Consider the following 72,089-nt stretch of genomic DNA (forward strand, 5'->3'; position numbering starts at 1 on the left):
CGTTGATTAATTCTTGTTTGTTGTATTTTTAATGTTAGTTCGCAAAGAGTCAACTCTTTTTTAAGATTATGTGTAAGTTTATCTAGATAAATCTTGCAGTCTCTCTATCTGGCCGATATTTTGCTCATTAATAGTATCAGGAACTTTATCTTGTCGGTAGGAAACTGTTACTCTGACTCCTCGAGAGTAATATGTTCGTAGAACTAAAATGTAAATTAAAACAACTTTTTTCTTTACTTGTTTATCCAACAAATAAGTATCCTATCCTTTAATTTTCAATCGCGTTTAAGGCTAGTACATTATAATATTATGTGGATAGGTAAACTTATATAACTTATACTATATATAACTAACTAACTTATATATAACTTTTTACTTCAACAGTTTCACTTTAAATTTCAAAGCGTCATGACAATAAAATGTATCAAAAGCTTAACTCAGTGCCGTTATAGTGCGATCTGCAATAGGTCTACATTTGTGTGGTTTCAGCTTAAGCGGCGGGATGAAGCCTCCAACGTTCGAATGGACGGAAAAGTGGGAATTTCAAGTCTGCGAGTGCACAGTATATAGCTCAACTAGTATCCACTATCCGCTTCGTGCACTGCGAAAAGTTAAAAGCAATATGGGTGCAGTAATATTGCTATCAACTTTTTGGTAGGCGTTACACGATGGTCATACTGTTGATTGAAGATTAAGTTATAAGTCTTGTTACTATATTAGGTCGGGGAAAAAGTCTTTTCGCATTATAGTATGTATGAACTTGTAATAAAATCTTTTCTCTACACAAAAAAGCACGATATTTGGGTACCTCACGAGCTCACTGAAAGAAACCTAGGTAATGAACCGTGTACTCATTTGTGATTCTTGAAGCCAAAAAGATTCTATTACAAGTTCATACAAACTATAATGCGAAAATACTTTTTCCCCGACCTACTTAATATATTTATATCTACCTCTATGTTTTCAAAATCATTTGGTAATATTGATTTTGTTTGTGCTTCCATTTGATTTAAATGCTTGAGTTGTAGTCAACTTTTTACAAAGTTTTAATTGTGGATGGAAGCATGATTAAAAAATCGTTACTCGCGCGGTTAACATTAAGTCAATTTTATACTATGTAGTGTTGTTAGGTTTTCTATGGTATAGAAATTAATATGATTGTAAGAATAATGTTGGCTCACGACCATCAGGATACTACAATTTGTAGTCTACTCAATGTAAACCTGAGGTCTTAATAAGAAACTGTTATATTTTTTTATGAATTAGCGGCCCGCCCCGGTTTCTACCGCTTCAAACAGTTATGTTTCAAAAAAACCTTTACAAATTGTACACATAAACCTTTATCCTGAATCACCCTATCTATTAAAAAAAACTGCATAAAAATCCGTTACGTAGTTTAAAAGATCTAAGCATACTATACGGAGATAGAGACAGACGCGGGAAGCGACTTTGATTTATACTATGTAGTGTTGTTATATGAAGTCGCAGTCAATATTTTGTTAGATGGATAATTTCAAAGTCAAAACCTATACCCTACAAGAACTAGTTCATTTGCACTAGTGAATTAAGTTCCTGTCTGCACTTACATGTCAACCTTCGTTCAACAGTATTGCCGTGATAACAACTTAATTATCAGTAGTTTAACCAACAAATATTGTCACGTAAATCCAAAATCCCAATAAACCTGAGACATAACTATCCAATACTCCAAATATCAGTAGTTTTGGGTGGAAATTTAATAAAATATCGGCAGCTTGTTAACACGAGTGTTCGTAAAGGCACAGCGAAGTCGATATGTAGGGCGGCCATGTGTTATGATATAAATTATTGAAAAGTCTTGCAATAAAACGGGACCTTGTCCTCGCAACATGTTGGCAGAATGTACGAAGTTGGGAATGAAGTGTTTGGTGTAGGCAGTAGAGGTAGCGGCGTGTTCTCCGTGAGTTCCGACACTTTATGGTTTGTTATAAAGGTGTAAGCGAAATTCGGCCCTGTTTGTGTCAGCTTAGAGCGTGTGTGATAATTACAATATTTTTGGGTCCAATATTACTAATACTACTAAACTTAACGATTTTAAACTGTCGCGATTTGTACACATAATAATATAATGTAACGTGTCGATGTAATTCGATCGAAACGTCGGGTGAACAAATAACGTATTCTAACCTTTAATTTTCAATCGCGATTTAGATTCGTTACATTATAATATTATGACTACTACACTTATTCATTTAGGTCAAATAATTACACTTATGATAGTCGTTACAAATACTGAATCTACCACTGGGTCGGAAAGGGGGTAGAGCCTTATGAGAAGAGTTAGCAAGAATCACATGGCTACTCTTTTCAATCGCCAAAATATTTACAATGTGGTTGATACAATAATTGACCATGCGAAGTGCCAACAATCAGCGATTTATTTTGGAAATACACAATCGAGATAAATCGTCCAACTCAAATTTTCAAGTAAGTTGGACTTTAGTTTTTGGTTGACAATAGGCTCTAGGTTTTATACCAAACAGAATGATATTATTATTATAAATGACCACAGATGTTTTGCTAAAAAACTGGCTCAGCTTATTTTAAATGGTATTTCGCATTGCCAAGATAGGAAACGTTTTGATATAATAACCAAAACGTGACTATAAATTTACTTCTATAGAGAAAAGTTACACATTAAAATAATTTAAAATAACATACAAACAATCTTGCACAATATTTCTCATTATCTACAATCTACATACATTAAAGCTCACTACAATATGCGAGTAGATGCGCATCTACGAACACATGATAAGGATAATTGCCTCCCAAGGGCTTACCTCTTTATCTCGTCTGAACACAATAATGAGGGCTTTTTATTTACACCCCCACCCCTTGCAACAGACGAGGCAGATTAGCATCAGTGTAATGTACTGAAATGATTTTTTATTTAGTCGCCTTTTGTTCCAAATGGCTAAGAATAATGAAGGTCGGTGACATGGGTACCGATTGCCTATAATAGTAATTTGATTGTTAAAATTGTGGGCTCACAGATATATGTTTTACCATTCGTGGTGAAACTTTAAATAAGGTTTCGTTTTATATCTGTTATTTCCAAAATAAATGCAAATCAAATAGGGTTCGGTTAAATTTGATTTCTTTTAAGTTTAATGTATAAAGTATTCGAAGATATGCGTGTTTTGAAAACAATATTTAATCGCTCTAACGGTGAACTAAGACATCGGGATGACCCCTTTCATGCATAAAATATGTTAAGAATATGAGGAATAATGTACAAAAGCCCATACATTGTCAACAAACCTCTATACAAAGTAATCTGACCAAGGGAAAACTTCGCCATAATATCATTTATCATTATTATATTTTACGGAACCCCTACCATTACGTACTTTTCTATTTATCAGATAGTACAATAGTACAAATGTACATTGAGCACAACGCCAGTTAGAATCTGCCCGACTGGCTTTAAGCCGATTACGAGAACGATCTCTCATTTGTCTAGCGAGAAATCACTTATACCCCGGCATTTCCTTTTTTACTGATCTGTTGGCTATTATCTTGATTGTGCCTGCGTGTAACAGATGAAATAAATACCTATTCAGTAAGTATAATAGTCTTTTAAGAACTGCAAAGATTGAAGTGAAATTTTGAGTAATATGGATATTGCAAAGATGTGTGAGAGTTGAAGCTTGCGGGATGCTTTTGTGTGTGTGACGTATAACCCCCGATTATATTACTTACTGCATGTTTAGCCAGGAGATGACTATGTTGAGCCACATGGTAAAACATATTGAGTCATTAAGCATGCAAATATCAAGCAAGCGTTGTAAATAGTTGAACTAAATCTAATATCTATTAATATTTTTATAGACTATAGACTTTTTATTGTAATAATTATTGCAGTAATAGTAAGAGAACTTACTATTAGCCATATTTGTAAGATAAATATTATCATCAGTATCCTAGTATTTCAAAAGATAAATAATATTATCTAAACATCTCATTAGGTACAATCGATCGAGAAGCAATCTTATGAAAACCTATAGTTTGTACTACGTTCAATTGATTTGCTTTCAAAGGTTTCAAACAGCAATTATTATCACAAAACTGCTGTATCAAAGGTATCATTGAAACGTGCTTATAAAACAGTATTCACCCCAATTGAGTCGAGGATTACTCTCGCTTGTAGGACGATAGGATGTCCATAATCTTCACAAAAGTGGTCCAGGACGCTGACTATGCGGACAACACAATAAATCTTTGTGGGGATAATCCTGAATCGGGCTGACTCGGGGCTTTGTGTGGCCACTGTAACGATATGATGTATCTATCGAGGTACTTTCAGTTCTTCATTGCTCACTTTGAGCTAGGCTTTGCTGTCAAACAATATTAGAAACACGTTTTAAGAATTAGTAAATAATAACTTGATTTTAAAATGGTTTTATAATACACTTGTTATCAAAGTTTCAAGGCATAACAAAATAGATTTAAGAGTTAATGAATCTTAAATAAGATTTTATAGGTTTTTGCTTTTATTTATTTTTTTATTAGATTCTTAATTTTATGTCAACTCAACTTGTAACCATGTTTTCACGCATAATATTAAGGTAATTCTAATTACTTACATAAACTTTGTCAAACTAGCATTTACTCTTTGGAAACTGTGTCTCTATTTTGTATTACATTCCGAAAAGACTTTATTACTGTATTGTGTTTGTTGAAACAATATTTATTTTGAGATAAACAAATATGTTTTTGTAACAGTGCGTAAATTTATTTTGTAACAACATGCGTAATATATTTTACGCATTCCCAAAATGCCATCGATATATGCATTTCAGGAGTTCCGGTGTAGTGACAGCGCGCGCCGGAAGTGGAAACGCAGCGACGGCCACATCCGGTCGCCATAACTGTCGCCATTCGTCACATCCTGCCTCCGATATTAACGCGGCCTATTGATTGACATAAACCTTTTATATTGAACCTGCAATATAGTTTCATGGCAAAGTTATTGTGTGGAATGTTATTGGAGAGGTCTATGAAAGTTTTAGGAATGAAAATAAAAGTATACTTTTTCAGAAAATTAAACCGTTTATCATCCATAATCAATAAAAATATCTGTGTTTTATAAACAATTACATATTACATACAAACACAGAAATTGTTAATTTGGCTTCTATTCTCCTTTGTTATTCTTCTGGTGCATAACATCCCCAAACTTAAAAGTTTTTACAAACACAAATCATAAATCATATGGTAAAGATGTCGCTAAAATTGTTCTTCACCACAAAAACTTTCATTAAGAAAAAGAAAAACATTCAAAGGAAAAACGTCGGTTTCTAAAAGACAATTTTCGCGACGACATTCTGAATCACAATCGAATTTAAATTTTTCTACTTTCTGTTATACACCGTTACACAAAAGAGGCATTATTTTTTATTATTATTTCTTTTTATTTTATTGTCCGTCACAATGGCGGGTATTCAGACAGACGGCGGGAAATTCGACGGAAGTTCCGGTCCGCTAGTGATGTGACACTAAATTTTAATACTAAATTTAATCGACTACATTTTATTAATTGATTATGTCATTGTGTCACGCTACCGGCTATGTTTAATTTCCAAAACACCAATCATGATTAGTGAAATTGTATTTGTATTATCCTATTACTTAATATATTGTATGTATACTGTACAATGGTTTAGTTTTAGTTACGTAGTCGTTATTAAAGGTAATCCTTTAAAAAAAGAGAAAAGTTAAAATCCTTTACTCTAAGAGAAAATCAAAGCAGTCTCTAAGCGTTTCTCTAGGCGTGAAAAATATCAGATATCTATGTACCTAATAACCCCTTGCAATAATCACATACGCGGTGATACAGATCACATTACTAACCACTTAGCATGATTAGAAGTGCCCTTCGACTAAGGATACCGTAAAACTGGGCTACTTTAAAATAAGAAATTAGCATGTTTAAAGGTCAATTAAACTATTTGAAATGATGCAATTTGAACAAAAACAGAAAAACCAAAAACTGAACTCGTCGCTAGCTTTATTTCTATACTTAATCAAATTAATCCCAAATTTTCTTAAAGTAACCCCATTTTACGGTACGTTAGATTAGAATTAAGAAGAATTATAATTGTGATAAATATAAAATAGTAGGCCATCATTCACATCCCTATCAAAAGACTTAAAGGAATAATTGTGGTGAAATGTTTTATATAATGTTGTTTAGAACATTGTTTTGGTTCAGGTGTTGCGAACTCGATGCTCGCGGCTTGCCTCAATTGTTTCAAATGTACGAGTTCGTTTGTGTTCATTTTAGGGTCCCGTACCTAAAAGGCAAAAACGGAACCTTATTACTAAGTCTCTGCTGTCTGTCTGTCTGTATGTCTGTCTATCTGTATGTCTGTCTCCAGACTGTATCCCATAAACTGTGATAGCTAAATAGCTGAAAATTTCACAAATGATGTATATCCGTTACCGCTATAACAACAGATACTAATAATTCAATATTATGGTGCGGTCCCCATACAATAAACGTGTCTTTATCGTATTTGGTACGGAACCCTTCGAGCGTGAGTCCGACTTGCACTTGGCAGGTTTTAGTTACTTTGTTAAAGGATTTTGTATGTTATTGTGGTTATTATTGAGTCTAAATGTTTTGGATATTCTATAGATGGGTGACCTCATAGTATTTGAACTGGGTGTTTGCGTGTTTCGGAGAGCACGTAAAAGGTCGGTACTGGTACCTACTGCGATTCTCTACCACTATCGACAACTGACAACCGGGTAGCTATCGAAAAAAAAATGTATGAAAATCGGATCAGCGCCTCTAACGGGCGTTGTAGAAACTGTTTCGGCAGTACGTTGTAAATGTCAAAAATTCGATACTCGATGGTTCAAATTGTAGGAAATCGTTCCTCAATTATCATACCAGTCGTTAAGCCACGTCAAAGGCCGTCGGGCGGCTTGAACAACTTTGATACAAGGTTGACCACTATACGACAAGAAGAAGAAGTATAAGTGATGTGCTGTAATATCTGAGGAAATCCGAATTTGGAGGCGGATCATCTGTTCAAACTTATTTTCCCAAAGATCATTACTTTTTTGGTTACATAAAAGTTGGTCGATCATTAGGTAAAAATGTTGGACGGTTTTGTATAAAACTTTACAGTAATGTAAGGTGTTCATCAGAATAACACAATAATAATAGGCTAGATACATTACTTATTATATTATGTTCATTTTTAATTCCACGCGAGCGACGCCGCGGTCAAATGCTGGTTGTAATATAAATGAAACATAATAACAACAGCAATTAATTTTCTATGAACAATGAAAAAACTGTTCCGAATGTATATTTTTAACTAGCTGACCCGCGCAACTTCGCTTGCGTCACATAAGAGAGAATGGGTCAAAATATTCCCCGTTTTGTAACATTCTTTACTGCTGCTCTGCTCCTATTAGTTGTAGCGTGATGATATATAGCCTATAGCCTTCCTCGATAAATCGGCTATCTAGCATTGACAGAATTTTTCAAATCGGACCAGTAGTTCCTGAGATTAGCGCGTTCAAACAAACAAACAAACAAACAAACTCTTCAGCTTTATAATATTAGTATAGATGTTTTACAACAATGTATGGCATCGACTAGCTCGCGTGACGGCTATAAGATTTCATGTTAGATTGATTTGTACGTTGAATCTTTTATATAAGCCTTTGTTCCAAGGTCAGCGTGAACCTATTTACGTAATTTACTCGGACACGACAAGCAAATTGTATGTACATACATAATTTCATGACACGTATAGCTTGTGTGTATAAACTAGTTTCTACCTGCGACTGGGTTCTGTCAACGTGTAATTTTTCGAATCTACAGATATTTCCCGTAGTAATATTTATACTTACCTCCTAATATAAAATATATGAAAGCATGTTAATAATTTATTTTTGTGTGAAAGCGATTAAATATTTTTTAGGTGTCATATTTTTCGATTTGGTGACGGACAATTTTTATACGGGTGTAGCCACGGGGTTAATAATAGCTATAGTACTTTATAAATACTTAAATATGTCTGTCTGTCTGCCTGAAATCATTACAAGGTTACATTTTAAAAAGAGCAAGCCGTGAGTTTTTTGCCGTGTCTTTTTACGAGCAACAGCTTTTCCGAAACGGTGGTAGATTTAAAATACTATGACGATTTCAAATACTTTTTAAAAGTATACGAAATAAAACATATTTGACTCCGATTTCGATTTTGATCTAATTGGTAAGAAGATAATTGAATATTCGCTAAGCAACATGGCCGTCACTCTCTGTATAAAGCTTTCTACGCCAACGGAGTCGGGCGGGTACTATTATACCTACATTTTATTTTTATTATTACAGTAAGGAGTTTGATCAAATCTCGTAATGAAACAGTGCCTCGATTTTCTACTAGCATCGACTACCGACAACCGGCTTGTCATCGAGAAATTTTGTATGAAAATCTAATCAGCGCCTCTGATGGGCGTTGTTGGAACTATTTTGGCAGTACATTCTAAATGTCAGAATTTCGATCCTGGACGGCACCGACTATACAAAATCGCGCTACTTTTGTCAAACGTTATGACCTTATGACGTCACTGTTTGCCTTGTGGATTTAAATTTTGGTCGTGCGCCGGCTCTGGTCAAGATTGGCGTAATTAGAACGGACCATAAATAGCTCACGTCTATTTAATAGTAAACATCTAAATATTTAACCGCTAGTCGCTAATGTAAGTGCGTTGAGATCAAAGGAATCACATATCGAAGCGATAATATTGTCACAGGCTGGACCATTTTATATTAGACCAGAATATATAGTCAATTATCACTTATACGAAAACATCCGAAATAGACCTTCTGTCTGCGACTTCGTCCGCGTGAAAAGATAAGTTTAGATCCAGGTTATAGGCTATCAGTTTACCAAATTTCATTAACATCCGTCACATATTATTTCCATCCATTCATATTTAAAATTTAGCATTTATAATATAAGTTAATATTTAACGTTTTTAAACTCTCGCGACTAGTACACATAATATTATAATACAACGGGTCTTAGAGCTGACAGACGAGTCAGCTCGTGACCACGGTCGTTGTAATGCGATCGAAACGTCGGGCAGCAAATAAGGTATCCTAACCTTTAAAAAAAAGAAAATTTTCAATCGCGTATAAGACCCGTTGCATTATAATATTAAGTTAATATTTGATAACATTGATCGTTTTCAAATTCATTGACAAGGCTTTTTGCTTCGTTTAGCCAAATTTTCTTTGGTATAATGAAAATCTTATATTTGTATCTCAGTAAGCGAATAATCGCACTGTACTGAAAACAGTCAAACACTATACCCTCCTTTTTGTCCCAGGCGGTTAAAATAAAGATAAAGCAGTACAATAATTGCCATTGTAGATGTAAGATAACAAATCGATGAATAAATTATAGGCATTTTACGGTAAAATACGATATACTATGATATATCGTGACTATTATCCATACTTTCATACTGATATTGATAATGTGAAAGTCTATCTGTTTATTATGCTTGTACGGCTAAACTAATATACTTACCGTTTTTTTACCATTAATATTTTTGGAGAAGTAACCGGTCATGGTTTGTCATTTATATTGTGTGGACTTTGCATGCTCTCAGCATGCAAAGTCCACACAATTCGCAATTGGCCAGCGTGGTGGACTCAAGGTCTTCAAAACCCAAGACTTAATACTTCCCTCGTTTGGGAAGAGACCCTTGCCATGCAGTGGGACAGTAATGGTTTATACAAGAACCGATCTTTGACCTGCTTTGTAAACTGTTTAACATGTCTCAAAATTTTGTTTAACATGTTTTTTGACCATGGAGAACTCAAGGCCTGAACCTTCCCTCTTTCGGGATACGGGGGAAATCCTTGCCAAGCAGTGGGACAGTATTGGGTTAAAAAAAGCTGCTAAAACATAGTACAAATTTTGTTGATGTGGCAAAAAGCTGCTGCTGAAGCTAGCAAAAGAAAATCCAAAATATGCCAATTACAAATAGGTGACGATTGTTCGTGGGCGAGCGGAGCCGCACGTGTCAGCTAGTATAAAATATAGATCCTTCTTTCTGATATCTATGGTCGTGACCGATGTCATTAGATGTCGTTTGATATTCACTGTCCTGTGTCATAATGTTGTAGTTCATGACTCGCTGTTGTCGTCTTCGATTGAAATATGGACGTGTTTTGTAAGTACTTTTATGATTTCTTTTCTGATAACTTAAAACAAAGTATGTTATGTCGTGGCTAGTTTATTACGTTGTGTTTGGTTTAAGTAAGTGTCAGGTTTGTTGGAGTTGTCTAATAGTCCGTTGTAGAGCCTGTGATTTTCACCGAACCCAGAGACTGATGTTTCGTATGTGATTGTCTAGCTCTTGAATAAAGTCTTTGCCATGGAACCGAAATTATTTATATCAGTTAAATATAATTTAGAACTTGTTCCTTCTTGACTATCTTCAAAGAACACCTCGATGTTTAATAGAATACGGGAATTAACTCACTCACTCATTGACTCAGTCAGCCTGCGACCACGGCGAGTGCAAGCTGCGCCGAAACGTTAGGCATTATAAGGTAAAATGCGTGTTCGCGTTAATTCCCTTATTCTATTCTATAATAAATTAAACATGCAACGCGAGAGTTTAAAAGTTATAACACCTCGATGCTTTGCTGTACTTCTCTTTACATTGTCAAATATTTCTTGGTAAAAATACAAAATTCACCATAGTGGCCAGCTTACAGATATCAGAACAACTGATTTGTTTAGACCATCTGCAAAGGAAATCGTCTTGTTGTGACCTATTAGGTCACAACGGGTTTTCCATCGTTATTATATTCAACTAGCTGACCCGCGCAACTTCGTTTGCGTCACATAAGAGAGAATGGGTCATAATTTGCCCCAGTTTTGTAACATTCTTTACTGGTACTCTGCTCTTATTGGTCTTAGCGTGATGATATATAGCCTTCTTCGATAAATGGGCTATCTAACACTGAAATAATTTTTCAAATCGAACCAGTAGTTCCTGAGATTGGCGCGTTCAAACAAACAAACAAACTCTTCGGCTTTATAATATTAGTATAGATTTGCCATTTATTATTATAAAGGTGTCTTGGGTTTTCCTATATATTTACTTATAGTTCTAATGTGCCTCTTTATTTTATGTCACGACTCATAATAATTGTAAGTTAATGATCTTCTCAGCTAGTCTCGTATAATTATGCTTCATCCTTGAGCACTTATAAACACTATAATTTTAGTATTTATTTCCAAGTGTTGCAACAAGGAAAAACAGGTATTTGCGTAATATTCTGCGAAAGCGATTGGCATTGATAATGAATTTACATTATCTGGGGGCACGGAAGTGCCCCCGCAAGTCGAGCAAAAAAAAAGCGGCACGGCCGTAACATCCTTTTCTCGAAGCAATTCGGGCTATTTTTGACACCCCTATAATTTCGTTGTGGATAAAACAAGAAGCCTGGATTTTCAGCAACTAATCAGTCATTGTATAAACACGGTATATTTAAAATTTCAGTCAATTTGAACCAGTAGTTTAAGAATGACAACTTCTTAAAATTTTGGATTTTGTCACTCACTGATTCACTGACTCACTGACTCACTGACTCACCGATCATCAAAAGTCTAAGGTACTTCTAGCAGACTTAGAAGCTTAAAATTTAGAATACAAATAGGGTTTAGTGTCTTAATCATGGGAAAAATTTAATATTTTCTAATTTCGGTCCAGTTTTCTAAATACACCAACTGCAACAATAACTTTGTAATCCCATATAAATGTATAAGACTACAAGGTTACATTTGCAGTTAATGAATTATTATTACTGTAGAAAATAAAATAAATAGGTGTAAATAGGTACCTACTATATGAGGCATAACGGGAGGGGGTAAAGGGTGGGTAAGGGTGTTTAGCCCATGAAACTGAACAACATTCCCATAAGAAAATATGTTGAATTATGAAAAAAAAACGTCTTTCCATACAAATTGGACTTATGTTCGCTCTACAAAAAGAAGTGAGATGCCATCAAAAACATTCTGTAAAAACCTCAAGTCTCGCCGTAAAAAGTTGTGAGATCTATATAATACCAAGTCGATTAATCTATTTAGTCTCTACTTAAAGGACCTTCTGTCTTAAGTTATTACGTATGTTATTATCATGCCAATTTTAAAAAAATACCTTTAAAACAAATAGATCGACTTGGTCATCGCAAGAAAACACAAATTCGCCATTATTAACATTTCAGGAGCATTAACTTCTTGTCGTGCTGTGTAGTGTGATACATACTAATAATCAAATCATGCGATGGCCAGGTCGGTCTATTTGTTTTAAAGGTATTTTTTTTAATTGGCATGATAATAACATACGTAATAACTTAAGACAGAAGGTCCTTTAAGTAGAGACTAAATAGATTAATCGACTTGGTATTATATAGATCTCACAACTTTTTACGGCGAGACTTGAGGTTTTTACAGAATGTTTTTGATGGCATTACCTCTGTTTAAATGCAAGTCATTAGGTATATTAACAAAATAAGTCTAATTAGTCGTTGTTATTTTGGTTAGTCGTTTTTAAGTAGTGCTAAATAAAGTGCAATAGCGCTATTATTTGTATAGACTCGTAAAGATGGAATGAAATGTTTTTAATAGGCTGTTGATGATGTTGATAAGATATTATATCCATTTTTTCCATGGACACTATGTCCCACTGATGGGAAAAATACCTACTCTCCTATTACACGGTAGAGTCACTGGTATTTTCCTATTTCTGTCCACCTTTCTATTTAGAAAAGTACCTAGATTGCTTCACTATCTTTGTTTAGTTCAGAGAAGGCTCGTTTCCAGCAGTGGGATATTAATATTAGAGCGGGGAAAAGTGTTTTCGCATTATAGTATGTATGAACTTGTAATAAAATCTTTTCTCTACACAAAAAAGCTCGATATTTGGGTACACGAGCTCACTAAGAAACCTAATGAACCGTGTACTCATTTGTGATTCTTGAAGCCAAAGAGATTTTATTACAAGTTCATACATACTATAATGCGAAAATACTTAGGTTGAATTTAGTTTATTTGTTTGAATCTACGGCATACGAGGTACATAGGTACTAGTGAAATTGGCGAGGCGACCGCAGCAAATACTGCGTCAAACTGTGCAGTCAAATTAAATCTATAATAATTATAAGAATTAATCGATAAAGGACTATGGGCGGAATCGTCCCCACCCATCAACAAAAATGAAATGTAGCTCAATTGATATATCTTGGCAAGACGATATTTTTATACTATGGCGACATTGCCCAAATGCATGGGGTTCTCATAGTATCTTACGTTTAAACAAATATCTCGTTAACGTATTATTGACGACTAATTTCAAAATACATGCTCATTTATTTATTAATTAGTGCACAGCGGCGGACGCCGCATGCACATAAAGATAGCTGCGTACAAAATAACCCCCTCCCCCCGCTCTCCAACCCACGATTTTAGATCTGATCAGATTTTAATCTGCCAGCGCATCTGTTAGACAGCATTATAATTGACGAGTAAAAATAATTATTGAAATATGAAATCAATAACATGTATTAACCATATAATGGAAATGATATAAGTATATACATACATATGAGTGCCTCTGTGGCGCGGTCGGTAGTATATGCGACTGCGGTGCGAGAGGTCTCGGGTTCGAATCCTGGGTCGGGCCAAACAGTCTTTTTTGAGATTTTCTGTTAAGAATTTCCTAGAGATTGCCCGGAGTCAGGAAGTTGAGGTCGAAAATCTCCGTGCCTCGGAGAGCACGTAACGCCGTCGGTCCTGCGCCTGACCTCTCACTGGTCGTGTCGGTTATCCGTCCCACCAGACTATGAGAGTGATGGAATAGAGAGTGTACCTGTGTATTGTGCACACACTTGGACACTATAAACAAAGACCGGCACAGATGGCCAGTTTCAATGAAACTGACCGCCGTAGCCGTATATCGGCTAGGAGGACATTATTATACATATGAGTTAGTAGTGTAATATAACAATAATGTTAAAATAACTTACAAATGTAAAATAAAAATATACGTTAAAGAATAATTACAAATTGTTTTTTTTTTTTAAATATATATTCCCACTGATTTATCAAAAACAAAGGATTTTAATTAAATAGGGGGCACTTTATGAACACGTTGGTATCAGTTCCATGTTTGTTGGTAGGTGGGGACGGAGCCCATACATTTTTGCCCATAGTCCTTTGTTGCTAAACGCAAATCTCGAGCGGTTGAACCGATTTCGCAAATTACTTTTTATAATATTCCTTGAAGTATGGGGATCGTTTTTAGGAAGAGAAAAAAAAAAAGAATCAACTGTAAGGCGGTACGAAGTTCACCGGGTCAGCTAGTAAATATCTAATATATAAAATTCTCGCGTCACGGTTTTCGTTGCCATACTCCTCCGAAACGGCTTGACCGATTCTCATGAAATTTTGCGAGCATATTGAGTAGCTCTGAGAATCGGCCAACATCTATTTTTCATACCCCTAAGTGACACTATTTTTTTTCAATGTATATGGCTTGCCGGGTCAACTAGTAATTATATATAAATTGTAAGAAATCGTCTGTTGCAGTTTCCTCGTTTGTTTCCTTTATCTTGGGAATACCAATTATGTTCATTTGTTTAATGATTCATTTATGTTTTCACTTTATAATTAACTAGTTTCTACCCACGTCTCTGTCCGCGTGGACTAGTTATATAGTTCATATATAACTAGTCCGCATAGTTCCCATTCCTCTATAAAAACTTTTTTTTTCAATGATATGAATAATCAATAAATTTTCAATGTCAAAAATCAAATCAAAATCAAATTAAAAAAAAAAAAATCATCAATAATTTTTTTTCAATGTATTTTCTCCAAACTACATCTGTAAAAAATATATCTTATTAAATCCGTTGAGTGATTTAAATGTAAAGAGAGGCATACAGACAAACATAGTTACGCTCGCATTTATAATATTACTGGGGATTACAGTGCAAAGTTCAAATTTAATTAGATAACGTTTTGACTATCATATAATGTGTCGTATCATTGGGATTTCTCACGATAACAAGTTACATTGACTTGTGCCTCTTTGTAGCGCTATTCTCTACTATTATCGACTATCTACAACCGGCATGCTATCGAAAAATGTTGTATGAAAATTTGATCAGCGCCTCTAGCAGGCGCAGTAGGAACTATTCTTGCAGTATGTTTCAAATGTCAAACTCTCGATGGTCGATAGTATAGACTGCTTTGAATCGCGTTATTGAGTGTTGGTCGTCGAATGCATAAAAAAAGACGAAAGGTTATCTAGGTCTACGTTTACTGCGTATAGGCGCAAATTTTGTACTTAATATTGGAATATCATCACGCTACGACCAATTTTATAAAAACGGGTAAAATTATGACCCATTCTCTCTTAAGTGACGCAAGCGGAGTTGCGCGGGTCAGCTAGTTATTATATAAAATAGAGAAGGAATGTATCTCCAAATTGCTCCATGGAATAACATAATGATCCAACCTCTGGGTAGGTAGGCTAAGCTGTGGTTTCAACTCTCGTACCTTGTAGGTCACCTATAAATAAAAAATATATTCAGCTCTTAGGTGCTACTGGCCTTGGGTCATTTTGTTCCATAGATTCGTGTATAAACCGTTTTGTACTATATTAACTAGTATTTCTGTTATACTAACGTTAGACTAGCGTTAGATCGTATTCTTCTTCTTCTTCTTATCGTATGGTTAGTGGTCAACCTAGTGTCAAAGTTGTTCAAGCCGCCCGAGAGGCCTTTGACAAGGCATCGTATTCTAAAATAGGAAATCTAATATAACAAGTTCTAATCGTATGAGACCATATCTGTGTGCGTCCTAAATTCTTTGTATAGGGATTGCAATATGTACTTACTAGATAATATGCCCAAGTTTGGGAGCGGCTTATTTGTAAGCCGTGAAGCTTTAAACTAGGTCGCTGATATCATTTATAGTGTTTATCCAAAAGATAAAAATGCTGTCTGTGTCCGTCTGTTTGTCTGTTTATCTGTCATCAGATTGTATCTCATTTCCCCATAGCTAGACAGTTGAAATTATCAAAGATGATATATTTTTGTTTTTTCACTATATGCTAAAACAAAATAAATATTTAAGTGCTACTTCTATACAACAGACGTGATTTTTTCCCCGTTGTATATACATAGATAGTGGTACGGAACCCTTTGTTTGCGAGTTCGACTTGCACTAGCTTCTATAGACACTAAAGAGTTGAATCGTAAAATAGGCATTGAACTGTTACTTATGTATAATATTATTATTATCTTTGCCGAGCCTTATATCTCTTATCACCATTTTTATTATCTTAGCTTCTAATTTAGTAGCTGGAAATCCCATATATAAATGTAAAAATAGAAAAATACTGTCAATGTTCATAGAGCCGTGCCTCTAATCACGGCTTTGTTCATGCGTATACAAATGGCCTAATGAATAGATCGTAAAGCGGGTCACCAGTGTACACTATAGTTTACTGTGAAACGTCTTACAAAAACTTGGTGTATAAAACTCGTAGAGTCGTCAGTAGTGAGTACGGCTTAGTGCGTGACGGACCGTCCTACGTGCTATGGTGAAATCGAACGTTGTCTATCACGGCTATGTGGTGTCGTGAACACTTTTTGTACAAGGTGAGTCACCCCGTAACGTCCATATACCAGTGACCTTGTACACTCAGTCGCGGAGCGTGCGCTAAGCCCGCAGCGCGCCCGGCCCCCGCCTCGTGCCAAAACCGGGATACACACACTCCTACCCTCCACATCAACATCATCACATCGATACAACTGTGACTCCACCACAACAAGCTGTTATAAACATCAAACACCCACGTTCAATACAGAAGCATTCGATTCAACGCGATCCGTGGTTTACGCGATTCTCAGATAATCATAATGGCTCGTCTCTGCATTGCGCATGTGCGTTATAACCCTGCCGGCGTGAGAACGTGGTTCCGTATTTAGTGAAAGTGGCTTCCTACCGACTTTTGCAACCGGCCGGTGTGTAATGACGACAAAGACGGCACAACAACAGGTGTGTACTGTAAGCAATAAGGCATAGATTTGCGTAACAAGTATTTGCAATTGGGCTTTCTATGCGGCTTGCATTGAATGAATGCGTTTTAGTTCTGAACCGGTATTGTAACAGTGAGTGGTTCAAGGCCTAATTTGTTTATAAACAATGTTTTATTATGAACGTATTGAAATGGTCGGTAGTGCGCAGACCAAGTTCTGATATCACACACGACGATATGTAAACAATATCGTGCTTTATTTTCTTCTGTAATACGTCTGGTAAAATCTATTTTATGGAAATTGTTTCTTGCCATGTCTTTTTAATTAAATGAAAAGAACCGTTATTTAATACTTCATTTTTGTTTTTATTTAGGCTGATGATTGATAGTTTGTACAACAGGAATCAGACCAAATATACCAAGGGTTTAAATTACATAGAAATATATTATATTCCTATATCTTTTTATTTACCTATTTATTGTATTTTTGTGCGTCTACTTCGTGTTCAGTTTAAGTTTAAAGATATTTTAAATCTTACTTAGTAACTTAGCAACGGTTGCAGTAAGATTTTATAAGGAATCCTCCGTAATTTATTTTATGTTTTTTAGCATAACTATGAAATAGTGGCCTTGTTTATATCATATATTATGTATTATGTTTTCTATCTACCTGAATAACATAGATATACCAATTAGTTAGGCACCCTTCTAGCCCTTCTTGTGGTACACAACTAGGTCAGGTGGCCCAAGGGCCTTGCGGTTTTTTTATACATGTCATATTTTTGTATGTGTTTCAAAATAAAACTATTTAAAACCTAAATCTTGGCATTACATCTTAATATTTATATTTTATTGCCATCGATATCCGCATGCGTCTTCGTTTGCGCTTGTTTTTTTTATTTTCGACTATTAGACATGTAGTTAGTTTTTTTTGTTTGTTTGTTTGTCGTATGGTTAGTCGTCAATGTCACAGTTGTTCAAGCCGCCCGAAGGCCTTTGACATGGCTTAACGACTGTTATCTTATTAGACAAATACCGGGACCGACTTTTTACGTGCCCTCCAAAGCAGGAAGACGCCCAGCATAAATATCACCATGCGGTCACCCATCTTTAGAATTACCGCGCCAACGGTTGCTTAACCCACAGATCGTTTACCGACCGGTGAGCGCAACTGGCTATGAGCGCCTAATTTTTTTAAGAAATTAATATAAGTATCGTCCTAAAGTTATTTAAAAAAGAAATACTTCATACTCGTACTGTCTTACTAATAAACATCGTATAAGCTCTGTGTATGGTTATGTTCAAGTAATGTGAATCTATACTAATATTATGAAGCTGAAGAGTTTGTTTGTTTGTTTGAACGCGCTATTCTCAGGAACTACTGGTCCGATTTGAAAATTTGTTTCAGTGTTAGATAGCTCATTTATCGAGGAAGGCTATAGGCTATATATCATCACGGTACGACCAATAGGAGCAGAGTAGCAATAAAAAATGTTACAAAAACGAGGAAAAATTTTGACCCATTCTCTCTTATGTGACGCAAGCGAAGTTGCGCGGGTCAGCTAGTGTGGAATAAAGTCTTAATTTGTGTAGGTTATAGTTCTTAGTAAACCGAGTTGTTTATTTGTACTAATAGATTTACAAAGTAAGCGTAATTTTAGACTTGTTTTTACCCCATCTGGTGTAATGAAAGCACTTGAACGTTAAGTATAAACACGTGGGCTAAATTCCTATTAATATTCTAAAAGCGAAATTTAGTATGTATTTATTTTTTCAACGCCAAAACTGCTGGTCCCGTGTGGGCAAAGTTTGACGCGATAATAGATAGGCATGAAGGGTACTTACATATACATATGTATTATATCAAAGGTGTAGAAAAGTTGTGTAGACTTCTTGTTCCAGCTCCTAGTTGGTCGTTTTAGGCATCAGAATACTGAATTACATGCGAATTACATTAAACTTAGTTAACAACAGCCGCGCAAATCGATGTTTGAGGTTAAGCTACGCTTGCCGAAGGTTATTTGTAGATGGGTGACCAATCGTGATCCAATATATTTCGAGTTCCTCCGTGTTTCGGAAGGCACGTTGCATTGTGGGTCTCGGCTGTAATTTTCAAATATATTTGATATTCTGTTAACAGTATCCAGTAGCTTGAAAGTCTGACATCCAGTCTTACCATGAGGTATTGTGTTATAATCCAGGTAACTGAGTTGTGGAGTTCAGATAGGCAGTCGCTCCATGTAAAATATTGGTATCCAGCTGCATCTGGTGAGACTGGAAGCTGACTCCAACATAGTTGGAAGAAAGCCTGAGCTGAGACATATTAAAAACAAACTAGGTACCCACGTGTTGTTTTTAACAACATTCTTGTACCGAACGTTAGTTTACAACCGCATGTAACAGACGCAGAGTAAATTTGAGACTATTTTCGGATCATGGTAAAACGTAAAGGAATCGGGTACTCCGTCAGTGGTACTCGTACGAGCGTACATGCGCACGCGCAGTTTACACGAAAATACTCTTACTCTAATACTGGTACTCTGCTCTTACTGGTTGTAGCGTGATGATATATAGCCTATAATATTCCTCAATAAATAGGCTATCTAACACTGAAAGAATTTTTCAAATCGGACCAGTAGTTTCTGAGATTAGCGCGTTCAAACAAACAAACAAACAAACAAACTCTTCAGCTTTATACAGATTCTGCAACAAAATGAATCATCTGTTTATTTTTCTCTGTTTGAGATTTATTCGGAGTTGTTTTAATTCTTTCTTCGTTTGTAAACATATTTACAACAGTTATTCAATATGTTTGTATATAAAATTATTGATAACATTTTTATTTTGGTTATAATCACCGTCATTGGGATGTTTCAGTCATTTTAAATCTTTGAGTTAAAGAGGTGTATTCTCTGCTAACAATAGATGTCGTAAATTGTGTAGTATTCAATTATGATAGGATTAATTAAACATTAAGTACGCGATATTAATTGTGTAATACTGAGAAAAACGTTTCGTTGTGTTTGCTGCATTGTGTGTATGTCTGTGTGTCTGTGTGTGTGTGTGCGCAGTTCACATGCAGCATTGCTCGACAACAAGTCAAAAACAATGTGAGGAATTTTAAAATTTTTAATCGATCGCGTAAACACTTCGAGTAAAGTTCATGACTCGATCGAGTAAAACTATGTAGAGTATACATTTGTTCTGTGTATAGTGATAGTGCACAATATGAGATAAAATGTTCACATTTTTAATTACTGAGTAATTAAAATCAATTTGTCGGACGTATATTGTCAGTCTAGTTAGTCTTGCAGCTGTGCTCGTAAACGACTGTGGTGTTCTGTGTTGAATATCGTGTTCAAATTGCTTGGAAAATGCGGTACGAAATATTTTTATTTTTTTCCGAAGTGTTTTTCTATGGAATGTTGTGTGTGTGACTAGGGGTAAATCTAGTAGGTAAAGTTGTATTTGTAACAGGATTTAAAATGAATGAGAATGAAGTAATGTTAAAAAATGCAAACTTATTTTATAAATGCGAAAGTGTACACCAAAAATATTGATCGGATTATGACGAATTTTGGTACACAGATAGTTTATAGCCTGGATAAAGGATTTTTAACTTTTTTTCGTAAAATTTATCACACGTTCGAAGTCGAAAAGTTAATTGTTTGTGTTAATTTGGTATCACAATATGTAAATAAGTGCCCAGTTATTGACTAAGAAAAGTGACGAAAATGTGTGAAGACAACTGTCAAAATTTCATCTGATAAGCCAATGAATAGATATTTAGAAGTGGTGAAGAGGGTCTTGCCCCCGGTTTCTGAGTACATTTAACGGTAGTTTATCTGTTCAATAGCGTTTTTTATATGAGTTTCAACGCTATCGAATAGATAGACTACCGCTAAATGTACTCAGAAACCGGGGGTTAGTGTTTTATTTCTTTTTATGAGTACCTACGACCAGTTTCTTCATACATATCTAAAGTAACCGCTAAAGCCATTGTCTTTTATTGGACTTTTTTGTAGTAAAATCTAATCCGTTTCTTGATAAAACTATCAGTGAATTCGTGAAAAAACTAATTTGACTGTCATTTTTACTTTACCTCTATACTTTCGCTGTTACTTTTGCTGAAAAAACTGGCCGTCAGGAACCCAAACCAAATTCAAAATTAAGTGAGTACAAGGCGTCAAACATGTTTAGATAGATGTTTTTGGGTGTATTTAGTAATCACACAACTTGTCTGAGGGATTAGTAAATAGTCATAGCTAAGGTTTCCGCGGGAGTGTCAAATTTCACGAGCGTGTTGTCCTATGTCGTGATTTCTGACAATATTGATTTCAAAAATGTCGTTTAATAAAACGTTTGGATTAATCATTATTATATTAAATTATTTAACACAAATGAAAAATATACATAGGTACGAAAGTCCATAATTATACATATAAACTATAATAATATAACAGCTTATATTACCCGCATGGGAAGACAAAGACTAAATAATGCAAATTTTACGAACCAGATTTTATTTGTTTCTAAACTTTTACAACATGAACTTTAGAATTGAACCAGTCTCATGTAAAACAGTATTGAGGTTATAAATAAACTCTTCATATCAGTTATTTATTCTTCATGCATATGTGGTGCCCACTCTAATATGTTATCGCATTGTCGGTGATGTAGGTATGCTAAAAATAAAATATTGGCGTTAATATTGGTCACTATAATCCCACTCATTTAGGTATTTGTTGATTTTTCCTTTTGGTCCGAGGCAGTTGGCTTTTATATTGTTGCAAAATTATATTTTAAGTCTAGTAGTTTTATTCACTTTTCATCTCAGTTATAATATGATAATAATTACTCTCTACTACCTTGCGATGAATTAATACCTACTTATTCTGGGCTAATTGTTCTTCTTTGTTTACAGGCACTCCAGTCTCAAGATTAACACATGGAGAACATTGGAGTGCACTCTGAAGGCTGCACTGCTTGGTGCCCAAATATGAGGCGGCCGCGATGCCGCCACGTACCCAGGCCCCCTACCTGGTGTTATTCCTAAAACAAATGCGCTCTATTAAGTTTTTCTTCCTAGTCAGTTGCACCAGTTTCGCGTTCTCACTGATCTGTGTACAACTAGCCACTAGAGGTCAAACTGTTAACGACAGCTTGGTACAAGAAGCTCTCAAAAATGTCGAACGAGACTTCAGATACTCCGATGTATACCGAAACTCAGATTATCTTCCAAACAACCTCAAATACATACTATTATGGACGCAGTCGGACTTCGCTCCGTTCAGCTTCCTGGAGGAAGGACAGAGATCGTTCCTCAAGAACAATTGTTCCATGATTAACTGCTACGTGGCCTATAACAGAAAGTTTTTTGGAAGAAACTACACCAAATTTGATGCCATAGCCTTCAACGGAAGAAATATGAGAGCACATGACCTCCCACGTAGACGATCTCCTCATCAAAAATATATATACTTTAATATGGAGTCTTCTGATTACTTTCCAATTTGCAATCCAGTGTTCGATGAGTTTTTTAATTTGACTGCCACGTATAGGTTAGATTCAGATATTCCAATTCCTTATATACTCATTAAAGATAAAGAAGGTGAAGTCGTGGGTCCAAAACGTGAGATGCAATGGATAAAAAACATGGACCAAGTGGGGAGTGAGTTCGCGCATATAATAGAAAATAAAACGAAGGCTGCTGCTTGGTTTGTATCAAACTGCGGCACGAGAAGTAGAAGACAAGAGTTTGTAACAAAGTTGCAGAGTGCGTTGTACCCGTATGGCTTTACCGTGGACGTGTATGGAGACTGTGGTACATTGAGGTGCCCTAGGAACAAAGAAGCAGACTGCAATTTTCTATTGAAGAGGGACTACTTTTTCTACATGTCTTTGGAGAACTCGTTTGCAGACGATTACGTGACTGAGAAGTTGTTGACTGCTCTGAAGCATGACGTTGTCCCCGTCGTGTTTGGGGGAGCTGATTATTCTAGGTAAATATGCATGAAGGTAGACTTACTATTGGTCCTTCTGGTTTGTCTTTAACAAGTAGTCCTTTGAAGTATCATAGAGCTCAAACAATATTCATATCCACTACATGCTTCACATTTTTTTACAGGTTTCTTCCACCGGGATCATACATTGATGGCCGGGAGAAAGACACATACCAGATAGCTGCTATTATGGATAGGCTGGCCCACTTCCCTCAAGAATACAGTCAGTATTTTCGATGGAAAAACCACTACACATACCACAATCCGTCGGAGGTAGAAAATGTTTGCAAGATATGTGAAGCGCTGAACGACGAGGCTATGATGAAGAAGACTACGATTTACAAAGAGTTTAGATCTTGGTGGAACTCTGCATATGAGAAAAGATGCTGGTTAGTTTAAAGCCCTTCTTAAACTAGGCTACGAAAATCTTCGATAGTCAGTGATGATAGTCTTGAGGAGATTGTACGTTCGCCATTCGGTAGTGGCTTGAGGACTAAAATCGTTCAGTATCGGAGATTTGCGTAACCTTACCTACTAAGGGCCTAAGGCTGTCTCCAGACCTGCAATAATATTGTGCAATAATCTTGCACAATAAAATTGTATGTCAATTGACGAAAATATAGCACAATAGAAAGCTTATATGGTCAATAATATTGTGCAATATTCTTGACAGTCTAGGAGCAGCAAGATATAGGTATTAAATCGTTAGCTATTCTAGATGCTAGATAGAAATTTATAGTATTATTGGTTGGTTGATCGTCACGATATGGTGTGATGCTTACAAGGATAGTCAATACTTGTGATGGCATGCGATTGTTTTAAATGAAAGTTTATATAATTATTTAAATATACATAAAGATTGTTTGTGCTGTGTAACTATGTGACTATATAGTCAAAATAACTTAAGGTACAAATAGTGTGTCGTAGATAGTTTTAATAATTGTTGAAGTAACAACAAATGCGTTAGAAGAATTTAAATGAATTGTGTTATTTAATTATGGACTGGGTGACCTATAGGTATGGTTATAATAATTATTATTTAACTCAAAAATAGTTCTTAAATACGCATTTTCCCATTACTTTCGAACAGGATAACAATTTGTTTCTTCCATTCCAAACTCAAAACTATCCAGGATAATGCTAACATTTATTTTATACAACATTTTTAATATTTTTTGTTGTTTAAACATTCCGATTTCGTAGAGTAAAAATATTAAAGGCCACTTTTATAATTTATGAATAAGTTTTGGATAAACTATCCGTTAGATAAACTGCCAAAAATAATCTAAAAACTATCTGATACTTATTCAGAATTACAAAACTGGCCCTAAACTGCACAACTTTATACTTTGAACTGACATTAAGTACTTATGAACAGAAAGTGATCTGTTTTGTATAATTTTAAGATAACTGTTTGGTGAACCAAATATCTTTAAATATTGCTTTAAGACTCCAAATCAACTTCCAAAGAACTTTAGTGTTAAAACTATGTGTTGTTTAAAAATAGCCTAAGCGTATTGTTGAAATGTTTTCAGTATGTTAGCAGTGACAGTAGTTAATTTCTTTTAGGCTTTTTTTCCTGAAAACTGTTGCTCGATTCTCTACCGCTATCGACAACCGGCAACCGGCTAGCTATCGAGAAATTTTGTATGAAAATCTGAACAGCGTCTCTAACGGGCGTCGTAGGAACTATTTTGGCAGTACATTTTAATTGTCAAACTTTTCGATAGTACCGACTGTAGAGAATCGAGCTACTGATTGGGTCGCATTATGTCAGTCGGACGTCGGTGACTGTTGCCTAACTCGTATCATGTCTATGTATATGATTAAATATCTAAAATATACCACCCAATTGGCTATGTAAACCAAGTATTGGATTATAAGTGATATTTCTAAGTGCTTGATATATTTTAAATTAAATTCGTTACCTACTGCAATCTACGTGTACTAATGACTAGCGACTGTTGGACCGTTTAACATTTAACTGTGAAAAAAATACATTTTGTGAAATTTGCTAGGAGCGCTGTAAATAGTTGACTACGAATAGTCGAAAGCCGATATTTGATAGTCGATAGTCGATAGTCGAAAGTCAATAGTCAATAGTCGATGGTGGTCTTTAAATTATTTAATAAATGTTTTTTTACTGTGGCTGGAGCAGCTTTTGTTTTAAGTAATAGTTTACCAACGATTGTATTAGCTAATACATTAGTTAAGTGCCAATTAAAAGGTAACATTAACCAAATAATTTTATATTAAGTTTGTTGTACAATGCTTAAACATGACATGGACTTAGTTTTTTATAGTGTTTTGTTTTTTTTTCAAAACCTTAAAGTCCTCTTGCGTGATAATGAGATAGCTAGTTATCTAAGTTTTAAGCAGTTAGCCTAAGTAAGTAGTTTTTGGAGACAAATTGCATATACTGCCATAATTTCCTAGGATAAGTATTATTGTTATTTTCAATGCCGCAAGAAAAATATATACATGTGGTTTCATAATATTAGCCGTGGTCAGCCTTTCTATTTCTTTTTACCTGTGAGACCATAAGCAATACAATGATATCAGGCAACAAGTATCGAGTTTATTAAGCCAAAGCAACACTTGAGAGCAACATCGTCATTAACTGATTATCGACTTATCCCGGGGTTTTACATACATTTGCTAATTTAACACCACTAGTCGTGCAAGCGAGCTTATGTAAAATTAGACCATGGAGTCGTAAGTATATTTATTTTTTATTTTGGTCCAAGAAACAAAGAAAGTTAGAAAATTACCCGTTTAAATATTAACAGATTTCTGGGTTTATATATTTTTGGTATGAATTATTTTGAATGTATTTAATCATTCCGAGGGTTTCCAAAAGAAAACAGCAGTATAAAACAGGCCACCGTCAGCTGCAGGAGTCACTGATATTCTAAACATTTAATTATGTAAAACTTCTCCCGTTGCTTTTGCATACATGCCTCTATATTAAGTTGTTAATAAAAGTAAAAAATTTAGTTAATCATTAAAAAGTATTACTGGTCGCATCATAAGAGGTAAAATGGTCTCTGCTTTTGCCCTACAAATTGTCTTCTTTACTACAAGACCAAAACGACAAAAACAACAATATCTCGTTCTTTTAGTACTATTGATCGAATATGTAATTTCAACTTTATGTGGTATGTTAATTAAAACGGTAATATGCGCTAATGGACTTACGTTATCAGTCAGTAACCGATCTAACTGATAATTTCTTATCATTCAAATAAGGCACCTTATCAATACTACCCAATAATGTTATTAATGTATGTCAATTTATTTATAGATATTTAAAATAATCGATGGGAGATAGAAATGGTATTGATTACATTGTGTTTTCGTTTATAAGTAGAATTATCCTATATAAGAAGTCAAAAATTACTATTAAATTATTAACCACTTGCGTATAAACTATTTGATAGTTCATGTAACAGTAACTGTATGAAAAAATGATCAAATTCCGCTTGAAAAGCTAGCTATAGCGCAATTTTGTATAATCTGTACTGTCGAGTATCGAAATTCTGACATTTAGAATGTACTACGCTGATCAGATTTTCATACAAAATTTTTCGATGACAGGTCGGTCGTCGGTAGTCGATAGTAGTAGAGAATCGAGCTACTGGTGACTGTCCAAAGATTGTGAAACTCGTAAACGAGATAGTATTTTTTTTCCCGAATATGAGTATACATGTGTTATTCAAACTGGCTTAATGCGTTGGTATTGTACAACTAAACTATATCTGCCCTATTGTTTTCGACAACCCAACGAGGAGATAGTACACGACTAGCCAGGTTAGACGCATGACCGATAGCGGATTTACGTGCACTTCGGGTAACGGAGGTTTTTGACCCAAGCTATCTACAGGTTTGCTGACATTTACTTTTAAAAAAGTTAGATCTCCAAGCAGTAGTGGCATTCACTACCACCGGTTCACCTACTTATGTATAATTATGCTGGTTATATATAAGTTTATTTAAGCTAAGGAAGTACGGCATCTCCTGACACAGGTGATTTTGACACTTATCAGTCTTAAGTATATTGTAAACCGTTTTTTGTGAAATCATAAAACATGTTTTTTTCTTTCATATACTTGCAAAGTTGGGTTCACGCTAGAGGAGCTGAGTGCGAGCAGAGCAGGGGCTGAGCTCAAATCTTCTGTATGAGCACTCGTTTGAAGCTGATAAGTTGGTTCATAATAAGCATTACTGCTCTGCTCGTGCACGGTGCACTAAACTAACTTGGAACTAGCTTGATGTATGTCGAAAAAAGGAAAAAAATGTTTTTTAACCATTTCGTCGCGACTGCCGTTTTCGTAAACTTCTAGCTATGGTAGCGAACTAATATTTATACTAGCGAAGTAATATGTCAAGTGTGCCAGGCGCCTTAGAAGTCGATGACGCGCCTAGAATGCCGTCAGCCATGTGACACAAATTTGCTTTTTTTACTCGTTGAGATGTGATTCAATTAGTTGACTTCAAACATCGGTTGTGAACGGAAGGATACGTTATTTACACAGTAAAAGATCACATGACACTCCTGTCGTGTTGTTCGCGAAGAATCCGTTAATTTGATTTCATACCAAGCGAATACTACTGAGTTAGCTATAAAGTTACCCAGTCAGAAGGTACGGATAACCATTCATGGAAATAGTTTGTAATTTACCCGTTGTTATCGTAGTCATGCCATAAAAATGTTTTATTGCAACTTGCAAATCAAAATATTGAAAAGAAATAAATGTGTAGGTAAATCGTATACAGAGTTACAAGGAAAAGTGATGTGTGCGAATTATTATCAACAACAGGTAAAATGTGTGTTATTGTATATAATCAGACAACTTAATAGAGAGCCTTGTATGCTACTTTGCAGCTAGCGGAGGCATATCATTCAGAATAGAACATCAGCGCAGGCTTATGCAACCGACAGTGGTCTTGATTACTACGGCTACTAAAAAAAATTTTTAGTTATCATTTATGTAGATAAAACATACATTTCAAGACTCTCTATTAAGTTGTCTGATTATAATGTTTTAAAAATCATGAATGAAAGAATATTAAGACATTTATGCAACGCGAGAGTTTAAAAGTTATAAAAACGAATTAGCCTCTTTTTATACTAGCTATCCTATAGTCGAGTGTTGTTAAATTTTTGACTGAATTTCTATACATTTTAATTTGCTTGTAGAAAAATGTAAGATATTATTATTTCATTTAAGGTGTGATTATTGGTAAGTCTGTCTTGCTGTCAATAATACACTCGGAAATTGAACAAAAACCTGGTGTCAAGTGCCAAAGCTATATCCTCTTTTTATATTTCATTAGGACTGTTTAATTTTCTGGCAACTTTGAAATTGGCGGAATCACAAAAAATCGCCATGGATAAAAAAAACCTGTTTTCATACTTTGAAAACAAACTAGTGCTGTCATCTCTTAGGTACTTAATGTACTATAATTTGATCCCATTTGGTAGACAGGGGAAATGGGTTTTGGTATTAGAATACATAATATATTGTATACCTTTGTTTTTACTTACTATTGTAAAATGTATATCCGAAATATGTAATGCTACTTATTTGGTACTATCGTGTATCGACAGTTCGATATTGAATTCAATAGTTCTTAAGGAGTTAGGGCAGCTAATCAGATTTCCTTGCAAAAATTGTGGAAAGCTGAATTGTAAACAGTGGTAGGGCAACGTCCCGCTGTATAGAATGTTTAAAATTTTTAATAATCTGTGGTTTCTCAAACTTGAGTAACTTAATTCAGTTATGTTAGCTGTACTGTCAGTATGCAATTCTATGCATTTAAAATTCTGCTACTCTATAACTTCTTTATGAGTCAAGAAATAAGTAAAAAGTGTTAGACTCTTTGTTAAACATGTTTTGTCAAAGAATTTGGTCGACTAATAAAATTTTGTCGCTTAATAGGTTTGATCTTAGTGTCTCCGTGCTTTGAAGCACACCTCGAAACGTCTCCTTGCTTCTGACGACGCGTCAAATCGTCTTCGTTTCAGAGTACACGTCAAAACTCGCTAATTTTATATTTCATACTTTTAACTGCACGTTTGGCGCAGTGGTTAAAGTGGTCACTTCTCCGCAACAACCGTAGCGCCGCGTGAGGTGGGTTCGAATCCCACCCGGGACAAATCTTTGTGTGATGAGCACGAGTATTTGTTCTGAGCCTGGTTGTCAATTTATCTATATAAGTATGTTTATCAGTTATCTGGTTACCATAGTACAAGCTCTGCTTAGTTTGGAATCAAATGACCGTGTGTGAGTTGGACAATAATATTTATTTATTCATGTTAGTATCACTTTAACGTAAACTAATTTGCCCTTGATGGTTCCCATAAGAACAAATACAGGGCAGCCAAGGCTACATATATTATACTATTCTCGGAACCGAAACAGATGCCCTGCACGAACGCTCTCATTATAATACAGGTACACTGATGGTTACTAAAAAATTGTTTACTCTTTATTAAATTCTCTATAATAAGTATGTATATTTATATAATTAATCAGAAAAAATATGACAATATAAAAGTATTTGCATACAATTCACCAGAAAAAAATATCATACGATTATGTAAAGCAATGAAAATCTTATTCAGTATGCACTCAGAAGTGAGTATACATAAAAAAATAAACAGGCCGTTCTTAATATAATATTTTATGTGTACTGTTTTTTTTATAAAATAATTTACGCTTACTATTTTTTGGGAACTTTGACTATAAATGTCTGTTTAAGTATAGTTAAACGCTAATTTAACGTGATTTAAACGAAACTAATAAAAGGTCCTTCCTATAAGGCGGTCAGGTGCATTGATGCCATTCATTTTTTTTCACTATCGTTATCTATAAAATAATGACGGAGCTAGTTTGTCGGCGCTGATAAAATACGTCACAGCTGTACACATCACTCCCACAGTGTGATGAAGCGTAAGTTTAGTCATGCTTCAACTTTACACCAGACAAGTAGCGCTCATACAAATTATATTTATTCACTATAGACTCGATCAGTCGAACATTTTACTTTGAAATTACTCAGTTGAGGATATTGGAAAACACCGGCTATACGTGATGACGCAAACATTACTTCGTGTTCAGACAGACTGTGCGGTCTTACTTCATGTTGTTTGTGTATAAAATATGAAATTTAGTTCGATTATTTCCGTATTTGGATAAAATGTGGTATGTTTGCGTTTCTACTTTTTAATTTTTAATTTTTTTTTCTTATTATTTAGTCATTGGTGGCAGTTAATAGCAGTTTGTTTTTGGTTGGAGAATGTAATTTCTTGAAATAATTAACAATAATTAATTTACAGAGAAATTATGTTTACATAAATAAATAGATAAAATCATACAGAATATATATTATGATAGTTATTTCAACACAAGAGAGTTTTAAATTAGCTTGTTCGATTTTTAACGAATAAAATTTATTCACTTCTCGGAAGTTCACAAAGATTATATTAAAATACAGTAATTGATAAAAATTTAATCATTTCCTCTTTTATCGCTGTTTGTTATTAAATTTATAAATGATAATATAAACTCATTATGTGATTACGTGCCTCAGTAGATACAAGTCAATGGTATTTCCACCCAAGTGTAAAAATATGTGATTGGAAATAACTATCTTGGAACCAAAGGCTAAAGGAATTGCCCAAATATTTACCGATATGTTTTTTGGTAAATACCACTATTCTTATTTACATTGATAAACTTACAATCTCTGGGTTTCCCGAACACTGGAATCTGTTAATCGTACCACCGATTACCACCAACACTTCAATGAGGTTAGAAGAATTAAGGTTTATGAAAAGGTACAATTTTCTGTGTTTCCACCTATTTATAAAATTATTTTATTTATTTACAGGAATTCAAGTGGAAAAAATAACACTTACGAAAGTGTTTCACAAACAAAAGTGCAGAATGGACAGACATGCTTGCGACCGGTTTGCAAGCAAATGCGAAATATCAAATACATATTTGTATTTAGCTGTACATTATTTGTATGCTCACTTCTCTGGGTGCAACTAGTCGCTAAAGACACACAGTATACATTTGTGTATGGAGCTGAAACTGAAGCCCAAGACCCTAAGTGGGAAGAAAATCATCTCAAGTATATTTTATTATGGCCTGAATCAGACTACGCGCCTTTAAGTTTCTTCCAAGAAGGTCAAAAGTCATTCATCGACAAGAACTGTTCTGTGACCAACTGCTATGTGGCTGTAGACAGATATTTCTTCGGTAAAAGCTTTAATAAATTCGATGCCATTGCATTTAACGGAAGAACCATCAACATAAACGACCTTCCAAGAGTACGATCAATTCATCAGAAATACATCTACTTTAATATGGAATCATCTGATAACTATCCACTCTGTCAGGCGGAATACGACGGGTTCTTTAACTGGACTTCCACGTACAGATTAGATTCGGATATTCCGATTCCTTATTTACTTGTAAGAGACAAGATGGGTGCATTTGTCGCTCCAAAACGTGACGTCCACTGGATAAACGATACTTCCAAAATTGATGATGAGTTTGTACCTGAAATAGGAAATAAAACAAAAGCTGCTGCTTGGTTTGTATCAAACTGCAATTCAAGAAGTAAAAGGCATGAGTTTGTGAAAGCGTTACAAGAAGCTTTAAAACCATACGGGTTGACCGTAGATGTGTATGGAAATTGTGGTCCGTTTAAATGTCCGAGAAAACAGTATGCAGAATGTGACCTCAAGCTGAAGAAGGAATACTTTTTTTACATGTCTTTAGAGAATTCATTTGCTGAGGATTATGTTACAGAGAAGTTACTAACTGCTTTGAAGAATGATCTCGTTCCCATCGTTTATGGAGGAGCTAACTATTCCAGGTGATTGTTAAACCAGTAGCACGATTCTATACAGTCGGTACTAGCGCCTTAAGCGGGCGCCGTAGGAACCATATTTGTAGTAAATTTAAATGTCAAACTCTCGATGCTTAATAATAGCGACTGTAGAGAATGGAGCCACGATTCTGTAGAGTTTAAAACAAAACTGTACCACGAATTATTTAAAATGATGTGTTATTTCATTTCAGGTTTCTCCCTGATGGCTCTTACATTGATGGTAGAAAAATGAGTCCTAAGGAACTAGCTGCCTTAATGAGTAGGCTCATAAAATCTCCTGAAGAATACAAACAGTTTTTTAAATGGAAACAACATTATACATACCACAATCCGATGAGAGACGAAGATGTTTGTGGTCTTTGTGAGGCATTGAACGACGTGTCCAAAATGGAGATAACAACGGTTTATGAAAAATTTAGATCTTGGTGGAACCCTGATTATAAAAGTAGATGTTGAAAATGAACTGGTATTAATAACTATTAAGTACATAAATATGAGTAAGTGTAATATATTATATCATTTCATAATTTATTAAAATATTTTGAAATGTATTATAAATATACCAAAGGTGATACATGGTGATTTTGCCAATACGATTGTTATAGTTATCCTCAATGTTAATTTATTAAAGTAGCGTTATATTATTTCTAAATATTAATTTAATTTTCCTTGTGTACACCGACATCTGATAAAATCACAACTTTATGTGTGATATAAGTATTATTGATTAATACTTCGTTTCTTTGGTATTTGCCTACCTCTATGGAAAAAGGGCTTGACTTATGTATGGCCGTGTCCAGACTAAGCAAGCAGCCTAGCGAGGCAATATCTCAGCCTCTTTTCTTTACAATCGAAATGAGCGAGACCGAGGTATTGCCTCGCGAGGCTGCTCATTTAGTGTGGTCGCGGCATAAGATATGTTACTAGCCTCGAGGCTGCCCTAGGTTAAACCAAATTTTTTTGATATTTTTTCCACGAAGTAGGTCCTGCACTTGACCTCTCACCGGTTGTGTTGTTACCTGGTCTCCTAGGCTATGAGAGTGATGAAATTGTATACTTCGGTATACAACATTTAAAATACAGAACATTAGTGACTCGCAGGCTTATGCAACTGATAGTGGCCTGTCTAATACAGCTAGTTTGTTTTATTTATTTACTAGAGGCCACCCACGACTTCGTCCACGTGGAAACCCCTCCCGGGTAAATCCGCATCCCTCTGGAACTCCGGGATTAAAGCCTATGTGTTATTCTGGGTCTTCAGCTACCCATATACTAAATGTCATCGTAATCAGTTCAGTAGGATTTGCGTGAAAGAGTAACAAACATCCAAAGATACATACCTATATACATTCTCACAAACTTTCGCATTAATAATATTAGAAGGATTTATTTAGGGAAAAACAAACAGTTACAGACTTACATTGTTATGAAGTAATATAAATAGTCTTATATGTGAAACCCACAACGTTTTCCACGTATTATACATAATTATTTTGTCAACTGTGCAACTGTTATGAAAATACATAGAATTATTAATAACATTACAAATTTATCGTGCATGACAAGTCTCTCTACAATGTTGTCGGACTATAGTTCGTTATCATTATTACGAAATATGTAGCAACAGTGTGTTTCACACAGGAAACGTCACGCAATGTCTACTGATTAATAAATTGGCGCTTTTTTAATACACAAAAACGTCTATAATATAAAAATGAACCGCTAAATTTCATGTTAAGCGCAAATGTCGAGAGCGGCTGAACCGATTTCGCTGATTCTTTTTTATAATATCCCTTGAAATACGAGGATGGTTCTTACGGAGAGAAAAAATAAAGAATCGACCATCAGGCGGTGCGAAGTTCGCCGAGGCACCTAGTACTTATAAAAAAAATCCTTGAAATGTAAGTATGAATACAATTATAAAATAACGGCAACAGATCGGATTGATAGCGATTGGCTAGTGCGAGATCGACGGGTTCCAGATTTACACGGAAATGGGATCAATGGAATCGAAATATAGGCTCTTACGGAGCCTAGTTTCATTCAAAATTCGAGAAGCTTCAAACTCTGGTCTACTTTCAACAATACAAAGAGAAATGGAAAGGACTCAAAAGAATTGTGACCAATCGGGGATTCGAGACCTCGTAATCATGTGTCGCGTGGAGCGCTCACTGGTCAGTAAATGATCTTGATGGTTAAGCAATCTTGGCGCGGTCATTCCTTAGATGGGTGACCGGAATGTGGTATTAGCACAGAGCGTCTCTGTGCTACGGAGAGCACGTTAATAGTGAGTCCTGGTTGTAGTAAATCAAGATAAAAATCGTTGAGCAATGTCATCCGTTTTTCGGTCGGCTTAAATAACTTCGACGCTAGGTTGAACACTAACTATACGATAAAATAAAATAAAGCTGTCGCAAACACTTCAGTTCAGAGAATAAGTTATTAAACTAATGAGCTATTGTTTAACTGTAGCTACTGATAACGGGTTTCCTGAGATAACAGCGTAAGTAAAACAAAGCCACAACTGTGGGGCTAACGAAAAAACTTCCGCCAAGTTAATTAGAAAAGTTAGTCTCAACATTGTAGGTACCTAGTGTAATGTGTACGTGGAAGGAATGGGGAACTGCTTTCAAGATCTTCGTCTAAGTGGCTAAGATGTGGCATATTTTTGGACTTGACTTATTTTTGACTAGCTGACCCGCGCAGCTTCGCTTGCGTCACATAAGCGAGAATGGCTCATAATTTTCCCCATTTTTGTAACATTTTTACTGGTACTCTGCTCCTTTTGCTCGTGATGATATAAAACCTATAACCTTCCTCGATAAATAGTCTATCTAAAATTGAAATATTTTTTTCACATTGAACCAGTAATTCCTGAGATTAGCGCGTTTAAACAAACAAACAAAAAAACTATTCAGCTTTATAATATAAGTATAGATGACTGCATCTGTGGTGCGGTCGGTATTCTGTGCTACTGCCGCACAAGAGGTCTCTTGGTTCGAATGTTGGGTCGGGCCAAAAAGTCTTTTCTGAAATTTTCTGTTAAGAATTTCTTGCCGGAAAGAAATTGCCCGGAGTCAGGAAGATGAGGTTGTAAGACTTCCGTGCCTCGGAGAGCACGTATAGCCGTCGATCCTGCACCTGACCTCTCACTGGTCGTGTCAGTTATCCGTCCCACCGGGTTGTGAGAGTAAGGAAATGGAGAGTGTCAGGTACACTATTGCTTGGTTTATAGAACCAAGTGCTGCATCGTTGGCCAGTTTCAATGAGACTGACCGCTGTAGCCGGATACCGGCTAGGACAATATTATTATTTTTGGACTTTATTGTCTCTGTGAAGCGGTTGGTAGTGTATAAGACTGCTGATCACGAGGTGTCCGGGTCGATTCCTTGTTCCCATAGAGAACAGCAGACATCATAGAACTACTATTATAACAGACACAAATAAATAATTGCCTTAATCCCTACCTTAAGTAATAACTGATCATTAATAACCATAATATTTAAAGATCCCAACCCGCACTTGGCCAGCGTGGCGGACTCAAGGCCTAACCCCTCCCCCTTGTTTGGGAGGAGACCCTTGCCCTGCAGTGGGACAGTATTGGGTAAAAGAAATAAAGATTAAAGATCTGTTTTATTAAAATGATCTTTTATTAAATAGTATCTACGTCGCGGGGACTTTTACAGCAACAAAGCCAAAAAGGTGCATCATACATATATTTTCTCCGTGTGATAATCGAACCACAACAGAAGCAGCCTTCAGCTTCACACTACAATGGCGTATAATATAAGTGGTATCGATATATAGAGACGTGTAAGATAAAAATCCAACGATGTGAGAGTGCCTATCGAGTGATGTCATTACGGAAACCCCCGGGCGTCACGCTGACGCGATGTACGAAACACGATCACAAATATCTTTAACATTAAAATTAAGCTAAAAATGCCTGTGAAAAAGTTTATTATGGTTAATCTATCTATCTTAAAACTCAAAGGTGACTGACTGATTGACTGACTGACATAGTGATCTATCAACGCACAGTCCAATTCATTGGACGGATCAGGCTGAAATTTCGCATGAAAGTAGATGATATGATGTAGGCATCCGCTAAGAAAGGATTTTAATAAATTCCACCCCTTAAGGGCTAAACTAGGAGATGAAAGTTTGTGTGAACATTTTGTCTTGAGTCACAAACCACGCGAATGAAGTCGCAGGCTTAACCTAGTCTGGCTATATAGCCTTTCAGCTAGCAAGAGTATTGGCAACGATTTGAGGATACAATGATTCAGACTTTGTCATAAGCAAAGAACAATCGGCATTTTGTTAAAATTAATAGCACCGCCTAACGCGTACGATAAGAAGCTCTGTTAGTTTGTCATAAAGTTATTGTATTATTATTAGTAACACCAGGCCACTGTATGGTATTTGATTCACAGTGCTGCTTCTGTGGTATTACGTGGTCCCAGGCTCGATTCCGTTTTGGCCAAAGTGTTACGGGATTTTGTTAATTTTGAGAAATGACAACATTGTAAATGGCAATCCGCGGTATATAATACACCTTAGGCGCTATCTGGAGTGACGTTATAATTAATTATGGGTTTTATATACCTGTTTTTATTTACTCCTTTAATACATTTATTGAAGGCATGCAAAGTCTCCAACCCGTACTTGGTCAGCGTGGTGGACTCAGGGCCTAACCCCTACCCTTTGGGAGGAGACTCTTGCCCTGCAGTGGGACAGTAATGGGTAAAAAAAAGTCCTCCTTTGAAGGATCTCTCGTTGAAGGCGTGTCGTCAATGTGGCTCAGGATAACGTCTCCATGGATTCGTAGCTCAATGTTCCCGCGATAGTCAATACAAAGAGCTTGTAAATAGATTTGCGGAGCTTCCACCATCGCTCGCGGCCTTCTCATTCAATTACTGCATCTTATACGCATTCCTCACAAACTCACAACAACTGAATATATTTGAACGGGAAAATCTATTAGTATCGACTTCTTCTATCTTTATCGTATGATTAGTGTTCGACGTTTTCAAACTTTTTCAAGCTACCTGGGTCAAATACGGTCGAAAAATATGGCGACTTACCATTTTTCCAAACCTCATGCATGTTTTACTTTAACTGACACTAGGCGACTACCAGGCCCTGTAAGGGTTTACAGGTACGCCGTTTGGATACATGCGATACTAGCGACAATTTATGGTCGCGATACAATATTTCATGTTTGGAAAAATGCTATGTGGATGGCCACATGAATATATCAAATATGGCCAGCTGAAAAAATACCATTATTTTTTAGCTGTCATATTTGACCCAGGCACCTTACAATGACATGGTTCTACGGCTGGTATCTTAATTGATTACATCCGGGTTCAGCTTGGAAACCCTTAGCTCAAATACCACTACACAAACACCCATCTATAGAATGTCCGGGCTAAGGTTGCTTAACCTGCTAATGGTTTACAAACCAATGAGAATAACTGTGGAATATTTGGTAACTGTGTTCCGATTTAGCAGATAGTCAAAAGCTGAACTACTTTTTTAGAAACATTTAACTAAAAGAACTCGACGCATAGCTATGAGAAAACATAAACACAAATATAATTATTCAATAAACAAATAATTTAATCAAAAACTAGCAAGACTAGAACACCGATAGTCAAAAGGTCAAATCTCACTTTTTTACAAACGACTACAAATGCTGAAATGACCTTTATTTTTATTAAACAAAAAAATAACGCTCAATGCAGATAATATCTCTCTACTTAAAGATGTGCTATGTCGACGAATACTTACTTTTTCGATACCGGTAAAGTACCTATTTAATTACTTGACAATGACTTATTATTTCTACAGAAATCACTCGATAATCTCCTCATTTAGGACACATTTTATTACCCTGATACGAAAATAGTACATAATTTTTATATGAACTCTAAGTGCATATTGAAGTTCGGAACTATCAAGATTTTACAAAAACTTAAATTTTTATGACTTCCGATACTAGGATATTGAATATATTTTATTACTTTGATACTAATTACACCATTTTTATGGATATTTAAGTGCTCGTAAAGATTAATTGTAAATGATAATAACATTGATATTGTTTTTCCGTGATTATCATGAAAGATTATCGAGATATGTATCAATTTATTTGAGTATGAGCCATCTAATGGCTAAATTAGTTTTAATAAATGGTTAAACATAGGCTAGAACTTTTTAATTGAAATAAATTAAACAACGTCTGGCAACCGTATATGTAGTTGTAATGTTTAACATAAAAGTTAACTGTAAAGTTGTTGTGTTTGCAGTAAAGCATTAAAAATATAAATAAATAAAATAAACTTAACCCATTAATGACCCACTGCTAGGCAAGGGTCTACTCCTGTATTGAGGGAGGGGTTAGGCCTTTTAAACATACGGTCTACTTAATTATTTATATTACCTTGCATCTCTAATTGGATTGGTTTTAATAATTTGAACCTTGGCCCTCTTAAACGTATTGTACAATATTATTGATTGTTAAGGGTTAATAATATCATTCAATAAATTTGACTAAAAAGTACAAGGTGACTTCAACTTGATTGTGCGATTTAATTGTGCAATCTTATTGCACAATACTATTGAGCGTCTAATAGCGGCTTGCCATAATATAGCGTTTTGACAACATACAATATTGAGACAATATACATATAAAGTAAATAAATTTAACCCATTAATGTCCCACTGCTGGGCAAGGGTCTCCTCCCGTATTGAAGGAGGGGTTAGGCCTTCAGTCTACCGCGCTGGCCAAGTGCGGGTTGGGGACTTTGCATGCCCTGAATAAATGTTTTAAACAAATTTTTAGGCATGCAAAGTTTCCTCACGATGTTTTCCTTCACCGTTGGAGCATGTGATAATTACTTCTAATACACACATAACTTCGAAAAGTCATTGGTGTGTTGCCTCGGGTTCGAACCTGCGACCATTTGCGTGGGAGGTGTCAACTTATACCACTCGGCTATCACTATAGACAATAGAAAACACTTTATAATATTCATTGCGGTGAAACAGCCTAGCGTAATCTTTTAGAAACTCAATACAGAACGAAAAAGAAACGTACATTCCCCGAAAAAATAAAAATCGGGATAAGCCAGCCGATATAAAGTTTGTTATTTATCAAGACGTAAAGGTTTCGTTCCCAATCAGCCGTGAAGATTTTTATGGTGGTGCTAATTGAGCTTCGTGTCGGCGCAGGCGGCGATAAAAGTTATTAATTGGTTCCCGCCATCCCTCCAAGCGGAAGTTGTAAATACAAGGCTTCTATTTCCGGTCAATCGACACGCATCGTGCGCACGCCTTTTGGCCGGAAGTTTTGGAAGATGTATGGTCAGGTTGTATCAGGATGTTTTTTGCGAAGGCTTTTAGGTTTGTAGTATGTTTTCAGGTTTATATGTATTTTTGACGGTTACTGAAAGAATGAAGGAAGTTGTTGTTGAAATGTGAATAATTACTGATTGCAATAAATTACGCCTGTGCAAAAAGGCGTAATTTATTGCAATCCAGTTAATAATAAAATAGAGGATAAAAATAAAGATTTATTTTTATAGGTAGCTATGTATTGCGAATTTGATACGTAAATTTCAGGAAAAGATTGTAAATATTATTTTTCCCGTTTCGTAACAAGGTCGTTATCAAAACCCTTAAAACTATTACCTTTTGTTTTCGGTGGCGTTTATCTTACACCCTGTATAACAGCCTCAACAATGAACAAGTAAAAATAAACTTATATTGCGCATCTACAAAGTCGAAAATATCACCAAAAGATAATGGACATTGATACCGAAATCCTTGTTTAAGTCAGTAGTAATTACAGTAAATTAGGTACATCGGATTAGTTATTAGGTACATTTTGGTTTATACCGTGAAATATCTGCGGCTGAAAGCTTTTCATTGTTTTCCAAACGATGTTTATATCTCGATAATAGATTTGGAAAGCTTAGTGATCTAAAATAAACAATGTGAACGTCTCTTTTTGTGTTTGTAACCAAAATTACTGTGTGAGATCTTTATATATATAATTCTTCTGTAAGTGTGTATGTCACTGAACTTCTTTTAAACGACTGGACCGATTTTGATGAAATTTTTTGTGTGTGTTTAAGGGGATCTGAGAATGGTTTAGATTCACAATTTTGTCCGCTGGACAATGTTTTTTTATTTATTTTTTATGGCAACACAACGTTTGCCGGTCAGCTAGTATAGATATAAAAAGCTAGGGCTAGAAATATTTTATTTATGTTAGTACTATGTGTTAAGTTGAATGCTTAGAAGTGAAATTTATATGAAGAATTTAATACTTCTTTTTCTAAATGTCGTCGATAAAATGACTTAGGAACGTACTTGGAACAGGTTTGGGATGTTTTCCTTTATCGCTAGAATTAGTCATGTTTGGTACGAATCTTAGACCACTTGCTTACGAGGGAGAAGCTTACGCCACTCGGCTATCACTACATTCTAAATCTTCATGAATCATTGTTCATAATGCTATCTTATTTCGCTATCCGAATCAGCATCAGATAAGCACAGGCCAATAATAATGAAGACTTACTTACTTACTTTGTTGGCTCAACGACCCAAAATATATCTCGGCCTCCGACACGAGAGAACGCCACTTTGTCCTCTCTAATAATGGTGAAGATTAAAGTAAAAAAAAACTAATTTATAAGTACTGTGCCTTGAGTACCTTCTCTTATTGTGCGATCCACAAATAATTGTTTCGGGTCTGGTTGTATTCTGTGTCCATTGTTTGTGTGTTTGTAAAACTCCCCGCGACACAACAATTCTTAATGCGGGAGTTGTCTTTTTTATAAAGAAAGAAAGTACCAATCATATTATGAAGGAAAACGATCAGTGGGTTAAGCAACCTTGGCGCGGACACTCCATAGATGGGTGACCGCATAGTCGTATTTCAACTGAGCGTCTCCGTGTTTCGGAGGGCACGTAAAAAGTCGGTCCCGGTTGTCATCAATAAGATAACAGTCGTTAAGCCATGTCAAAGGCCTTTGGGCGGCTTGAACAACTTTGGCACTAGGTTGAACACTACCCATACGACAAATTAAATGTACAAATGAAATGAATGAAGGAAAAATTCACTTAAACCAAAAAATATCTTGCCGTGAAGCAACATCAATAGAACATTTGAGAATAAATAGTCGTTTACCTGGCTTTTAGCGGTCTAGGAGTCAAGAGGAACAGTTTCTTTGATCCCGTGGCGAGTGGCCGTGCTGCGTCAGCCCTGAGTGTCGGAAATCACTGTAATGGATGGGAGCCTGCGGGTCAGGGCTGGCACACAATGATTTTTTATTCAGATTTTTTTTTAAACTTATTACTGTGTCATTGCTGGTAAGGGTCTCCTCCTGAATTGAGGTAGAGGCTTTGAGTTCAGTAAGCCGGTGAAATGCAGGTTGGAACTTTGCGTGCTCTCAAAAAAGTTAATTTTATATAAGTACTGCCCCTTTTTATTATAAAAGCATGGGTTATTTTAGGTGGTTGTTGGTGTGTCGGAGGACCTATGTATCGTCATTTGCAATGATAGTCCAAAATAGTAGGTGGTAAGCTGATGGTTGGAATTTTGTTAAATTCCGGGCTATTATTGATAAGAATTTGCTTTTACTCGTAAATACGATTTGAAACATTGAAATGAATATATACTACAGTGTTCTTATAATTAGTTAAGAGGCCAAAATTAATAAAGCTTAAAAATAGAGAATTATTTGTATCTTCTCAAAATTATGTTATAATGTACTTATTATGCCGTAATAAAAAAACAGTAATAAATGCGGAATTCTGACTGTCTATTTGTTATAATGTAACTACAAAATTATAAAAGTAGTTTAATAAGATATCAAACAAAATACTTTTCAACTGAACAAAGTCGCAGCCAATAAAAAAATGCTTTCAAAAATGTCCGTTGACGGCAGCCCTAGTTTGTCCGCCTGCGGCTAATAGATAACCATTACTGGGCACTTGTCCCGCAAGAGCACGCAACGCCAGATATATGTCGTATCTTACACGTTTTCACTATCTACCACTTATCGTGTTTTCATAGATACCGTACGATAATCCTCTGCCGATGCTGAAAAGATATAAAATAATTATTTTTATTTATAATTGGGGAGATTACTACATATTTTCAGTACTTACCATGTTTTAAGTAGGCCGAAATGGATGAAATTCACTAATTGCGATTTAAAAAGTAAGTTTGATATTGTTATCATCGTTACTTTAGTAGTAATCCGGTAATTTTGTAACGTACTTGGTGAATGGTGAAATTTCAGGATGAAAGCCTCTCTACATTCGGGTTAGTTGAGTAGCGAGCGTTTGACATTTAAAAGAACTTCAAATAGTTTTCGTGGAATACACAGCGATAGTTAATTTTAAAACTAACATTCTTGATAGTTACTCGGTTGTGCCGTGATAGAGTCAATAGATCAATGGTCGATAGAGAAAGGTAATAGCCCAAACCTCTCTGTAGCGCGATTTTCTACAGTCGGCACAATCGAATATCGATAGTTCGACATATAAGTGTGCTGTAAAAATAGTTCCAACGGCGCCCGCTGGAGGCGCTGATCAGATTTTCATACAAAGTTTTATAGTTAGCTAAATGGTTATTGACATCATAAGTAGCAGAAAATCGCAGTAGGTATTGGACTTCGATGCGTATTACGCATAAAAACAAAACAATAGGGAATATTTTCATGAGTAGGTAGGTACAAACAGCTCGTTAGCTGCAAAAGCACAGCTATATGTTAAATAACAGAGTGAACGTTTATCAGTGTGTTCGTTCTTACACAGGAAATTAGATTTTTGTCTACCCTCCGTTGAGTGAGCCAACCCATTTAGCGTTCGTTATTTTAAAGCTGTGTGTTACCATGTATTACTTTAGTAGTTAACTTTTGCTTTATTTAAAAACTTTGTGTTATGTTAAAAAAAGATTGGAGAACGGAATTGCTAACCAGATAGTATTTTATTATTGTGGTTTAGGTCGCCACGCCGATACCACTGCGTCGTGAGGTCGTGGGTTCGATTCCCACACGGAACAATTATTTGTGCGATCCACAAATAATTGTTTCGGGTCTGGTTTTACTCTGTGTTCATTGTTTGTATAAGTCCCCGACAAAAGAGCAGTGCTTAGTGCGGGAGTTGTCTTTTATATTAAACAAAGCCTAGAGTTTGAAAGGTGTAACTATGTATGTTTAAACCGGGCGAAGCCTGTTCGCTAGTATGTAAATAAAAATGAATCACGGCAATATTTACGCGCATAACTTTTGAATGGCTTCACCAAGTTGGATAAATAATAATTATTTGTTTAATATGTTTGTATCTGTCGGAACAAAGGTTGTATGGGATCAATGGGATCAAAATTCTTGCTGGCATGGAAGCAACGAGATAAAACTGTATTCCACCCGGACAAAGTCGGGCCAGTCCGCTAGTTTATACACAAAATAAGAGGCTTGAAATGTTGACTCGACCGTGAGTAATATCGAGCTTAATAGAAATTGTTGTTAATTTATACTCCTTGAGAAAACTGCATCTAAATCGCAATTAAGATTCCCTATAGATACTGCACGCGGCGGTTTGTAAGTATAAGTTTACAATAATACAAGCTGTGGGTGGTGGGGGGTAGAGAGGGGTTGTGCGCGCTCATTTCTCAGGTTCGGCTCCAGTATTGATATTGCTCGGTATTACGCGCCAAAAGCTTCTGGCTAACACAGAACTAAATATCAACTAGAGAAGAAAATGTTTTTTTTAGATATAGTCTAATGTGTCTCATAGCTGTGTGTTAAATTCGTTTTCCAGACATGAGTGTTAATGAATAAGGAATAATAAATAAGTAAATATCATTGGACAAATCACACACGGTCATTTGATTCCAAACGTGCCAACTAAGGAGAGCTTGTGAAATTGAATGACTGAATGAATGAATTATAACTGAGACGCGACCGTAAGTTTTGTAACATTTGCCACCGAAACATTAATAACTTTCAACATTTTTATAAGTCTCAAGTGAATGCTAGACTTTAAAACAACTTGTAAGAGAAAGTAATCATTCCTTCTGTATTTGTAGGAAAGCTACCTTTGCCAATCTGCTTAATGAGTCAAAACTATTTCACATAATATTTTGATGTAAAAAAACATACCGCGAGTTGGCTTGCTAAGTGCAGTGTGTGTTAAGGTCCAAGCAGTCGACCCGTTCTCAAATTTTAGTAAGTCACAAATTGCTGTTAAATTTTACACATAGAATATACAGATAATTTAGTTTTTAACCGAATCTATGCCAATGACCTCGGAAACGTTTCCTTTAAAGCAGGGGAGATAAGAACTTATCAAAAAACCAAATATTTAGTCAGTTGTCAGTTGTTAACCGCACGTTTGGCCCAGTAGTTAACGTGGTCAGCTCGCCGCAATACTATAACGCTGCTACCTTAAACAAATATTCGTGTGATGAGCACGAGCATCTGTTTCGAACCTGGATTTACAAGTACATATAAGTATATTTATTAGTTAACTGGTAACCGCAACGCAAACTATGCTTAGTTATGAAAAACATCACATTTCACCATCAACAATGATAGTCTAATATTACAGGGGCGATTATTATAGGTCTTGCCAAAAGACAATAGGTTACTATTGAGAAATATTCTTATATAAATTAGATAAGACCAAAAGTAATTTGCCCGAGCTGGGAATTGAACCTACAACCAAATAATCACCACTCGGATTCGTTACCGACTGCGACTATGGTAGTCATAATATTAGGTAGGGGAAAAGTATTTTCGCATTATAGTATGTATGAACTTGTAATAAAATCTCTTTGGCTTCAAGAATCACAATTTAGTACACGGTTCATTGGATTTTTTTTCAGTGAGCTCCTGAGGTACCCATATTTTTCCCCGACCTAATATTATTATTTATATCAGTGATAGTCGAGTGGTATAAGTTGACACCTCCCACGCAACAACGCAGGTCGCAGGTTCGAACCCGAGGCAACACACCAATGACTTTTCGATGTTATGTATGTATTAGAAATAATTATCACATGCTCCAACGGTGAAGGAAAACATCGTGAGGAAACCTTGCATGCCTAAAAATTTGTTTAAAGCATTATTGAGGGCATGCAAAGTCCTCAATCCGCACTTGGCCAGCATGGGACATTAATGCGTTAAATTTATTTTATTTATTTTTAATATTATTATTTGCCTGTTGTAATAGATTCGTAAGTCGTGTTGATCGGCGGGTAATATTTGTTTAATCTGCAAGCAACGGGCGACATCCAGCCGCCGACTATTGCTTCATAATCTAAGCGCCATATTTAACATCTAGCCTCCGTTCTGGTTTATCTCAATATTCTACTTGAACATTCCTGCATCGAAATATTTGTACATTTGCTATGTTGCATCAATGAAATATTTAGTTAATATTTTTTTATTGTATTAGGTCGGGGAAAAGTCTTTTCGCATTATAGTATGTATGAACTTGTAATAAAATCTCTTTGGCTTCAAGAATCACAAATGAGTACACGGTTCTTGAATGTGGTTACTTTCTGAGAGTTCGTGAGGTACCCAAATTCCGGCCTGTTTTGTGTAGAGAAAAGATTTTATTACAAAATGCGAAAAGACTTTTTCCCCGACCTAATATATTAGAAATAATTATCACTTGCTCTAACGGTGAAGGAAAACAAAACAAAACCTTGCATGCCTAAAATTTATTACATACATGGTGGACTCAAGGCCTAGCCCCTCTCCCGTTTGGGAGGAGACACTTGCCCAGCAGAAGAACAATTAAGTTAAAAAAGAGAACTTAAGCCTGAATGAACCTTTATTCAATAAACATACCATTAACGAAAAAGTTCTTTATAAGAATTGACGGTTATTAAAAATTCTGGGTACGTATACAGCAAAATTAATACAAGCAAGACTATTCAGAATTTTTGTATATTAAAAATAGAAACCTTAATTAATTCTCCCGCGCCGCACGACAACAAATATTGCAATTTCGTTAAAACTTTTTGTCCTTACCTACTTTTACAATGATGATTAAAAAAACTGTTTCTGAAATTTCATAGACGGTGCTCATTAGGTTATGCATAGTATATTAGATACGTGTTTTTTAGGGAAAGTTCTGACAACTAAGGTAAAGTTATTTATTTAGAAAAACAGAGAGTATTCGGAAATAGTTGTATAATTTTATATGCGATAACAGTTATTTCTATTATCGCCAAGGAGTCCATTTTATGATTGTCTTTAGCAAATGATTTACTTTAACTAGTGGTCGCCCAGTAGCCGAAATTCGACTATAATAATTATAATGAATTTAAATGATAATTTTCAGTAATAATGTCCTCCTAGCCGATATACGGCTACGGGGCGGTCAGTTTCATTGAAACTGGCCATCTGTGCAGGACTTTTGTTTATAGTGTCCAAGTGTGTGCACAATACACAGACCAGGTACATTCTCTATTCCATCACTCTCATAGTTTGGTGGGACGGTTAACCGACACGACCAGTGAGAGGTCAGGCGCAGGACCGACGGCTTTACGTGCTCTCCGAGGCACGGAGGTCTTCGACCTCAACTTCCAACTCCGGGCAATCTCTAAGAAATTCTTAACAGAAAATCTCAGAAAAGACTTTTTGGCCCGACCCAGGATTCGAACCCGAGACCTCTCGCACGGCAGCCGCATATACTACCGACCGCGCCACAGAGGCAGCCATCCATCCAATTTTCAGTAAAACCTCAGTAAATATAAATGTCGGTCACGGACAAATTTCAAATGTGTGGTAGTGTGTGTTATGTTTTATTTATTGATTTAATGTACTTTATAGGTTTTATTATTCAAAAACATTTGCATTCGCCACTCCTCCAACACATGAACTGTAAGTGTGCCAAATTTCATACTTCTATGTCCGCACTTTCTTTCGTAAAAAGGGGTCCAAAGTTTTTGCTTCTTATATACATAAACATTATTTTTCCATTCTATGTATGAAGATAATTGATTATAAAACGTTATACATTAATTTAGCGGGAAAACTATGTAGTGGTATGGTCTTAATGTACCTCTAAAGGAAAAGAAAAGGAGTATTATTTCCCAAAGTGTGATTAATCAAATACTGACTAACAGAGTAAAGAAGAATATCCTCAACAAAGCTATCTGAATCATAAGTGTGCTGTGTGAGTAATAACTAATAACTATAATATACATGTAGCAGGTGACGCGACTCCTGCGTAATTTTACTTACGTTACTAATATTATAAATGCTTAAATATGGATGTTTGTGTATCAAGCCAAAACTACTGAAAGGATTTTGATAAAATATTTGATGCCCAGAGAGATTACGGCAACGGATTAACGCATCAGATTTTTATCCCGGGATATTTATACGCAGCATAATATGAGTCGTATGCTATGAAAAATAATAGCCTATTTATGCCGATCCCTGGTCTTCATCTATCGTGCAAAATTTTATGAAAATCAATTCTGTAGTTTGGAATTAATCATTAAAATATGTACTTTGAAGATCCGCACATTCGCAATTATAATATTATAGTACAATATAAATGTAATTCTCCTCAATAATCTAAATGAGACAAGCAAAAGTTTAATAAAAAAATACTATTTAACAAAAGGTTACAAGAGCGGCGCGACTTCATACGGTTTTTAAGAATTAAAATTTGTGCACGTAAAAAGTATTAGGAATGTGAGTGCAGCTTCGATCCCGGGGGAAATTAGCGTTACCAGTTAGCTAGGTCATGAGTAAGAATTATCTAGTGCAAGTAAAAAATGAAACTTAGGTTATATTTAGTCACATGTACATATGATTAGGGTGGGCTTGGCTGAGTACACGATAGTCTTGAGTTTGGTTCCCGCGTGACGATAAATATATATTTGTTCTATTTTAGATGTGGTGAGTCTTGGGTATCATATACGACAGCCTATCACAAGGATCTGTGTTCGATTCTTTGGCCAGGTAAATGTTTAGCAGGGCTATAATATTCTCTTTCTATATAGTCTCTGTATAGTAATTTAATAAAAGATTTTATAGTGCGTTTTTATTTTAGACAACTTTTATATTAAAAAAAAATTATATGAAAATTAATCATTCAGATTAAGCAATCCTTATTTTGAATAACATCAACAATACGTGCCATCCAATTTACTCTATCTAACACATACAAATATGAAACCTTTGCTAATTCATCCAAATTGCGTCCAATTCAAGGAGAGAAATAGCGTGGAATTCTTCATAGTCGTATGTAGACGTACAATATAATGTTATTAGAGAAAAATCTCTCCGTTCCGAATGTAAAACGTCTTACACGAAGGCATTATTAAATTGGCAGCGGCACGAAGACATTTGCAGCTCTGTTCAAAATGTTGGGAAAAATATAGCAGAATTACACACATTCTTACCGTCTCGTAACATTGTAATAGGGAATTTTAGAAAGTGTTCTGCTTTGGTACAAATATTTTTAGTTTCAGCGACGAGGAAGATTTAGTTTTGAGTTATTATATTGAAAATGCTGAGGTTACTAATTATTTAAATCAAATTTAATCGATATATTTTGTGGATATTTAAACTCACATATTATTATATGTATATTATATGGATATTATAACTCATGTAAATAATCGATTGAATAAAGTGACTTAATGTTAAAAATGCAGTCATATCAGTCATTTTGAGTAATACATTCTTATGTTTTCTTCATCATAGGTTGTTGAAAACAACCGTAACTAAACAAACTTTAAACTGATCTAAAAAAAACCTGTTATTTCAGTTGTGAAATTGACTGAAAATGGATATTTTTGTGGCGTTTTGCATCTTGAAAAAGTATGCAGCTTTTACTATATGCAATTGATGCATGCATAAAAAAATACAAACAGATTTACAAAAACCCGTCGCCCGCGACCTGGGGTACTTTGGACCCATTTAATAAATTGATGTATTACATCCACTTCCATTTTATATCGCAGTTTAGTCATTCTGCTCCCTGGTTACACATTTGTTTATCACTTTATCCGACTGTTTGTTGATGTCGTAAAAATTCAATCTGGAAATTGCTGGGGTTAAGGCCCGTTTGGATTCGAAGCGATGTTGGCTTTGTGGAAATATGCCTGAATGTAACGTGTTTAGATGGTGGTGTGTTTCGGGATTGTTTGTTGCGTGGTTTTAATTTTATTCTTAGAGTTGCAATGTTTCTAATGTGTATGGGTATATTTGTTTCATAATGTAACAAGTTTATTCTAGAAAACCTGTATTTTTTTTATAGCTAGTGATTAAATTAATTTTCTGTGTGGTCGATTCAATTAATAGGAATATTTAGATTCTTAAATATTTAAAAATATATTTTGCTAGAGTGTAGTAATGTGTCTTTCATTTTTTTTACATTTTCAGGTAACATTTTGGTTCGATATACGAATCGAAATCGGATGACTTACAGTACTTCACATCCCTATATGTTCCATTTTAAACAAACGATGTATGTGGTTGCGCAACTTTAATGATTTATGTTGAAAAATCTTCGACATATTATAATTTTAAAATTGTCTACTGTGAACACAGCCTAAGGACAGTAAAACCGACGGAATGGTCTCTTCGCAGTGACTGTAAGTTGTAAATGAAAAATGTATCAGCGCTATATTTTATTATTAATTTTGGGCGCAGGGCTATTGTCGTAACGGTATTACGAAATATAACACCGTGTCGGTTTTATTATTGCTAGCATCAGTCGCTAAAAGAATTTAATATGATTGATGTAAGGAATTAAATGTTTTGATACAACATAATATTTAAATAATAAATAAAATAAATATTATTGGACAACTCACACACGGTCATTTGATTCCAAACTAAGCAGAGCTTGTACTATGATAACCAAATCTATACTAATATTATAAAGCTGAAGAGTTTGTTTGTTTGTTTGTTTGTTTGTTTGAACGCGCTAATCTCGGGAACTACTGGTCCGATTTGAAAAATTATTTCAGTGTTAGATAGCCCATTTATCGAGGAAGGCTATAGGCTATATATCATCACGCTACGATCAATAGGAGCAGAGTAACAGTGAAAAATATTACAAAAACGGGGAAAATTATGATTATCTTAAGTGACGCAAGCGAAGTTGCGCGGGTCAGCTATAACTGATAAACACACTTATATACTTCTAAATACATACTTATATAGATACATTAACATCCAGGCTCAGAACAAATACTCGTGCTCATCACACAAAGATTTGTCCCGGGTGGGATTCGAACCCACCACACGCGGATTTTGTTGGATAGATTGTTTTGGCGTTTATGTAACTTATCATCAGTCTAGCCTTTCTTTCAACTATGTTAGAGTCAGCTTCCAGTCCCACGGGATGCAGCTGGTTACCAGAATTTTACTTCCACAATCTGGGTTATAACACGATACACCTTGGTAAGACTGGACTTTATGTAACTATGACTGTGAATTTTTTTAAAACTATATTTACAACGGACTTATAATCCTAGGGTTTAAAAGAGACAGTCAACGATATTTGTGTTGAGCGTTCAGTTTTAGGAGGACAACTTCAATACATCAAACAAAATTATAGCCTAACAATATATTTTTATAATATTATACTTTAGGTGTTTTTAATAAATAAAGGGCTATATCTTCTCACTACAAAATTAAGCTACCATCTCATATAGTTTTTATAAATTTCGGTTAATATTTTAAACCTTTAAAACTCAAAACAATTCTTATCCGTATCACAAAATCAAAGAAAAAGCGTTACAAAACAAAGCAAAGGCAACAAGAATCCTTCGTTCGTATATTGTGTTGTTTTCAATCAAACCCATTTCGCTATCGGGTTCCGTATGGTTTCGGATGACTGCTGAACCCCAATAAACACTGACAAAGGGTTACGACGCCAGTAACCCGACTCGAAGGCGGCACGTATATTGACGGTGTGTATTTATGTTCGAGAAACTTCGCCCTTGTTTTAAGAAAGTCGATTGCTTTGGTCAATTTTCTTTTGAGAGCTTTCGTTTTTTGGTACATTGATATCGTGTAAGTAATCAAATCCCTTACTTCTATTGCTTCACAGTAGTACGATAATCTACAGTCGCTACTATTGGGTATCGAGGGTTTGAAATTTAAAATGCCTTGCAAAAATAGTTTCTACGGCACCCACCAGAGGCGCTAATCAGATTATTATACTAAATTTCTCGACAGCTAGCCGGTTGTCGATAATCAATAGTGATAGAGAATCGCGCTACTGATTAAATACAGGAAAGACCAAGACGTAAAAGGTGACAAATGAAAACGAAAAGAGGCTTATGTACTGCAGTATGAAGAAAAAAAGTGGTTAATAATGATGATGATATTTGACTTTGATTTTGTTATTGGAAATGTGGCTAACATTTGAGGCCTGAGTCTATTTTATTATTGTTTTGATTCAAAGAGGTCACTGCTTACCCGAATGCGAAAACGGCTTGATTTTATGTATGCATGTTTATACGTTTGTACCTATAATGTCGGTTCATTTCGACAAACACAGAATTTGTTATGAAATGACTATTACGTATTTTCAGATAAACCTTCCCTTCCACCGGTTTCTTAAATGCTTAGCAGCAACCAAAAACATGACGAAATAGCTTCGCAAAACCAATGCGCACTTACATAAAGCTAGTCAAATTTCCACCCAATCATGTGCCTTAAAAAAACCGAAATACGTTCAACCATCTTGCAAGTTTCACAAGCACTTATCGTCTCCTACAATGGGGACAGTGTTCGCTGATAACTGGCCGCATTTGCTCGGGTCATATCGACCGGGTATCGGCGATCGCGGGGTCTAATAAAACCGAATGGACGAAACCCGCGCTACTCGCTATGATCATTTTTATCTAAGCAGTTTGCGAGGACGTTTTTTTCTTAACTTTTGATGCAATTTCGGGAATGTTTTTACGGTTATCTAAAGTTTGCGTACAGTTATGTTCATGCCTATACGAATGTTTAAACTAGAAAATAAATAGCAGGCGCCTTTCACGACGACTTCTCGTATTTATTTTCTTTTGATAAAATGTAAGAAATGTTTTTTTTTTTGGAAGCTGGCTCTCAAGTTTAGACACCCTAAATTGCTTTACCAAAAAATGTTATAAACAAGGCCCTTAACAACGTTGTGTTAAGTTATTTAAGTGTTAGGTATTGGTAATATTCCAGTGAATTTATTAATGTCTTCCGAAGCGCGGAGGCCTTTGACTTCAGGATTCATATTCAGAGCAATCTCTAATATGGCAAGTATTTTGACAAAAAGATCCCAACACCAATTATTCGGCTATGTCCAGGAATTAAACCTGAGAACCACGCAGTCACAATTATGGACACTGAAGTACTGAAAAGAAATAATCGTACCTGCTTCTACTACTTAATAATTCGTACACATTATGAATTTACAATTAAACCTGCGACTCCATACAGCACCCAAAACTATAATAAACCCTAAAATACACTTATAAGAAATAAATCATAGAAAAAAGATTAACAATTGAGGCACCGATTTAATTATTTTAAAGTTGATCTAAACTCTTCATGGAACTGTATACACATCGATGTGTATCATGTATGTATAACGTATACTCAGTGTGTAGTAGATTTCGTTAACCGTTGTTTGTCTGCCAAACGAACCGAGCAGTGGACAACTAGCTAACAAAGTTACGTGCACGAAGGGTTTAGATATATTTTCTTTGTTAAACATGTTAAAAGCCAGTTTTAAAGCTTAGTGATTAGTTCCGAATAATCTATCCGGGACCAGTTAAACGGTATACGGAGTATCGGATAATCTATCCGGTAGATTGTGACGTCAAACTAATGAAAATAGCTGTCAACATTCCACGTGTTAAGTTAACCAATATTTTTAAGAGGGGAAATCGGAAAATATTATTGTTTATTTACAGTCAAGAGACATTTCAAGAGCATAATATGTATCCAATGTTATAATTTTCAAACTGGCTATATTCTATAATATTAGGTCGGGTAAAAAGTCTTTTCGCATTAAAGTATGTATGAATTTGTAATAAAATCTCTTTGGCTCCAACAATCACAAATGAGTACACGGTTCATTAGGTTTCTTTTAGTGAGCTCGTGAGGTACCCAAATATCGAACTTTTTTGTGTAGAGAAAAGATTTTATTACAAGTTCATACATACTATAATGCGAATAGACTTTTTCCCCGACCTAATATAATAGTTCATCTAATTATTTTTTTGATAAATTTCGTATCAAAAACATTGAATGCAGCATTCTTGGTAAAAATAAAAACATGTTTCCTTTCTGTGCAATAAGGAATCACAAATATTTATTGGCGACATAAACCACTGTGCCACTGAGGCAGTCAAATTCAATTCTACAGATTATTTATACAACAATACCTATTGTTATTTTAACAATTTTATCTGAACACTAATGATTTTCCTGTACAGGTCGACTGCATAAGTCCATAAGTAATAAGTATACCGTAATATCCTGGGATATCCCGCCTGATTATAGATCCTACAGGGATCCTTTATTCATGAGCATTGGCCTGAGGGCATGGTGGTGTCATGGTGATTCTATGAAAATAAAGGAAGCTTTTAATTAATTAATTGCAATCAATGACAAGTCTGATTAATTGATCATTGATACATTGAATTTTAGTTTTTGTAAGCGTTGTTTACCTGTTTTTATAAACCGACTTTAAAAAAAGGAGGAGGTTCTCAATTCGTCGCGATTTTTTTTTCTCAACCCCACTTATTACAATCGTCGTTCCGTCGCTATTGAGGACGCACAAAATCGTAGTTCTACAAAGTATTTATAATTTATATGTAAACTTAAGTTAAGGTATTTATCTATGGGCAATAAATAATTAATAACCCGAACGAAGCTGGGGCGGGCCATTGGGTATTACAGGCGTGATGTTAAGTCTGCATTATTATGACGCCACATATACTAGCCGTCAAAACCAAGCATCATTTTGAATTATCGTATAGATTGCCTAATTTCGTTTCGTATTGTAAAGACGTTTTGTATGTTTGTAACAATTCGATTGATAACAATTTCAACTAAAGTATACATAAGCGTTTATAAAATAAAAGTAATCGAAGATATTTGTTTAATTTTATAAGTAACTAGCTGACCCGCGCAACTTCGCTTGCGTCACCTAAGAGAATGGGTCAAAATTTTCCCCGTTTTTGTAACATTTTTCGTTGCTACTCCGCTCCTAATGACCGTAGCGTGATTTTATATAGCCTATTGCCTTCCTCGATAAATGGGCTATCTAACACTGAAAGAATTTTTCAAATCGGACTAGTAGTTCCTGAGATTAGCGCGTTCAAACAAACAAACAAACTCTTCAGCTTTATTATATTAGTATAGATTTTTTATTAGTATTAAACATCTAATAACCATAGTAAACGTGACATATCTACAAACAAACTCATCTATTCCACCCTGGACTTTCGAAACACATTTTGCTACGACACTTTCTTACATTAACACCTTTCAAAGGGTCTATAGTCATGAACGTGAGCCGTGTTACAAACATACAAAACGTCTTTACAATACGAAACTAGATTAGGCAATCTATACGATCTTTTTGGAGTTTTCTTAAATATGTTCTTTGTATACGAGGCACGTAGGCTACGGATAGGTGTACTTTACACATCGTGTGAAAATGTAAATTGAATTAAATGTTTATATTGTCAGTTTTTTGTATGGTGGCTATCATATTGGATCGGGGAAAAAGTCTTTTCGCATTATAGTATGTATGAACTTGTAATAAAATCTCTTTGGTTTCAAGAATCACAAATGAGTACACGGTTTATTAGGTTTCTTTCAGTGAACTTGTGAGGTACCCATTTATCGAGCTTCTTTGTGTAGAGAAAAGATTTTATTACAAGTTCATACATACTATAATGCGAAAAGACTTTTTCCCCGACCTAATATATCACAGTTGACAAATTTTTGAAAGCAACTATGCTGTACATTGTTTTCTGCCTTAGTTTAAAGTGATTACTGTCTCCGTGGCGCAGTGGTTTAGGTCACCACGCCGCTACCATTGCGTCGGGAGGTCGTGGGTTCGATTCTCACACGGAACAATTATTTATGTGATCCACAAATAATTGTTTCGAGTTCGGTTGTACTTTGTGTCCGTTGTTTGTATGTTTGTAAGTTCCCCCGCGACACAAGAGTAAATGCGGGAGGTGTCTTAAAAAAAAAACAAACCACGTTACGTCAATACAGTGATGTGTAAAGAGTGACCATCAATTTGATGTACACTAGTTGTCAACTAATATACGTGATACGTACACAGATTTACCGCGGATAAGTGTATCGTTTAGATTCACAAAATGAAGGAAAACATATTGTTATACATTTGCGGTCACATTCACCTATTTATGACATTTTAATACCCATCATGTTTTAAATCGGCACTCAATATTGTACCTATATAACACGGATTATGAGAATAATGATCGATTAAAATCATTTAATTTCTATGGAATCAATCCCACAATATTCGGAGAAGTGGTAATGCAGTGGCATCCAGTTTAACCACTAAGCATGTGGCATTAATATTCACATGAATAGTAACACAATAAAGGTTAGAAATAGTCATTATAACACATTATTATACTCTCGTTTACAATGTTTTTATCTACTACTAGAGGCCGCCCGCGACTTCGTCCGCGTGGAAACCCTTCCAGTGTATATCCCAATCCCGAACTCCGTGATAAAAAGTAACCTATGTGTTATTCTGGGTCTTCAGCTACCTACATACCAAATTTCATCGTAATCGGTTCAGTAATATATGCGTGAAAGAGTAACAAACATCCAAACATACATTCATTCTCACAAACCGTCGCATTTATAATATTAGTACGATATAAAACAAAATATAAATCTCTGCATAAAGCAGTTGTTCAACGTTATTTTAGTTCATAAATAACATCGTAATATCTCTACTAGCAGCAAATTCTCATCGTCCAACCGACATTCTCAATGGAAAATTGCATTTATTCTCTAATAAAATATCTCATGTATCTGTAAACACAACGTGGAAGGAATGTGATGCCCTGGAGCGGTTTGTCCCGGCAAATATTTGATTACTACCCCATCCACCCTCCTCCAGACCCGACTAAATTATATTAGCTAATAGACTAGTTGTTATAGTTTTTCATATGAAATTATCTGAGCAAATAAAAGGTAGGAAGCGTTCCGATGATTCTGGAAGTAAATTATGTTTTCTGTTTTTCTTTCTTGTTTTCGGTTGATGTTTGTGATCATAGTTTAGTTTTTTGTTTCAATTTAACTCAGATTTCTAAGAAAATTAATCAGATTTTAATTTACATTATCTTGTGTTTCTCACGGCGAGTCTAGCATAAATTGTCTCTTAGTGTTAATTGAGAACACACATTTACAGTATTTGACATAACTTGACGAACTGTGGATTTTATGAAAAAAGTAACACTTATTTAAAATCAATTCAATAATACATATTATTATGAATTGTTACAATTACTGCATCTACCATTAGCTCATAAAAGTAGAGCCTTATTATAAGGAGAGGAAAAAGAGGAGAAGAAAAGCTAGCAAGAAATTTACAGCCACTCTTTTCAATCGTCAAATGATTTCCAATATGGTTGATCATGCGAGGAGCTGCCAACAATCACCGATACAGTCAAAGTAATAACGACAAGGAAATTTATTTATATAACTATAGAACGTTATAAATAAGGTTTTCCCGCTCCCATGAAACAATAATCACGTAATATCTAACTAAACAAAGCAAGTGGATTGAATGAATTCAAAGTCGGTCACGTAATACCTCGGGCTATGCACATAATACCACGTGTTATACAATACTCCGGCCAGTAGTAAACTGCTATAAGTATTGCAAGTCGGTCCGGCATTTAGGGGCTACGGGGCGCATACTGATGCATCCCTTACCTGAGGGTGGAACGTAAGGTTAGGGGATGCGGTTGTTTAAGAAAAATAATTCGAGCAATTTGTAGTGCTTTATTAGAATAATAATTTTTGACGCGCCCATGGCCAGTTGCGCTCACCGGTCGGTAAACAATCTGTAGGTTAAGCAACCTCTGGCGCGGTCATTCCATAGATGGGTGACCGCATAGTGGTATTTGAGCTGGACGTCTCCGTGCTTCGGTGGGCAAGTAAAAGGTCGGTCCCGGCTGTTGTCTACTAAGATAATAGTCGTTAAGCCATGTCAAAGGTCTCTCGGGCGGCTTGGACAACTTTGATACTAGGTTGACCAGTAACCATACGACAAACAAACAACAAACATTAGATTTTTTTTTAGAGTAATGCTGTTTGCTCTACTCAATACAACACCTGGCTAAACCACTAAGCTCATGAACGAACAGAAGAAAAATGCAATTTATGAAAAACATAATATATCTCTATTAAGAAGTTCATGCATTTGTGCGGTTTTATATTTTTTCTTTTAACTCGCTTTCCTTTACCATGTTCTAAAATGCTAAGATATTCAAAACTCAGGTATTAACACACTATTATTTTCTGGTCATTATTAATTGCTTTTTATCTTGTTAAATGATAAACGAGTATCAATTTATCCAGTTACTCACTGTTCTAATGCTAGAGTAAAATATTTAGTATTTTTATTTTTCGTATTTACAAGTTTCTTAGATCCAAGTTAAATATTAGTTCTAAAATGTCACCTCCATAAAGCCTTCGCTCTCTGTTCTAACTCAGCTACTTTATTTCGAGAGGTAAGGCCGTTGAAAGTGAGATAGTTCATTCCACTTTAGTAGTGGGCCCATGTTCGAACCCCAGGCACGTACACCTGGACTTTTTAACTTTTCTTCTGCACCTATTTCTTTAGTGATTATGTTGTCGATATAGTGAACTCCCTTGTCAGTTGAACGTTTTGAATATAACGTATAAGTTTACATAAATTGTTTCAAAATTAATTGTTTGGTTTTGCCGGTAGATGGCAGCAGTCTCCTTATTTAACGCCTAACGGTAATAATATAATTTCCCGCAATTTTGTCTTTCACTCGTATTGTCTTTTGTGATGTAGATATACGGCTTTTTACGTGGCTTTAATTTTTCTCTGACGATAGTTAGGCTACATACTTAACTGAACACAGTAGAAAATATACAACACAATTTTCATTGTGCAATTTAAATAAATAATATAATTTAAGCAAAAACGTCAATTTGATATGTGAACAGATTTAAAAAAATCTATTCTATAAACAAGAATTACTAACTAGCGAAATATAACATTTTTCTAACAAAATTGACAGCTGATATTTTTATAGCAATATCTTTGATATCAGAAACGAAAATATAGCAGTTACACTCCACTAATATGATTATAGTTGTAATAAAAGTGAGTATTCTATAAATCTGGGCATTAGCTATAATATATAATATATATGTGGGGTTAATATTTGAAGGCGCGTCTCAATTCCGAGATTGGATATTTATGAGATATGGTACAGTTCATAAATAAATCCATACGTGTGGTGGAGTTATTGGGTACTTGCACTAAACTTCTTATATGTATGGTGAATGTAAGTGAATGGACTGCTCTGTTTGCTTTTAAGCCAAGGTAAAGCTAAGCTAAGGTAAAGGTAAGCTTTAAGCCAAAAAAACACGTTTTTTGGTTGATTTTTGGTAACTAGAGCGTGCTAGGTTTGGTTCGCTTGCTATTACTGGATAGTAAAAAACAAAAGTAAAGAATAATTCATGGTAAATAATTAAAGGCTTGGCTTTTTAAATGCAGGAGGTGCAATATAAAATGCATCTTAAGCCTCTATTTGAAGTAGCGCGTAGCGGATTAGTTTGTTTTTCTTGTAATCGTATTTTTGTGTTTCGTTAAAAATATTCTTATGGCTGAGAAGGCCGAGTTCCTATTAATCACATTAACGTTCCATTGATGATGCTATGTAGTGTGGGAAATTTTATTTCGATATATTATTATTATTTACGTGTACCTCGATTCTCTACCACTATCGACTACCGACAACCGGCTAGCTATCGAAATTTTGACATTTAGAATGTACTGCCAAAAAAGTTTCTACGACGCCCGTCAGAGGCGCTGATCAATTTTCAAACAAAATTTCTTGTTGACAGGTTGGTTGTTGGTTGTCGGTAGTAATAGAGAATTGAGCTACTGATCCGAAATGTCAGAAAACAGTACAATACGATAGTAGGGCGATAGTCGCATGCTCAGCTACAGAGGTAATTAACTTCTATAAAAATTGAATTCTCTCATATAGCTTCACATAATTAAGTCACTTAGTAAATACTACATCTCATACATTTTATATAGTATAGACATGATATTACAAGATCTTGGATCGTGTGAAGCAATAAAAGGCGTTGGATATTAAGATTCAGAGGGTACTGAGACCTCGCCCGCGGCACCACATCTATTGGCTCCCTCAATATTATGTGCTAACTTATATCTATAGTATAATGTGAAGATATGAATTGAAGACGCTGTTTGTCATATTGTATTTTTTTTACATGTATGGAATAGTCTCTGAAGTAATAATCGAAACTTGTATTATTAAACTGAATAATCGAACTTATGGCAATTGTGTGTCTATAATGCATTATAGTTAGCTCTACTTCATAATTTATTGTTCAATAAAAAACTATCATTTCAAAAATCAAAGGCTTTATCAAGAAAACTATCAACTTTGTTTAAACATAGTGATCTGGCGATGTCTTCGACGTCCCTAGACTTCTGTAGTAGTACTTAAATTGCTCACAATCATCTAATGCTTAAAGCGGAAATCGTGAAATTTGACCAGAAGACACCGTTTTTTTTCTGTGTTCGATTTAAAATACTATATAGTTGTTACGGTTGGTATTATGTTGTGTTTGTATCTCTGTAAAAGTATTTGCAAAGTCCACAATACTTTTTTTAAGAAAAGGTCTTTTCTTCTATAAAGTTAAAGGCTGTACTATATTTGGTTAATAAAATACTGCCTACTATTATAAGGAGCCTATCTATAACTAAAACATAAGGCGGAGGGCAGACAAGAGTTAAACTAGATCTAAAAGTGAGCAGTCAATATTGACAGACGGCTCTCTGCCTCGGGCTGCGTTTAGTCGCGGCTCAAGACGTAACGCGGTTCCTACACATTTTACTTATTTCTGGTTTAAAATATTCAGGTTAATATTTTAGGCAATGTTTTTTAAACGTAAAACGTGTAATTGGTTTCTAACCTAGTAAGTTTAAGTACGTAGAAATAAAAGCTTAAGAGCTAGAAATACCTAGCATATGTGAAAATACTTATCTAAATAATAGTATTATTGGGCCACTCGCCGTCTGCGAGATCGATTTCAAACTAAGCAAAGTTTGTATTATGGAAACTAGACAACTGATAAACACATAATATGTATAGCATACCTATTTCTGAACACATACTCTTGTAGATTATTCTATAATTAAGCAAGGTAGAGCATAAAGCAATGAAACACTACAAGACAAATAAGTATTTCATTTCATATTCGTAACAGATACTGCACTGAACTTAAACAAAAAAAAAACACTTGATAAACTATAGATCTATTTAGCTTCGTATTAAAAACTCCGATACAATTTACAGCGTGATTAAAAAAATCTTTGTAAGAAATCAACTGTCGAGATAGCCGAGCGCAACCGAGTTACACGAGAGTAACCGAGAATAACCGAGAGTAACCGTAGGGTGGAGTAGTTTGTTCGTGTCCGCCGCTGTTTGCGCTGCACTCGCGCCTCGCGGCCGCTCCAAGCCGCTCCGTATCGTGTGCACCATGCTTATATTGTTCATACGATACGCGATACTACGAGATTTAAATTTTACATTTATAAGACTTTTATGAGAATTGAGCGACCAATAAAGAGATAGCTTTAGTCTTAGATAGGCAGAACTATTGATTTTACTTTAGCAACAATTTCTAGATATTTTTTATTATAAAGTAAAAAAACACATACCTAAGTTTTTTTTTCGCAGAGATTAATTATAAGGATACAAAGATTTTTGTGCGTTCTCTGTTTAGATTCAACTTGATTTTACTTTGGCAACAATTTCAATTTATTTTTATTAAGTGAAAAAAGACGCAACCATTTTTTTCCGCAGAACAAAGATTTTTGTACGTTGTCTGTATTGATTCAATACATATTGTTACCGTACTTATTTCAAATTCTTACGTAAACTTGCCCAACCTCGCGAGTCACATAATCATCTACGTAAACTTAAGATTTTCCCAACAGTTCCCAAACACTAATCCACTACGCTGCAAGCATCATAGATCGTACTGTCCGTCCATACGAATCCTTGTCCTGCCCATAAAATACGAATAAAACGCGTCGTATCGTCCGTCGTAAACTTTCGACGACCAAGCCCCAGCCTTATGATGCCATATAAAAGCACAGTATACAATTGCCTTTATATTTTTTATGAACAACTAAAATATGACAATTGTGAGCACTCAGATTTATTAAATAGTAAAAATCCGATGGATTTTGCTGACGATTGACGCTTGCTCCAAAATTATTTAAGAGCCTTTATTAAAATATTGAAACGTTGCCGGTCGCGATGTGGAGGAGTATTTACTTCGGATTGTGTTTCAATAAAGATAATTTTAAGAATGGTCGCAAGTTTACTGTAGGTAAAAAGCATAACCCTGTTTATTCCCGTAGTCTTTTTTTATAGCATCACGTTTATTTTAACCCGTAAGTGTTAATAGATGCGAAATACATCAGAGCTTTCCCATTTGCAAACCTATTGCCATTTACCGGGCACTTTACCAAACTCTAGTCTACTATTAAAAACTGAACATAATTTGGGATGTAACCTGAGACTTTGCCATCGGCAGTTGCATATATTTCGGCCCGAATCACAGAGACGGTTGCAATAAGAAAACGTTTTAAAGTAAAAAGAAGGTACACTTGCTAATTGCAGATTAACCAACTTTATAACAATACATACTAAAGTGTTGTTACACGATAACAAACTATAATTTCATTCCATAACAAAACTTTCTACAATACACAACTGCTCCCGTCTTATCAAACATCAAGTGGCTGTTGATAATAGCAGTTTGCGTTCTACCCACACTCTGTATTCAATTTCCTATCGATATGTCGGCTCATATCTGCAAACTGCGGATGCACTACCTAACTTTGTTAGTCGCGCTTGTTCGATCGCTACCCGGGGTTGGATTCTGTAGCGCGATTCCTACAGGCAATACTGTCGTGTATTTATTTATTTATTTACAGGTAACACAACAGGTATAATATATCTCTTTTCCATGCTATGAATCCCATATAGTAGTGGGGTCAGCGTTCCTGGTCTTTTTCCTCCACTTCGCTCTGTCCTGGACATCGTCTTCGGAAACCTCACACTCCCTCATGTATCACAACAGGTATAATATACGTCATTTAAATCAAAAACAGACAAATAAAAAGGATCTAATCCTTTAAAACCCAATTACAGGGTGACCAAAATTTTTAACAGAAACTAAATTTAAATAACTTAATAATAATACATGAAATATAACGAGTTTACGAGTATCGAACGTTTGACATTTAAAACGCACTGCCAAAATAGTTCCTACGACGCCTGTTAGATTTTCTACCACTATTATTCTCTATCAACTTCCAACAACCGCCTAACTATCGAGAAATTTTGTCTGAAAATCTGATTACAGAATTGTATTATGTATTTATTAATTCAATGATGTCCTGCAAAAAGGTCTGGGCGTAGCATTTGTACCCGGCGCTCCTGTAGCAAAGGAAGTTTGTAAGAATAACTCATTTTTGAAGCCTATAGTCCTGTAGTCTCTATGACAATATAAGATCATAGTACTTTTTAAATAAAATATATTCAGTTAAGTATAATCCTAGGTTACTTGATTCAAAACATCACCTATTCAATCAGTTCTTAAAATCTGAGCTACAAGATAAACCGGTAAGTGACACCTTGATAAACCCGACAATTCAATATCCTTAACGTGCGCACCGCACAGCGGCTGCACACCGACTGCCCATAAAACTGTTTACGACCGTGTCTCACAACGCCATCTATGAACGGAGATTGGCAACTCCCGGTAAACCCTCCAACGCTTTGGATGACGTTAAACTAGATCTTTTACGGCGGCTAAGCTGAAAACGAGTTAAAGTTAAACGACTTAGTCATTTGTCCAATGGTTTACGGCTATTCTAAGTTATGTGTTAAAAGTTAGTGAGCTTAGTGTTAATATGTGGCGTGCGGATTATGTTGTAGTTTATGCTTTTAGTTCGTTTGTGTGGAATTAAGATATAGACCAAATAGACTGAGATATCTGCTTAGGTAGGTACTTACTAAAAATCTTAATATTGTGTCAGTGATATTTTGATTTACTTTGAGAATGGGAGTATGCTTAACAAATTTTATATTAAATGCAAAAACCAATTAAGTAGTGATAATGAAAAGAGTTAATCACATCTTCGTATATGAAATAAATTATTTAATTTTTTCTAGTAATTACCGCGATACATAGTACTCTTCCAATTACATGAAATACCTACACTGTGCAATTTAAACGATTTACTTAATAAAAACATATATTCTGAAATCAGAAGTTTTATTTTTATCCATTTTCAAGACTCAATAGAGAGAAAGTTGCTGACACATTTTATTGTGTCTATAAAAGGGAGCGTAAAACGATGCCGGCAGTGTTATACCAATTGTTTCTGCAGAATAACCCTTCTATAAGAACAAAATGTTACACCATTTACTGTTGTCTGAAGATTATAAAATACTGTATAGGGTGTTTCTTCGAAATTTCTAAATCTTTTGGCATTTATGATTATACATTAATTTGTTCAATTTAGTTAGTTTCCAAAAATAAAGTTGATTAATTAAAGTAATAATATATTTACTTTGACTTTCCAAGTAATAATTAAATGTCTTTTCTTTATCCAGACGAATATTACAAAAAAAGAATTATATATCATCCTGTTATGCATATGTGCCGATATTTTTGTAAACTTAACTAGGTACCAGATTAATATTAAATAATTAATTCGCAGTTAAATATATATTTAAAAAATATCCATTACTTCACTGAAAAGAAAGAATCAGCAGCTCTTTTATCCAAGCACTTTCACTCAATGAAATAAACTCGTATCAAATAAAAGAATATTATTGAGACTGGAGTGAAATCCCAATTCAATGGTACACATTAAAAGTTCCCGAGGTTGTATAAGACAAACGTACAAAGCGATCGTCTGCGGTCAGCTTTATAAAGTGGACTTTTATATCGGTGGCCCGCGAAACACGACCTCTCTCCGGAAAGTATATCACTAAGAGATTAAGGATACTGGAAGTTCTTTAATATTATAGGTACGCTCGCTCGCAATGTCACGTTTTAACATACGGTGTAATGTTAACACGAGAATTGACAGAAAATCTAGCTACTTCGGCTATGAAGAAAAACTCGGTTATTAGAAGAAGAAAAACAGAGTTCATAACACTCGTCTCACAGATAAAAGTGTGATTGTGCTACTAAATAAATGTATGTATTCGAAGTACGGGCACGAATCGACACTGTCGTAGTTACGTCTCCATCACACGCACGTTTGCTTAGATTAATGGTTTATATCACCTCCCCGCAGCTATTTGAGCTATAGGTATTCATATTAGGTCGGGGACAAAAGTCTTTTCGCATTATAGTATGTATGAACTTGTAATAAAATCTTTTCTCTACACAAAAAAGCTCGATATTTGAATACCTCACGAGCTCACTGAAAGAAACCTAATGAACCGTGTACCCATTTGTGATTCTTGAAGCCAAAGAGATTTTATTACAAGTTCATACATACTATAATGCGAAAAGACTTTTTCCCCAACCTAATACATAAAAAGTTATTTGGTTCTTGCTAACTAAGAAAAGGTGCTATTGAATCAGTCACATCCAGCAACCTTATATCTCCAGCCGCCGTTCCCCGGAGATTGAATAAGGCCGCAGTGAAGTCGACTCCGGATTTATGAGGATTCCCCCCGACATCGCACTCCTCTGATTGCCAGTTTATTTCGTGTCAAAGTGCGTGCTACTACCAACGTGCAACGAAACAACTAATGTTTTACTTAGTCTGAAATATTTTAAGTTTTGACTTTTGCGATTTTAATGATTTAGTTCCGTTTTTTCTTATAGTCGTACATGTTTCTTTATATGTTTTCTTATAGTCGCACATCAATGGAGTTTTATTAGACCTGTCTGCAAGTTTTCGAGCAGTTATGTGCAGTCCATGTGCTTATTTTTCTCGTTTGTCTAAAAGTAATAACGAGTAATGCTGTGTACATGTTATGTAACGGTAATACGAACAAAAAAATATGGACACGCGATTTTTTTCAGATGAGATCTGTAGAAGTTAAGTATAAAAACTTGAAAGGCTGAACCAATATTTCAATGAAGTAAAGTTTTATTTAAAGTTCTGTAATATGCCCTATTAAAATATGCACCGAAATAAACATCCCATGTATATGAGCTACACTTACTTAATGAATATTCTATTGCAATTCATTACAACAAACACATCACAACCCAATTTGAAACGAATGCCTTTAGAAATAAATAACAAATTACTTTGAGTGAGTCTTCCCAAATTGCACTAGAGGTGTTATCTCTTAGCAATGACACGTGAATGTGGTTAGTAAGAAACGATATTGAGCTTTAATAATATTGTGTTAAAGTTGATAATTGTATGTAGATGTAGAGTTAGTAATTTCATAGTTGCGGTAGTGCCGTCGCCGCGTATTTGCAAGGTGGGACTTTTGGGTGGTCGAAGTAACTGTAGTGTGCAGGAGTTTAGTGCAAGACTGTTTAAAGCTAAACTTGGTGTAACAAGTTCTTTAACTGAAGGTTCCGATACGATATGACGGGTGGGATACTCGTTAGTTGCGTTTATGACGTCATTGTACAACTACGTGATAAAATTTAACCCATTAATGTCCCACTACTGGGCAAGGGTCTCCTCCCGTAATGAGGGAGGGGTTAGGCCTTGAGTCCACCACGCTGGCCAAGTGCGGGTTGGGGACTACGTGATAGTGGTTAAAAATGCATGAAGAAATATACTTATGTTCGTGGTCATCACAGGCGAAATGGAAAATCGAGCAAAATGGTCTAGCTGTATTGATTTGTGATAAGACCCGACAAACGGTCACACTTCCACATCCATACTTCACATAAATTCTTCTCAAAAAATATGTTTTTTCGATATTTATAAATTACTATTATTTATGAAATTTACTTTTAAAAGCTAACTTAATTCTAATACTACAGTACCAGGGAATTATAAGACTGGTTGCGGATTAGTTATCGATTCATAGTCATTTTTATAGGACGTATAGATAAGGTCGGGGGAAAAGTCTTTTCGCATTATAGTATGTTTCAAACATACAATAATGCTAAAAGACTTTTTCCCTTTTCCTTGTAATAAAATCTTTTCTCTACAAAAAAAAGTTAACTCAATATTTGGGTACCTCACGAGCTCACTGAAAGAAACCTAATAAACTGAAACCTAATAAATTGAAGCCAAAGATATTTTATTACGAGTTCATGCATACTATAATGCGAAAAGACTTTTTCCCCGACCGAATATATGTGACACTACTTACTTTAAATCAAAACATTACTATTTTCATAACACATACTTATATTTAGAATCAGTTTTGAATGGACTTATCCAACTTAAGTCTATAAAGTTTAACTTGGCATGTTACCGGTGTCCAACCTAGACTATGTCCAAGTTCAAAAGTCCCTCGAAACATTTCGAAATCAGATGTCCCATGAGAAACCTGCGACTGTTACTTACTCTCTTTTTCCATTGAACGTGGGAAATGTTATAGACTTCATAAAATAGAAGGTGTGTTACAAGCCGGCTTTTATGTTAGTTCCTTTCAAAGAAATTCTATGACTCAGTCATGTTAAGATAATTGACTGTAAATAACGTAAAGAAATGTAAAAAGGCAAGTGGTTATTGTAATTCTAGAAACGTTTTAGTGTATTTTGAGTACTTATAATGTATTTTTTTAGAACTTAAACTACTTATTGAGAAAGATAGTTAAGGTCAAGTATAAAGATATCTATGGGGCTATTACTAAACTTCTCCTCATATTTATTTATTATTTATCTCTACATTACCGGTAGGTTGATTGGAGAATACCTTGGGCATTAAGTCCGCCTTTATACTCGGTACATGAAATTTATAAATAAATAAACGCCTGGCTACTATTGTGAGCACTCGCTTAATGATGGGATATTACAGCAATAATAATAAAGCCCATTTATTTCCGATCTAATTATTATTACATGGGTTGTTTTAGTATATAATATGTATATGCTTTTATTTAAACTTTTAACGTATTAATTATACAACTTATGAATGCCTATTTAGTATTTTTTTTTTATTCGGTTTCACTTTCTTCAGTACCATTGATCGGAATCCCTTCTCAGGTAAATGTCTCCCCCAGCTTATTCCAACAGCAATAACAACAACCTAAAACATTGCCCAACTCAGGAATCAAACACGAAACTATCAATCGCATACAACCCTTGAGCCTTTATTTAAAGAAACTAAATAATTTCTAAGCAACACGAAGAATTAACCCAACTTTAATACAGCTCTCAAAAGACAAACAAGCCCCTTTACTTCGTCAGTTTGTTTTCACTCAATCCAGTTCACCCTTATCTAATCTACAAATACATAGTACACCACCACTTGTCATTTCTGTGCGCATATTTTTTTTATCTCCCCCATTTTAACGGGACCATTTTTCGGGTAATTTCGTCCCGGGGAGGTTGGGGTGTTAAAATTGCATCGCTTTTTGGGACGTTGCAATGTCGTCGAGGTTTTAAATTATGTTGGTATGTGTGATTAGGAGTGACTTGAATTTAGTTCAAAGTGGAATTCGGTCTTAATAGTGGGGTTTTGAAACAAATAGATAGACAGTAAAATTATATATTGTATAAGAAGTTATACGATTAGATAATTATGATAGCTTCGACAAATGAAATTATTTTCATCTAAGTATTTGTCAATACTTGATAAGATTGACGAATATCACTGAGAACCTTCCAGTATATATTATATGTTGGCATAGAATATAGGCAGGCTCCGAAATATTAGCGTTTTAAAGCGAATTCTAAACAGTCCGTTTTGGTTTTTATCAAAGCAAAAGTTAACATCACTTACATTTCCTTAAGAAATAGATCAAAACGTGTTCGTCCGAGCATAAAGTCGTAATTTTCTCTGTCCTGGGCGTTTCTACTCCGCCCACCGCTGGGCAAATCTGCTATGACTCCCTGGACATCGCGCCGGTTGATTTATTATAAGGAAGTTACGTAATTATCGTGTTTTGTCTGATTATACGCACACGACCTCGTAACGCACTTGGATGGACTAATGTCTATCATTCTACTAATGAACTGAGTTTGGTTCTTTATTTTCCCTTGTGGTTGAGTTTTACATGGCATTTTTCTATTTCGAAACAGAAAATTCTTATGAAGAACTAAGCTAAGAATTTTGTGGGTAAAGAATTAAGGAAGTGGTTAACAGTATTTTGATTTAATATGTATGGGTTCTAATTAGCAGACGTACAGTATTACAAGCATTGTAGAATGAGTTGTTACTAAAGAAAAAATAAGAGCTTTATTTCATTTCTTGTTTTTGCAATGTTTCGTAGAGTTCGATAGTAACTAAAATAAGCAGCAACTGTTAGCTGATAGATGCTTAAAATGCAATCTCACAGTTTCAATGAGTAACAGAACTGTGCTTGTAAGAACAATAACCGTAGCCTCTTAATGAGTAAACTTCAAAACAATATCTTCACTTAAATATAAGTACAGATTAAAAATCAATCAGAAAGCCTGTCTTCGTCAAGCCACAATCTACATATTATAATTCTGTATTGTTAATTTCAGCGAAGTTGGCGTTCAGTGTGTAATATACGTCAAACTTTAAAAGCCTCGATGTACTTCTATGTGTTCGCTTCCTTGGCGAACTTTATTGAGAAATGGCGCCTGGAATTGATTCTGACATGTTGTTCGCCCACTTTAAAACACGCTAAAATGTCTCAGACAACAGTTCACATGCAAATTTCAACTCTATTACAAATTTCCTAGAGTTGTTTTCCCATTGTGGTGTCTCGTTAAGGTTTTTATCAAGAAAACGGTTCGTTCTTCATATTTATTAGTTGCTCTTTTTGTGGGTAATGGATTTTTAAGTGAATAAACAACAACAAAAGTTGATGTTGCTTTATTCAGATCGGCTAACAAGTTCTGAGTGAGATTATGTTGCGTCTATGTTCGACATCTTGTGGTTTTTGTTTAGACATTTTTAACGGACATTTATATCGTTTTTTTAACGTCGTTATTTTACTTCTAATTTAGAATAGTGGCTACCTACATAAATTATGTAGTGCAGTCTTAAAATCAAACGAAGCTCCGAAGATATTTTTAACAGTATTTTTTATAGTTTTCTTTAAGTTGGGTTAACGTAACCGTTTAAAAGTTTTCAAAAAAAAAATCTTCATCAAAGATTGATTTTCGTGTAAATTGTGATTGCTACTTTTACTCGAGCTAGACTATTAGTTTCTGATTCAAGTCCCATTCAGCAATTCTCTTGATATCACTTTTTGCATTCTGTGATTAATTACTCCTTTTTGTCCCTTTGAAGCGCTACTGTTAACCTCTAAAAGCGTTGTTTAATTAATTGACTTAATAAGTAGGAAAACTATTGACAATCGTTACTATTATAAATTACTAGCTGACCCGCGCAACTTCGCTTGCGTCACATAAGAGAGAATGGGTCAATTTTTTCTCCGTTTTTGTAACATTTTTTACTGGTACTCTGCTCCTACTGGTCGTAGCGTAATGATATATAGCGTAAAACCTTCCTCGATAAATGGGCTATCTAACGCTGAAATAATTTTTCAAATCGGACCAGTGGTTTCTGAGATTAGCGAGTTCAAACAAACAAACAAACAAACTCTTCAGCTTTATAATATTAGTATAGATATAAGGATAACGACTTTTTTTCCGTCTGGTAGATTGTAAAAAAATATCATACACCTATTTTATTCATCAAAGTATAATATTAAGTGTCTTAGTTATAAAGCATTCAAGTTACGGCGTGGGGGGTATTGACGTCACGTTGTAGTACATTATCTACTGTAACGTGACGTCATCCGGGTTTTCAACTCAATTATCGTATCGCCTTATTAAAATTTGTACAAAAATAAAAATTATGTGTATTTTTTTACCACTTATCAGACTGACCAAAAATTTTAAAAAGTTGTCTTTCCTAATGTGTGATTATTTATCAACTTTAAAACGAATCCAAAGTACTCCCTTTTGTTTATCTTGTAATATGATGTAAATATTTAATTGTTATAGATTAATTTTGTTTTTTTAGCTTAAGTTAAGAAAATAATTAATTTGTGCTTGTTAAAATATAAAATGTATCTATTTAAGAATACAAAGTAGAAGCTAATTTATGTTAAGTACGTCTGAAACCAGCAATAAGCCTTTCGGTGGAGACGCACCATTGGGATTGTTGCTATATTCCGACACACAAAGTTACGTGGCGTGTACCACAGCGATGCAATTTTTTTGAGGAAGTCGTTACTATGATTCCTTTAACAAGTAACTGATAGCATTGATACAAGGAAGTGTTTTTTTGAAATTCGATAACCTTTTGATATTGTGCCACTGTTTGGATAAAAAATCTAAGGGGTTTTGAAAAAAAGTCGTTGGTACGTAACGTTGCTTTTATTATTTCAGTTGTATAAATATAGTATCTATAGTGTATTTTCTGTTTAGATTTGCAAATGTGTAACAGTATTGGTTGTGTTATGCTTCTTTAACTATAAGGGTTCCGTACTCGAAGTGTAAAACGGGAATCCTGTTATTAAGACTTCGCTGTCTGCCTGTCTGTCACCTCACGAACCGTGAAAGTAAGACGGTTAAAATAATTGCAGATAATTTATTTCTGTTTCAACAACTAATACTAAATCCAGAATAAAAAAAAATATGGGCACCCAAACAAACAATACCGTATTAAGGATTTTAATTACAAGTATTTTAAGTACAAATATTGGATTACAACAAAGTCATTAATTTACAATCTAATTTGCAAATACGTAACTGTAGTCATGGTAAATTCGATTTGTATTTCCAAAACATTAGGTAATAAAGAAAAACAGCGTTCAGTGCCGATTTGTTTTTTCCAGTGGCTTGTGGGCTGGCCATATAGCTATATATTTGTGAAACAGCCATTGAAATAATTTACGAGAACTGCGCTCTCGTTATGACTCGTATTGATTGTTTAGACTTATACACACATGCATTAGATATTAGAATAAAAAGCACACTACTTGAATAGTTTTTAATATAGGTACTACGCTTTTCTCTTATTTATTATGTAGCATTGTCTCAGTCATTCAGTAAATATTATATAATCTATGTAAGTACATGGGTTTTCATAAATTTTAGGGGTTGGGTCGCCAACGTTGTATTGGTTGACAGGTTGTTTGTCTTTCCGTAAGATTGTTTTTTAACTGGTTTTCTAATTATGGCAAATTGGATTTATTTAAGAAAATGTCTATCTCTGATAACTGCTTTTAAATATTTTGCAGGGTTTCCTTTTATGATTCACATTACAAACAATCTTGTCCAAAAAATAATAATTGGTAATTCTAAAATAATGTCTAGATTAAATTTACGAAATAAATAATATAATTTAAGTTTCGTCAAAACTGCGTTCTCAGAATAATCTCGTAAAATATTTCTAAAAGTATCAAACACGGTTAGTAGCAGTATAGTACAAAGTACGCCTAACATAGGCGGGCCGCGATACGAAATGAAAAATCACAGACGACTTTTTTATTATAGCAGTCACAGCCCTAGGGAGCCGGTGTAATTATCGACAAAAGTGTCTCCTGTAATATATTTAAATATATTGGCAGTAGTTGCACTTGTG

At 35.1% G+C, this 72,089-nt stretch overlaps 2 protein-coding genes across 7 annotated transcripts; both read left to right on the forward strand.

Annotated features, from left to right (window-relative positions):
• Positions 1-16,617: 16,617 nt before the first annotated feature.
• Positions 16,618-25,437, forward strand: LOC142980572 (alpha-(1,3)-fucosyltransferase C-like). 3 transcript variants are annotated; one of them, XM_076126026.1, is made up of 3 exons: positions 16,618-16,753; positions 22,058-23,135; positions 23,261-25,437. In XM_076126026.1, exons 2-3 carry the CDS (start codon positions 22,147-22,149, stop codon positions 23,532-23,534), a joined length of 1,263 nt encoding a protein of 420 aa, XP_075982141.1. In that variant the 5' UTR covers positions 16,618-16,753; positions 22,058-22,146; the 3' UTR covers positions 23,535-25,437. The 3 variants fall into 3 exon arrangements, with proteins under 3 accessions (XP_075982141.1, XP_075982142.1, XP_075982143.1); XM_076126027.1 differs by lacking the exon at positions 16,618-16,753 and adding an exon at positions 16,766-17,153; XM_076126028.1 differs by lacking the exon at positions 16,618-16,753 and adding an exon at positions 20,425-20,512.
• A 2,182-nt stretch (positions 25,438-27,619) lies between these two features.
• Positions 27,620-32,686, forward strand: LOC142980639 (alpha-(1,3)-fucosyltransferase C-like). 4 transcript variants are annotated; one of them, XM_076126139.1, is made up of 3 exons: positions 27,620-27,778; positions 31,032-32,027; positions 32,234-32,686. In XM_076126139.1, the coding sequence occupies exons 2-3, from the start codon at positions 31,123-31,125 to the stop codon at positions 32,496-32,498; spliced, it is 1,170 nt and encodes a 389-aa protein (XP_075982254.1). In that variant the 5' UTR covers positions 27,620-27,778; positions 31,032-31,122; the 3' UTR covers positions 32,499-32,686. The 4 variants fall into 4 exon arrangements, with proteins under 4 accessions (XP_075982254.1, XP_075982255.1, XP_075982252.1 ...); XM_076126140.1 differs by lacking the exon at positions 27,620-27,778 and adding an exon at positions 27,801-27,955; XM_076126137.1 differs by lacking the exon at positions 27,620-27,778 and adding an exon at positions 29,664-30,343.
• Positions 32,687-72,089: the final 39,403 nt, after the last annotated feature.

The sequence above is a fragment of the Anticarsia gemmatalis genome, chromosome 18, assembly GCF_050436995.1.
Source record: "Anticarsia gemmatalis isolate Benzon Research Colony breed Stoneville strain chromosome 18, ilAntGemm2 primary, whole genome shotgun sequence".
Classification (NCBI taxonomy): domain Eukaryota; kingdom Metazoa; phylum Arthropoda; class Insecta; order Lepidoptera; family Erebidae; genus Anticarsia; species Anticarsia gemmatalis.

Excerpts from the sequence above, each read along its gene's own strand:
- LOC142980572 (XM_076126026.1), top strand. The coding sequence starts at position 22,147 with ATGCCGCCACGTACCCAGGCCCCCTACCTGGTGTTATTCCTAAAACAA. Across the intron at positions 23,136-23,260 it reads GGGGGAGCTGATTATTCTAG|GTTTCTTCCACCGGGATCAT; the intron begins GTAAATATGCAT and ends ATTTTTTTACAG.
- LOC142980639 (XM_076126137.1), top strand. Across the intron at positions 32,028-32,233 it reads GGAGGAGCTAACTATTCCAG|GTTTCTCCCTGATGGCTCTT; the intron begins GTGATTGTTAAA and ends ATTTCATTTCAG.